The 72,089-nt window shown below is 44.6% G+C and overlaps 1 long non-coding RNA gene and 1 pseudogene across 1 annotated transcript; both read right to left on the bottom strand.

Moving 5' to 3' along the window:
• Positions 1-37,379: 37,379 nt before the first annotated feature.
• On the bottom strand, positions 37,380-38,032 carry LOC140626319 (CCAAT/enhancer-binding protein gamma-like; annotated as a pseudogene).
• Positions 38,033-46,487: 8,455 nt separating this feature from the next.
• LOC140626042 (uncharacterized) lies at positions 46,488-64,737 on the bottom strand. The gene is made up of 3 exons (XR_012025288.1): positions 64,310-64,737; positions 49,930-50,027; positions 46,488-48,046 (listed from the first exon to the last, which is right to left on the bottom strand). It is a non-coding gene; the product is annotated as an uncharacterized lncRNA (long non-coding RNA).
• Positions 64,738-72,089: the final 7,352 nt, after the last annotated feature.

Genomic DNA, 72,089 nt, shown 5'->3' with positions numbered 1-72,089 from the left:
CAGGGACTAACTGGGTCCCCAAGGCATGGGCTGGCATCAGGGACAGGCAGTAGCCGAGGAAACGGTGTCACGGAGGTGACAGCAAGCTCCACAGTCTGCTTCTTAGGAAGCCACACCTGTCTCACACATGTTCTGCACCACTGCTTTGCTGACCCCTGGGGACAAAGGTTATCTGGGGCACAGAGAGCGGAGTGTGAGAGTGAGGCTGACAGGCTGCAGGAACCAGCCTGCTGGGGTTCCTGTTTTGCAGGAAACCACAAAGGCAGACTCTACTTTTTCAGCAGAGTTGGTTGCTCTACAGAATGTGACAGGGCTTCGTTGGCATCGCTGCGGGGCCTCGTGGATGGCCATGGTCACTAGTAGGTGGCAACCCAGGGGTTGTTCTCTCTTTATCACATGGAGAAATGGGCAGAGGAAGCCCAGACCATCCCCACAGGTGTATCTCAGGCAGCCCTCTGCTCTGCAGCAGGGGGTGCTAGGAGGGCATTCACTGTGTGCTCCTTCTGTCCGTGGGTCGACAGAGGGGTGCCAGGGCAGCCACAGACAGTACAAAGGGCACCCTCTTGAGTGTCCTTTGAAAACACCAAGTATATCGCAGGAGCAAATAAGGATCGTTAGATCAAACACCTATGCCTCAATGACAAATCATGGATACCAAATTTTTATTAAAAATATATCGTTTAAACATATTTTTCCTATTCGGGAAGCTTTATTTTTCCCCTCCAGTGCAACTCTCTGCTCTATAATACCCTGACAGTGTATTTTCACTCGCAGTAAATATTTTGAATAAGGCAGTCATCAAATTTCCACTTTGGAGGTTATTTCTAGACTCTGTCTCATGCTTCCATGAAGATGGCTCATTTCTTCCTGAAGTCGCTCTTGCTCTTTTTTCATTCTTCTCTTTTTTCTTTTCTTTTCTTTTCTTTTCTTTTCTTTTCTTTTCTTTTCTTTTCTTTTCCTTTTCTTTTCCTTTTCTTTTCTTTTCTTTCTTTTCTCTTCTCTTCTCTTCTCTTCTCTTCTCTTCTCTTCTTTTCTTTTCTTTTCTTTTCTTTTCTTTTCAGAGGGAGAATGAGTAGCTAGCTCATTATACCTATTTCTGCACAGTTAGGAAGAGTCGGCTGCATTTCCACTTTGGAATGATGCATTTCATGACAATGGCCGAAGCTGCTTGGAGGGAGGTGGGGACCGGTAAGGAACCTCAGCAGGAGCGTGTAATGATCTAGAAGAGAAACCGGAATTGACAGAACATGACTTCCAAACTCTGGGATCCACCTCGGGGCAGCGCTGTGCCGGGGCAAAACCTTAGAGCCGCAGTCTTTGTCTTCGGAATCTTGCCGCCTCCCCTCTCCAATTTTGGCATCGCTCACTTTATTTGTTCCCGAAGGGATATTGAATATCTATTGTTTACATGTTTCTAGGGCTTTTTAAAATAAAATCTGAAACTGGCCTTTATGTTGTATTGAGGGATAAAGTCTTTGCTATAGCACAGCCATTCCACGTGTGCATCAGAACCACAGGGCAGAGGGAGAGCGAGAGGAATGCACGGCTCTCCTCACTGCTGGGTGGCAGGGACGTGTGAGACGGGTGTGTCCTTGGACGGAGGAGATCCATGCATCAGTCCAGTCTCTGGCATTGAACTTGATGGGCCTGTCTAATGGGCCCATTGATGAGAAAGTTAATTTAATTTGACTAGACTCTACACCGATGCCACCGAGGTGGCAACAGAATACGTCATTGTGAAATAGCCCTGCAGGTGAATGAGACATCCCACCAGTCAGGAGCTGTCTAGCAGAGGTGAAGCTCATACATGTTGAAGGTACAAGGCACAATATAGATGGTGCCATAAGAAAAGCTCAGAAGCTGTGGGAGTTCAATGAAAGGTGACAGAAACAAAGTTTTAAGGAAGAGATGACTTTTGCCTTGAGGGCTACATAGCATTTCAGTGGGCCCAGGAACCAGGTTATGGACCATCTGGATTGGCAGACTAAGGAATACGGCTCTACTACTAGGTCAAGAGAAGGGATGCCAAATACACCGCTCACCTGCCACCGCTTCTCTCGCTCCCATACCTGCCCCTGCCATACAAAGTACCAGTAATTGACTGTGGAACTTCTTGGCCTGAGAATGGCCTCAGAATCCATGTGCTTCTCAGCGCACCAGTGTCTAGTGGCAGCCACCGAGGTCCCTTTCAGATCTGCCTTCAAGGGAAACTTTTGCAAGGAGCACAGCTGATTGACACCCACCAGCCGCTACACCTTTGGATCCTTCATAGTGTCCACATCTGGTCACACTTCTAGCTGCTCCTGGCCAATGACTAGGCAAGGCTGCTGGAACCGGGCCACTCTTGCCCCCAGGGATACCTCTTATGGGCAGCTTTGGCTCAGGGACTCCGCATCAGTCTGGCTGGGACTCCCTGAGCACAACTCTTAGGTTGGAGGCTCTTCCCCCTCAACCTTCTCTCTTACCCTGCACAGGTGTCAAACCTGCATTGTGTGAAGGCCTCCCCCTTGTCCCATTCCCATACCCTTCTTAGATAGTTCTCCCAAAAATCTCTTTCACCTTTTTTTTTTTAAAAAAAAAAAAAGGTTTTATTTATTTATTTGACAGAGAGAGAGAGAGTGAGAGAGCACAAGCAGAGGAAATGGAGGCAGAGGGAGAGAGAGAGAGAGAGGCAGACTCCCCCGCTGAGCAGGGAGCCCAACATGGGGCTTGATCTCAGGACCCTGGCATCATGACCTGAGCTAGAGGCACACACTTAGCTGACTGAGCCACCCAGGCACCCTAGATCTCTTACACATTTAACCCCAACATGGTGTTTGCTTCTGGGAGGACCCAAACTGACACATGACCATGCCCAATTGATTGGGTTGCATTTAAGTCAAAACCCTTTTTGTCATTTATGCTCTTGAAAATGGGAATCCATTGACAATTTGGAGACACGGGAATGACCTGGTTAGAGCTCTCTAGCAGCAGCACGTGCGGAATGTATTCCACTAGAGCCAGGGAGACCAGTTAGAGGGCTGTGGCAGTAGCTCAGGTGGTGGAAGCCTGGACTAGGGCAGTGTAGTGGGAATTGGGAGTGGGGTACAAGTGACGCTGCCACATTCACCTGAGCCAATTCCTCTTGTCCTGTCTCTCCTAGCAGAGTGTAGAAAAAATGATACATAGATGCATACTGGCATTTAGAGGAAAGAGCACTGATGTAGAATTCAGGAAGCCTGGGCTCAGCTCCAGCACTAACTAACCAGGCATCCAGGAAATGACTGCCACTCTGACCTCAGCTTCTGTCACCTGTGAATGGATACTGTGGGTGGGACGACCTGATCTTGAAATTCCACTCCTGTCTCCCATGCTCCTCTACCTCTTTAACTTTGTGGTAAAAAATACATAGAGCATGACCTTTACCATCTTACCCATTTCTAAATGTACAGGTTGGTGGTGGTAAGTGCATTCGTGTTGTGTGCAACCACCTGTCTCCAGAATGATTTTCTTCTTGGAAACTGAAGCTCTATACCCATAAAACAGTAACCCCATCGTCTCCCCACCCCCTGCCCGCCAGGCCCCTAGAAACCACCCCTCCACTTTCCATTTCTATGAATTTCACTACTCTAGATACTTCATATGAGTAGAATCAGACAATATTTGTCCTTTCTCGACTGGCTTATTTCTTGTAGAATGGTGTCTTCAAGATGCATCCATTTTGTAGCGTGTGTCAGACTTTCCTTTTTTATTTTTTTAAAGCTGGCTAAATGTTCCATGGTAAGTCTATACCACATTTTGTTTATCTGTTCATCCATTAATGGACACTGGATTGTTTCCATCTTTTGGTCATTGTGAGTAATGCTGCTATGAACATGGGTGTGCAAATATCTGAGTCCCTGCCTTCGATTCTTTTCAGGGTATACTGTGATATTGTGATGTATAATAAGTAATATATATTTGGTCTTCATCCTAGTTCTTGGCACAGAGCTCCTAAAGACATTGGAGTTTCCTAAGTGACAGGAGGGGGGGGAGAAACAGGTGTCTTTTGTTATGTTAACGAGATGACTTTTGGAATGCCTGTAGGTAAAGGAAAGAGGAGAGCTGGTTGCCAGGGTAACCAACTGACTTAGAGGGTTGGTTCTTCAGCCCCCCATTCTCTGGAGCAGGGAGAGAGGCTGGAGGTTGAGTTCAATCACCAATGGCCAACAATTTAATCAATAATTTCCGTGTGATGAAGCCTGCATAAAATCCCAGAAGGATAGGGTTCGGAGAGCTTCCAGAATAGTGATCATTTGGAGATTCAGCGAGAATGGCACACTTAGAAGAGCATGGAAGCTCTGACCCTTTATCCATACCCTGCCCTGTGCATCTCTTCCATCTGGCCATTCCTGAGTTAAATCCTATTGTAATAAACCAGTAATTAAGTAAGTAGCCTGCTCCTTTGAGTTCTGTGACCCACTCTAGCAGATTAATTGAACCCAAAGAAGGGGATCATGGGGACCTCCAATCTGTAGCCTGTAGGTCAGAAGCACCTGTGACAACCTGGATTTGTGATTGGGACGAAGGGCAATCTTGTAGGACTGAGACCTTAACCTGTGGAATCTGCTACTCTCTCCAGGTAGACAGTGTTACAAGTGAGTTAATTGCTTGGTGATGGAGAAAAAAAAAAAAAAAGACAAATCATAATTGGAGTCAAAATTCTAATATCCAGAAGTGGAATTGCTGTAGCACATTTTAAAGCCATATCTTCCCCAAACTTTCCAGCAACAGCCATTATGAGTAAATTCATACATTAGTAGTCGAAAATCGGCCAACAGATCACAATCTTCTAAAAATTCACATAAATGTTGGCATTCTGCACCACATTGTATCCTAGTTTGCTTTAATATAAAAATGATGTTTTAAGGTACACCCCAGTTTAAGGCAAATGTTGCTGCGCAGAGCACAGGGGGTCCCCGTCCCAAGGCGTGGCTTCCCGGCTTTGCGCAACGCGCACACAGGACTCGGTTATCTTCAAGAACCCTTCTAGCTCTCACATTCTATGAATGATGTAAAACAGCACCCTCCCAGGGGAGTCTTTATGTTAAACAAAGACGAAGTAAGAGAAGGACTCATGTTTTTAGCCAAGGGAATGAGTCACTGGAGATGGGAATTTCAGGCGTTCACGTGTCTGGGAGGGAGACTGGAAATGGAGAGAACATTTCTAGAGCTGAAATGTCAGAGGCACAGCCCCTGGTGGGTCTGCACAAGAGGAGCATTATATTCGGAGAGGCTGAGTCCTCTCTGGGCTTGTTTCCCAGCTTCTGAAGCTCTGAGGGGTTCTAGAAGATTATCCCAGTTATGACTCATCCATACGTTACCATAACAGAGAAGCGGTTAGCCCCGTTACATGGAGTCTGGGGGGAATTAGTGAAGAATCTCACTGTGGATTCTATGCTGGATTTCACATTTTCTGAATCAATGGATTCTCCTTTGGGGGTGTTTATGGGCAGAGTGGGAGGCATGTGACAAAAGAGCTGTCATAGATCACAGAGCCTCTCTGTGATTCCATAGCAGCCACGCTGGGAGGACACCCTCAGAAGATGCTATAACTATGCGTGCAGGCATCTCTAGGCTTCATCTAAGGAAACCGGAGCAAGGAGCTGTTGGAAACACTTCCAAATCAATTCAGCCAATACTATAGCTGCCACTTTCCATCGATTTTGATCCTATGGCCAGAGCTGAAAATGAACTGGTTTGCATTTCTCCTGTGGTAGAAATGCAAACAGGTAGGGAGGAGGCAGGAAAAAAAGTGAAGGGAGAGCCAGGAAAGGCTTGGGAAATCTCCCAAGTGAGTAAATACTCCTTGAATGGGTGAGTGGTCACTTTGACATGACGTCTGTAGAGGGAGAGGAATGAAACCGAAGAGCAAAATTAACATGAATTATCAATCAATTACTATTATTTCCATATTTCATTGCTTTCACCTCCTCAGGATGTGAGGAAGACCGTAATGGCTTACACTCTCACGATGTTTGCACACAAGTATTACTCATGCTAGGGATATCCCTCCCAGATTCCCTTTCAGGAATGAAGGATCTATTCCCCCAGCTGCTGGAAGTGTCATCAGCAGACAGTCTTCAGCTGCCAGCTCTCTTCTGGAAATAACACAGCTGAAGAGAGCTGCTTTGCCCAAGGTCATGGCCCCTTCCCAAGGCTGGCTGCATACTCAACATGATACGGGACAAAAGTTGCAAGAGGCAGAGAAAGGGAAGACAGATCAGATGTGGCCTTGGCTGCTGACTGGCAACACTAGTAGTGGCTGTGAGGTGGGTGGTATGGGCCGCAGACCTTTCAGGGATGGGATGGGGGGTGAGACATGGGTAACAGCAGGAGAGGCCACCAAGACAAAGGCTGATGATCTGCTGGAGAACATCCCCGGTGAGGCCAGGGCCGGGCGGTGGACCAGGCATGCTATTTTCCCCTACTGCCACAATGACAGCTGAGACCTGGAACATGAGGCCCCGGGGAGGGTCAGGAGCAGGAGTGCCCCAAATTAACTAAGATGACTCCAAATTGGCAGAGAAACCTTGAACTGACGGAGAAACTACTTAAATGCCTAAGAAATCACGGATTTGTTTTCACACACCTGTGGCTACGAACTTTATACCTGCTACATGGTGTTTGCAGTTTGGGTGACACCTTACCCGCTTTCCATTGCTAGAGGGCAAGTGCACTAGGGCATGCGCGCTAAGCTGGGGGCTGGCAGAGGCCTGCTTGCAGGGGGCCTGCTTCCTCCTGGGGCAGAAGCCAAGTCATGTTCGCTGCTGGGAATCCGACATGGCTCAGTAGGCAAACTCCTCCCCCCCCCCCCCAAAAAAAGTTCTATTCGCAAGGATGCAGCCGCCTTAGAGATGCTCTGTTCAAATGTCTGTCCAGGAGAACTTTCTGCAGAGAGCGCAGCTGACTGGCAGCCTCCAGGTGTTGTACCTTCAGGTTCTCCATGGCCCTCATGACATGCCACACTCTTCCCGGCTGCCCAGAGGGGTACTAGAGCCAGGCCATTCTCTCCCTCTAGCGGAGTCCCCATCTGGACAGTCCTGGATCACAACCCCTTCTGGCCCAGCTGGGACTCACAGGACTGCTCTGAGGTCTGAGGCCCCTCCAACCCTCCTTCCCTCACTCCCCTCACAGGTGTCACACCCGCATTGCTACTCCTCCCTACTCCTCCACCCCTGCCTACTCCTGCTCCCTCCCCTCCATCACAAGTGTTTCCTCCAGTAAATCTTTTGCATGTTTTAATCTGATCTTGGCATTTGCTACTCAGAGGACCTGAACTGACAGGAAGGAGAAGGAAGGAATTCTCTGGAAATAGCTATATAAGGAAATAGGAAATGACATGACTATTTTGACCCAGGAACAAGACCTTGCTAGACAAAAATAGGGATTCTGAGCATCGCATGTCATCCTTTATTTGAATTCATCCCTGGCCAAGTTCACTGGATTCCTGTCTGTGTTCTGAAATCAGAGAATATGACACGAAAACTTTCGTTAAACTTGTGACATCTTGGGGGCCCCTCTACCGGAGTATAACCCAATGGGGAAGGACAGCCATTCTCCCCAACATTGAGCATAGATCCCTAAGATCTCTAGATGTTCCCAGGGGAGATGTATCCCCTCCAACTGGCCTGCAGCAGCCATACTGGGGGGACAGTCATGCCACAGGAGGCACACAAATCAATTGAACATTTGTTGGTTTGTTATTTAATTTCTCAATCCATGCCCCTCCAACTTCAAAATTTCATGGTTTTATTCACTATAGGCCTCACCACTCTGACCTGACTGCAAAGTCCTTGATACCAGAAATTACATGTGTGTTTTTTCTAGACCTATATCGCGTTTAACTCATATGGCCCCATAGCCACAGGCATGATAGAAATACAGTTTAGTGATGGTTATATTTCCAATTGCTCGTCTTCCTAACAATGAAGACTATGTTTGTGATGATAATGATCAACACATTCAGAGATTTGGATAGAAACTGTTTCTTCAAAAGACTTATTTATCAAATCATGATTACACATCAGACAGATGATGGTGGTTGGGAGAGCCTGGGTGGGGGAGTAACCACCTGGATGAGTAAGAACTGATCCCTGCCATGAGCTCAGAGTCTGATGGGAAGACAGACACGAATCAATAGGTCTGATACAATCAGATAAGAGCTACAGAAGTGCTGGGGACCTGAGTGCTTTGATGGCACAGGAATGGGGAATGACTAATTTATCTTGAAGTGTTCAGGAAGACTTTGGAGACAAGCAGTAATTGAACTGGATCGTAAAGGCTGAGTAGGTGTTTGCCAGCTGTCATAGTCCATTCGGGCTGCTATAATAAAATGCCACAAACTGGGTGGCTTGAACAGCAGACACTTATTTTGGAAGGCTGGGAAGTCCCAGATCAAGATGCCAGCTGATTCAGTTCTTGATGAGGCCTTCTTCCTGGCTTGCAGACAGCTGCCTTCTTGCCGGATGCTCCTGTAGGCTCTCAGTGAATGCAGGTAGAGGGGAGCAAGGTTTCTGTCTTCCTCTTCTTATAAGCCTGCTAGGCTCTCAAGACCTTACTGAACCTTAATTATCTCCCAAAGGACCCACCTTCAAATACCATCACACTAGTGATTAGAGCTTCAACATATAAATTGGGGTGGTGGTGCGGAGATACAAACATTCAGCTCATAACGCTAGCTGAAAGCTGGGTGTGGAGGGAAAATATCCAAGAAAAGGAGAGAAAGATTCTAGCAAGGCAGTGATTCTTTCTCAGACTGTGTTGAGATCACAGAGGTTTGGGGGAAGGTGGCCAGTCGTGAGTAACAAAGCGGCTTAGTCCTAAATTTTTAAGGCCCTTGAACACTGTCCTGAGGACTCTTGACTCTCTGGAGCTCTCTGGAGCTAACAGGAGAGCCGTCTAGGGCTTTGTCATATTTTGTATTTTAAGTATAAAAGCACCACCACTTTCTTAAATACAGAGATCTCAGTTCTTGGCTTTTTGCGTACCTTACCCATATTCACTCCAAGACTCTAGTTTATAGAGATGGCCAATTACCCTCTGACTTTCAATTTAGAGATGAAATCACCAATTTGTTCCTCTTAAAAAACATATGTGGAATAGGAGATTTTTTTTTTTCTGAGAATAAAGGTCATTTTTTTTTTCAAGTTTACAAAGAGTCTGTCATTTAAATTGTGTGTATTTTCTGAGTTTCCTGGGCCTCCCATCTAGGGAATAAGAACAGTTTCACAAGAATAGAAAGAAAACACTATTTCCTTTGCTCTGCTTCTACTTACCTCTGGTGGGGTGGGAACCCAGGATCCTCAGATTATTCACAAGTAGTTTGCAAGACCACTGGAGGCTCTCAGTTTCCCCATTGAGAATGATATTTGCTGTGGGCATTACAATGCCAGATTTCAGGTTGTACTACAAAGCTGTGATCATCAAGATAGTGTGGTACTCGCCAAAAACAGACACATAGATCAATGGAACAGAATAGAGAATCCAGAAATTGGCCCTAATTGGCCCAACTCTATGGTCAACTAATATTCAACAAAGCAGGAAAGACTATCCACTGGGAAAAGGACAGTCTCTTCAATAAATGGTGCTGGGAGAATTGGACAGTCACATGCAGAAGAATGAAACTAGACCACTCTCTTACACCAGACACCAAGATACACTCAAAATGGATGAAAGATCTAAATGTGAGACAAGAATCTAGGATCAAAATCCTAGAGGAGAACACAGGCAACACCCTTGTTGAACTTGGCCACAGCAATTTCTTGCAAGATACATCCATGAAGGCAAGGGAAACAAAAGCAAAAATGAATTATTGGGACTTCATCAAGATAAAAAGCTTCTGCACAGCAAAAGAAACAGTCAACAAAACTACAAGACAACCTACAGAATGGGAGAAGATATTTGCAAATGACCTATCAGATCAAGGGCTAGTGTCCAAGATCTATAAAGAACTTATTAAACTCAACAGCAAAGAAACAAACAATCCAATCATGAAATGGGCAAAAGACATGAACAGAAATTTCGCCAAAGAAGACATAGACATGGCCACAAGCCCATGAGAAAATGCTCTGCATCACTTGCCATCAGGGAAATACACCTCAAAACCACCATGAGACACCACCTTACACCAGTGAGAATGGGGAAAATTAACAAGATAGGAAACAACAAATGTTGGAGAGGATGTGGAGAAAGGGGAACCCTCCTGCACTGTTGGTGGGAATGTGAACTGGGGCAGCCACTCTGGAAAACTGTGTGGAGGTTCCTCAAAGAGTTAAAACTAGATCTGCCCTAGACCCAGCAATTGCACTGCTGGGGATTTACCCCAAAGATACAGATGCAGTGAAATGGCAGGGCATCTGCATCCCAATGTTCACAGCAGCAATGTCCACAACAGCCAAACTGTGGAAGGAGCCTCGGTGTCCATCGAAAGATGATGGATAAAGAAGCTGTGGTCTATGTATACAATGGGATATTCCTCAGCCATCAGAAAGGACGGATACCCACCATCTGCTTCGACGTGGATGGAACTGGAGGGGATTATGCTGAGTGAAGTAAGTCAATTGGAGAAGGACAATTATCACATGGTCTCACTCATATGAGGAATATAAGAAATAGAGAAAGGGGTTAAAGGGGAAAGGAGGGGAACTGAGTGGGGGAAATCAGAGAGGGTGACAGACCATGAGACACACCTAACTGTGGAAAACGAACAAGGGCTAATGGAAGAGGAGGTGGGCAGGGGGAAGGGGTGACTTGGTAACGGGCACTGAGGGGGGCACTTGACGGGATGAGCACTGCGTGTTATACTATATGTCAGCAAATCGAACTCCAGTAAAAAAAATATCAAAAAAAAAAAAAAAAAGCAAGTCCCTGGAGGGGACCTGCCTGTGCTCGGAGCCCCGCTGTCCTCTGCCCTCCCACCCCCGTGCTTGGTCCTAAGTGGTGATTTGTAGTCGGTGTCACCAGTCCTAGAAAGGGATCTGGCCATGGACAGGGAAAGGTTGCCAGCAGTGAGGCCTGTGTGACCACCAGGGTTTTGCTCCTCGCATGAGCCATTGCAGGGAAAAGCAGACAGATTGATGGGGATTGAGGCGAGGGGGGGTGATCCCTCTGGATGGAGAGGGGGGCTCCACAGGGCAGTGTTCGCAGGTCTCATCCAATGCCCCAAGTGTGACAGAACAAGAGGGAAGCCTGAGGGCTGTGTGAGGATGACAGCCTGGGAGGGTGTGAGCCTGGAGTTGAGTGATCCTGGAGTGGAGTAACTGGTTGGGCGAGAAGAGGGCGTGGGGCCATGGGGGAAGGGCTCAGGGTCAGAGGTCCTGGGTGTCAGCGTTTAGATGCTCCAGATCAGAGAGGAGGATTCCAGAGATGAAGTAATGAGGTTTTCAGATGAAAAGTCAGCAGGTCAATACACAACTTTTTATCCCCTGAGACATGTTTGCCCTTTGAGGTGTGCTCTTGCAAATGACAGCCAGCCTCGTAGGGGCTGAGGCTGAGCTCTGGCTCATCTGAGACCACCTAGAAGTCTGTTTGGAATCCATAGGGCCCAACCAACATCTTATGTGCAAGGCTGTTGTTGAAAAGCAAGGCCTCATGCCGATGTCCAAACTGGGGCTTCCTCTGGATGTGCTCCCAGCATCGCAGGGCCACAGGGCAGCGCAAGGCAGGCTGACCTCCCCGGCCTCTGGGGGGAGGCAGGGTCCCAGGGAAGACCAGCCCCTGGGACTGGCCCTGGGTATCCCGGGCAGCGCCCAAAGCCCGGGACAGGCCGCAGGGAGGGGAAGTCAGCGGCTGTATGAATGCTGAGTCACCCTGGATGCCGGTGAGAGGCCGCCCCGAAAGCGTGCTGCTGCCTGGAGAGAGTGAGCCAGGAGCGTCTCCACTGGCAGGAGCCATGGGCTGTGGCTGTGGGCTCCACGGTCCTGTGCCTTAGCGACCAGGGCCACTGACTCACGCCCCGACAGGGTGCAATGGGCCAGCCAGCTGGCTGCTTCTCCTGGCTCAGGATGGGCTGCGGGTTGGGCTTGGGAAGGAACACGCTCTGGTTTCAATCTCACTCTCAGTGCCCTCTCTATTTATTCTGTGATATCCCTGTCTCCCCTTAACACGGTTTTGCAGCTCATCAGGCTTGAATCTTAATGGGCTCTTGTAGCTGGAATGTAAAGGTTCTGCCCTTGACCTGGAGTTTAGGGGCCTACACTCTCGGACCCAACCACAAAAGCATCAGGTACTGGGACAACCCTGGTCTAAAGATTTGACCATTCTCTGGGTGATTGATTCTCCACTGCTCTGGCGAGCCATCTCCTCCAACTGCCTCACACTGTGTCTCCGGTCCTTCCTTCCACTTCCTAAGTCCCTAAGCCTTCCCAGGTGCCAGCCCCACCGCTGTCTCTCTTCAGTCTGCAAAAGTAGAGGGCAAAGAATAGAAACTCTGAGACTCACAAATCTGAACTTAAATTCCAGAGCCATCTTCCTATAACCAGCCATGGTTCTTACTTAGCCATCCTTCTATGAGTCTAGCTGTAGGATCTTGTATAAGATGTGCACCTCTTGACCTTGTTTGTTCTTCTGGGACATTGGCCTCAGGCTCACTGGAGAAAAAGGATAATGTCTTGAGTGCTGGGAACCCTTTTTATTCTATCACTCCTTTGGCACCCACTATATCTATATAAGCATTAATATATTGATATAATTCTAATATTTATCATTATTTTATCATGCTTGCATCCTGACTCCACCTGAACTGATTATATATTTTTCTTTCATTCTTTGTAAGGATTTTTGATGGAAGGTCTATTATGGGCCACACGTTGTGCTCGGCACTAGAGATTCAAAGAGAAAAAGCACTGTTCCTAACGGGAAACCTTGTATTCGACTTCTATTTGTTTGTAAAGTTACTGTAAATAGTTTTTAGGGATAGGCAGAGTAAAAATAAAATATTTCTCCACTTAGTGATATGCTAATAGGTGCCAAATAAATATTTGTTGAGTTCTTTACTTTGGAGTTTTAGATGAAAAGTGTGAAATGCCTTCATGATTTCCTTATTATTTCATTTCTGAGCTTAATATATACCAGGTGTGACCAAATAGGAAAATCTGGACCTTCAAAACAGAAATGCTAGGAAATGATTGCTCATGGCCTGGAAGGATTTGCCCCAGGCTTCCTGTAAAAGCCGTCAGCCTCGAGATTGTGTGTGTATGTGTGTCTGTGTCTGTGTCCGTGTGTGTGTGTGTCCATGAGTGTGTGTGTCTGTGTCCGTGTGCGTGTCCCCTGTATGCTACGAGAGAAGCGTGGGACATAGAGAATGCTCCGGCCCCTTCAAAGTGAAAAATCCATCAGAAGCTAACTGACTACAGTCTGGAGATTCTAATGTAAGTCAACGGGGGAAATAAATTCAGTTTACAAAAATTTGAGTTCCAAGCAAAGTGTAAGGCATAAACCCCTCACCCAAAGTCAGGTTGCCTCCTAATTCCCCACCCTTGTCCCAGTGGTGGCTTATACCTCGTGAGAGTAGAGCTGGTTCTGTGACAAGTATAAGAACTCTTTGGCCCACTATTTCTGAATAAATGCTGGACAATAATACATTGCTAGTACTTTAAAACATCCAGCTTCTCTTCTGAAAGAGCCCCAGTAGCCCCAACAATGTCCTTCTTCCCTTTTTCTCAGGCCCTACACTTGCTTAGCTCCCCGGACAGAGCCCTAGAGCCCCATTTAGCTTTTCTGTATAGATTCTTACGGATCCTCATGGAAGCACAATGGCCCTATTAATAAGCCACATCGTGTCACCAGCTTTGTTGATCAACCCAATATCCATTGGGTAGACATGCGCCTGGAGTCGTGGCTCTATCCCAGGGGGCACCCAGCAGCTCCCCCCATCACATTTTTGGGTCTGCGTTTACGGCCCGTTGTTGATTCTCTGCACCTGCAGGCTGGGCCAACTGTCCGTGAGAGATGTGAGCTTACTACACTCGGGCCTACCCTCCTCGGCAACCCGGACAGCTCTGTGCGATCCTTCATTCTGTTGTTTCACCGGATGCCGTATGTCACCTACAGCTGTCATTGTGACAACGACAGCAGTAATTAAACATTACATTTCTGCAGGAGCTTTACAACCTACGAAGGGCTTTCACGTGTATCGTCTCATTCAGACACGCATGTGACCATGTTATTTCCCATCTGTAGGCCTTCAGTGGCTCCTTCTGCTGGCAGGATGAAGTCCAGGCTCCTTACCACGGCGTTCAGGGCTTTCATGGCCATGGCCACTAGTGCTCTGGCTACCCTCCTTCACTGCCTTCCCATCTCACTGACCACTTCATGCTCCAGGATATAGAACTGCTGGCAGCTCGCAGCCTCATATCACCCTTTCTTTCCTCTTTCACATCTTGGCTTTTGCTGGCCCCTTGGCCTGAGGATCTTCCCCACTTTGCCTTCCTCTTTCCTTCCCACCCCAGCCTCTGCGAGCCCCCCACCCCGTGCTAGGGCCCCTGTGCATATCTGACGATACGCACCACTGTGTGCGCCTGCTTTCTTCACTGTGATAAGACACATGTAATAAAAAATTTGCCATTTTGGTCACTTTCAGGTGTATAACTCGGGGGTATTAACGAATTACATTGTAGTCATTGCCGTACAGCCAGCACCCATTTCTACAACTTTTTCAACGTCCCAAATTGAAACTATACCCATCTGTATTAGTCTTCTAGGGCAGCCATAACAAAACACCCCAGGCTGGGAGCTTAAAGGACAGATATTTATTTTCTCACAGTTCTGGGTGGGGGGCTGAGTATAAGATCAAAGTGTTGCCGGGGTTGGTATCTGGTGAGGACTCTCTCCTGGTTTGTAGATGGCTACCTTCTCACTGAGTCCTCACGTGGCCTCTTCTGTGTTCATGTGTATGGGGGAGAGGGGGCAGGGAAGAGGGAATGAGAGATTAAGCAGGGGTGGGAGGGGAAAGCAAGCTCTGGGGTCTCTTCCTCTTTTTCTTTTTTTTTTTTTTTTGGCCTCTTCCTCTTCTTAAAAGGACACCAGTCTTGTCAGATTAGGGCCCATCCTTATGACCTCATTTGACCTTAATTATTCCCCCCCCCCAAAGGCCTCCCTAAAAGAGTCTCATTGGGGCAAGGGTTTCAACATAAGAATTTGGGGAGGGGGGGGGACAATTAAGACCATGACATCATTCAAAAATAACTCCCCATTCCCCTCTCTCCCAGCCCCTGACACATCATTCTGCTTTCAGTACCATCAACTCGACTACTTCCATAGGAGAGGAATCATACAGTAACTGTCCTTTTGTGACTGGCTTATTCAAAGAATACAATGCCCTCAAGGTTCATCCATGTTATAGCATATGTCAGAATTTCCTTCCTTTTTCAGGTCAAATAATATTCTTTTGCATGTATATAACCATATTTTGTTTACCCATTCATCCACCAATGAAGCTACTGTGTTTTACAGGGTCTGTGTTCCTCTCTGCCCTGAGGTTAGAAAGCTTGCCTGATACTTCTCTGCATCCATGTGTATTGAGACACAGTTGCTGTCTCAATAAATGTTGAATGAATTAATGAATGAGTCAATCTATGAACATATTGATCATCACAACACCCTCAAAGTTAGGCAGGGTCTTCTGTTACAACTTCCATTTTACAGTTGAATAATCCAGACTTGGAAGGGTAAAAGAACTTTCCATTATACTTGATTGCCTTTCTTATCTTACTGGTAATTATACTGAGTAGAAATCATCCTGCTTTGTCCAGACCTCATGCCCTATTTTAGACATCAATCATAGAGTTTCATTTCCATGATGGTGACTAAATCACAAGGGAGAGAGATCATGTAGCTTTTAGATGATGTGGAGGCAAAGCCAGTGATATTCTGGGCTTGCAGATGAGCAAGCAGTCAAAGCTCAGAATCCATTATGGTGCAAGATCCTAAACCAGTGGTTCTCAACCAACGGTACTTTTGCTCCATGAAGAACATTTGGCAATGTCTAGAGACATTATAGATTGTCATAACTGTGGGGCAGATACCACTGGCATTTAGTAGGTAGAGGCTAGGGATGCTGCTAACATCCTACAATGCACAGGCCACCCCCCACCACACACACACACACACACACACACACACATACACACAAACCAAAGAATTATCTAGCCCAAATGTCAATAATACACAGATCAAAAAACCAAATCTGAAAAGAAGTCATCAGGAACTAAGTAGTCTCAGAATCGGGGAAACAAACACAGAGGAGACCAGGACCCTCTTGAAGACAACTGGATGACAGATTTCTGAGGGGCCAAATCGGGCTGATTGATGACTGAAGGCTCCTAGCAGGTCCCGAATGACTTACTAACTGGGTGGACCTAATGGTTTGCTGAGTCCTGGAGCCCTGGGGCTCTTGGGAGGTAAACAGTGGCAAAGTGGGTAATTACCTCCTCCAACTTCTTGTGACATTCTGCATGTGTTGCCCTCAGGAGTGAAATATAAAAACGACATACATAGACTATGGCAAAACATAGACATGAGTATGTAAAATAATGCTGAAAAGGAAAAAAAGTAGGGTGTAAAATGCCATGTGTATACTTGTACACCTATGCTCAAATATATATTAACGTACATAGACAAAGATCAGGAAAGTTTGTAGTAATACAGAGTCCATATTCAGTTGTGATCTTTGTGAAATGTCTACTTTAAAAAATTTATTATATAAATATACACTTAGAGTTTCAAAAATCTGGAGTGTAGCCTTTCTCTCAGGTAAAAGAATGACATTCATTGGGCTCTTATACTCTCCCAAGCACGATGCTGGGCACTTTGTAGACATTATCGTATTAAATCCTAACTAACACAATAAGGCAGGCAGTACTGTGCCTATTTTTCAAATAAGAAATCTGAAATTTGGTGATTATGTAATGACTAAGGTCACAAAACAGCAAACGTTGAGCTTGGATGTTCACCAACTTCACTATGCCTGTTTAGGGTTTGTGGAATATGCTATGCTATCTGTGGGATTTGGTGGTCTAAATGTCTGGCCAGTTAATCAACAGGTAATATAGAGTTCCCAATATGCCTAACTCTCCATTTGCAATTTGGCAGCCTTGCAAACAGTTGGTATTATCTCTTGCCTTATTCCGTGGTTGTGAACCTTAAGATTTCAACTTTCATGTAATACAACGGTTTATTTTTAATGCATTTATATCATGACCTGTATTCGGTATCAATCATTTCACAAAACCAAAAGGAATTGTAAATCCTTGTAAATCTCCACAGAACAGAAATAGCTGAAGATACCCCCCCCACCGAAACATGATCTAGTCTTAACTATAAATCAAATTGTCTATTGCCATACCATGTAAAAATAGTTTAAAATTTATCAGAGAATGATAAGATTGTATTCTTTTTCTCATTTTTTTCTTTAAAGATTTTATTTATTTATTCAAAAGATAGTGAGCAAGAGAGAGAGAGAGTACAAATAGGGGGAGGGGCAGAGAAAGAGGGAGAAGTAGACTCCTTGCTGAGCAGGGAGCCTCACACAAGGTCTAATCCCAGGACCCCGGGATCATGACCTGAGCTAAAGGCAGATCTTAACTGACTGAACCACCCAGGTGCATCCTTTCCTCATTTTTCATTGATGACCCAATATTTCAAGTTTTTGAAATGTAAACACAGTGCTCTTATTTTATGGAACTCTGATCATAAAGTTAGGGCTCAAAGGTTATGTGTTTGCTGTGACAGGGTATGGGACAGGCAATGTGCTTTCCTGTGAGCCTAGTGAACACACAGAGATTCCATTTGCTCTGTGGTTATTGCCTTGGGTCAGGGTGCCCTGGAGCAGAGCCTGAGGCAGGGATTTGGTGCACTGTATTTATCATGGACATGTTCTCCAGGAAGAACTAAGGAAGCATGGGGGAGGAGGGATGTGACTCCCATCCGCTCTAGATGAGAGCTCTGGAGCATAAACTTCACCCCAGCCTTGTCTTCCACTTAGGCAAGGGAGCCAACCTTTTCTAATTCTCTGACAGCCAGTCATTAGTATAGGCTGACCATCCCCTGCAGATGGAGGTGCAACCTCCCAAGCAGGGAGCCACTTATGAACTAAGAGCAATTAGTAGTCAAAGTCTCAAAACCTGAGGGAGCAGTAGGAAGATGAAGTCAGGGGCAGTGAGTGCACTGAACCAAGAAGAAGATCATTGTGGGAGTACCAAGAACATCTACCAAAATTCTTTTCTCTCTCTAAGATCAAGTTTTTCTACAGAACACTGTATTATAAAACATTAATGTAGAAAGCAAGAATTCAATAAAACACACAGACAAGTACACTTAGGTACACTTCTCACTAAACTTTCACTGTTATAATTTTTGTTTATATCTTATTCCTGCTCATAACCCTTTTTTAAAAAGATTGTATTTGGACAGCCCTGGTGACTCAGTGGTTTAGCGCTGCCTTCAGCCCAGGGTGTGATCCTGGAGACCTGGGATCGAGTCCCACATCGGGCTACCTGCATGGAGCCTGTGTCTCTGCCTCTCTCTCTCTCTCTCTCTCTCTGTCTCTCATGAATAAATACATAATTTTTTTAAAAAATAAAAGATTGTATTTGTTTATTTGACAGAGAGAGAGCACAAGCAGGGGGAGAGGCAGGCAGAGGGAGAGGGAGAAGAGGTTCCCCTCTGAGCAGAGAACTTGATGCAGGACTTGATCCCAGGACCCTGGGATCATGACCTGAGAGCCAACAACAGACGCTGAACCAACTGAGCCACCCAGGTGCCCCTCCTGCTCATAAATCTTAATGAGAATATACTTTTGTAGCTTATCTCAATGTGAAACCCAAATTCATGTATAAGACCCAGGGTTTTAAGTATCTGGAGACCTCCATTTTAGTAACTTCTGCTTTGAATTTCCTTAGCCAGAGGAGCTAGACTGGGCTGGTCTGGCTTCTTCCACCCAGTGGTGTTCAGGACCCTTGCCACTCAGCCCAGACTCTCATTTTCTTCACACAGAGAACACACTGCAAGGATGGGGGACAGCATCTCCTCCTTAAACCATGCTCCAGTTTTTCTGACAAATACAGTAAAAGAGAGAGCTTGGTCCCATCAGGCTTCCCTAGCCATCAGTGAGAGTCCCTTTCCTGTCTTCATTAATCAGAGGAAGGTTTCCTCACACCCAACCATTTCTTCATCTTTACTTTCTGTATTCTATTTAGTGGAGAAAAGCCATCCTTTTTGGCCTCTTGCCTCTGACCAAACTAGTTAGGCTCTAGTAAGAGCCAAAATTTACCTATGATGGTCCCCATAGCAACAGTTTCTTTCCTGACACTAGTGCTTTCAGTTAACTACTGTTACAAAAATCTCAGTTTGTACCAGAACATTACTTTTTAAAACACATTTAAATAGAATTTGACAAGGGTTTTATATAGAGCGATAAAGTAGTTTCACCTCAGTGATTCATAAATATCTAGATGTGGTTTATGATTATGGTCCTTAATTTACCCCATAATCATCATCATCATCCTAATGATATGATGAATGACACAGAGGTCGGTGTGAAGATTTATATATTTAAGATGTAAAAACATTTAGAGAAAATGATACCATGTGAAGAATCTTCACGGATAAAGATTTGAAGAGTGAATTGGCGTATCAAGACCTGAATGATAAGTTTGTAATGGGCTTCTCTATTTCCCATTTGTGCTACGGTGTGAAAATGCTGCTGCCATATTTTTATCTACCGATAAAAGTGACAGAGCACTTTTCATCAAGTAGTGAGTCTCCGTCATCTGTTCTGCTGTAGGGCCATCTGCAAATTCCATTTGGACACCATCACCATCTATCACATCATAGCTTAAAATGTACCAATCAGAGAGAGCTTGTGGCTGAACTACTGGCAACAACAGAGATCAACCAGGCTGCCCAGCAGAGGGAAACTTCTATGCTCTCAGACACTCATTCTGTGGAGCACTTCACTCATTTGCACCACCTGTAGTTACTGCTTCCAAGTCTGCCCCTGGAAGATGCCATGAAATAAAGAGTGGCCAAGGGATTGATTTCATGGTTAGTAACTAAGCAAGGGTATGAGCTAATGTGCATCCACTACATAAAAGATGGTCCTCTAAATCCTGGAATCCTTTTCATATGCATGTGGGGATCATCAATAAAATTCATGCAGATGGACAGTGAATGTAGTTTAGGGAAAAGCAAGAGGCATTTTATAAGGTCAAGAGCTTGCCAGCCAAGGACACTGGATTCCTATTAGAACTCTAATCAGTTTCTTTCCAAAGCCAATAGTCACACTTGCCTGATACTTACATCTAACCAAACAGGAGGGTAATTCTCCTGTTGGGGTCCTAAAAGCTCAACAACATGCTCTGTCTGTCAGCCAGGGAAAGGAGAGCTTCCCTCTGGTTTGGGATCTTCTTTGGGGGCACTGCATAATGGCAAGGAGAGGCTCTTTCCTCTGATGCTTGAGAAATGAGCACTTGGATGAAATCCAGGATCTTGGGCTGGGAAATCTCCATAGCAACACATTCCTGCTCTAACCCTTCTTGGTCCAAAACTTCCAAACCAGACCTTTCCACAGAACTGTGAGGTGGGAGGATACGCTTATTACAAAGAGATAGTCTTGCCTCTTCTCTATCTTCAAATCCCATCATCTATCCCACCAACCCCAGATGTACAAGCATGTACCCAGGTGTCTACATGCACACATATACTCAAGGATCTTAAAGGAGAAATTCTTTCCATGCTTCTAACTCTCAGGTCATATACCTTTATCCCAAAAGATCTCATGTAATGAGGAAAGAGAATTAATAGTCATTATTCCTAATTTCAAAAGCAAAATAGCTATTTTGAAAGCAAAACAGGAAAGTAAGTTCTTCCCAAAATGATGGCTCTGGATTTTCTAGAGGAGGAGAATCCATCTCTGTGTTTGTCCTATCCCTGGTTACATGGAAACCAACCAAGACAAGCCAAACAACCCTTGCTAAGCTGATGGAAGGTGCTGGGAGCAGGGTGGTCTTGAACCACATTGTGAAAATATAAAACCTGGGGTGTCCATGGAGTGGAAGAGTCCAGTCAACTGAAAGGACAAACCTGGGCAAAAATGGGAAGAAGAGTGCAGCTAACAATTCCACAAGTCACCAGCAGATAAAGGAATGTCTAGATTGCTCAGTTTCAGATTTAGCATGATCAGAATCATCTGGAAGATTTGCTAAAACATCAACTGCTGGACCATCCCCAGAATTTCTGAATCAGTGGATCTGGAAAGAGGCTGGAAGATCTGAGTTTCTAGCAAGTCCCCAAGTGATGCTAGGATTCAGGGACCACTCCTGAGGAGCCTAATGGTCTAGACCTCCCACTAACCTACTTTGTACTTTGTGTCCTAGGACAGCACTGGGATGTGGGACAATGCGGGGTTAGGATGGCGATGCCAAGAACTATTTACTCTTCATATAACCCTCCTAGAAATCCTGTAAAATAGGTATGCTTTCTGATGAGAAAAGTTGCTTAGAGAGATTATTTCTCAAGTTCACATAGCTAGTGTCTATCAGAATCTGATTTAATTGACCTGGACGAGAGAGAGCCAAGTATTAGATTGTTTATAGCTCCCAGGTGTTTGTAATGTGTAGCTATGGCTGGGAACCAGTGGTTTGGGACTTCCGCTCTGAACCAGCTGCCAAAACAAGACCACTGACCCCACGTTGTGGGATTCTTCCGCAGGGTCTGCAGTGGAGTGTGAGGGCTTCCAAAGTCATCTTTTTGAAAAGGATTTTTTGTCCACGTTCTGGAATTAGAGAGGTTTCTGGGGAAAGGAGATATTACGGGCAAAGATACTGAGGGAAAGTTGTTTTCTCAGAACTTGTAGCCTCAAGTTCTAGATCTGTCACACTGGAGGGTATGACAAGTCATCACACCTCACACCCAGGTATGACTTGGCCAGTAAAGTTATGACTCATCTATTCACTCACTATATCGACCATGATCATTGCAGGAAACAAATGGCCTACTCAACTTAAGATAATCAGAAGATTGTTCAGTAGGGGGCTATTTACAAAGCTGGGGGCATGTTGGGAAACCACAAGACACAGTGCAGTCCCAGAAGGAGAGGAGTGCATAGAGAGGACGACTTTGGCAAAGATAATGGCCTTTGGTCAAGGTCAGCCTGCAGCTGCTCCATAAGAGGGGAGCCAGTAGAATAAATACTCCAGCCCAATGGCATACTGGTCAATGTTCACTAGCTGGCTCTCCAGGACATATATATTTTTTAATTGGTAATATTTACCCATTTTCTGGTACAAATACTTTCCCTATCACCTTTTTCAAACTATTAAAATGGGGTCACTGGCTGCAGAATTGGCAAGAGATATGCACAGTCCACTCTAGTGAGTTGGTGTGAGCAGGCTGGAGCCCACCACTGCCCCCAACTCATTGTTCTTCCTTCACTTCAATCTCCTGCCAGATCTCCCCCATTGACCACACCCAGCTGGAAGTCAGAGGAGAAGGGAATTCATGCCGGTCATCCATATGGACCGTCTCTCACTGCCAGGATAGGGTAGCATCAAGGAGAGAGGAAGAAGAGCTTCACAAAGTGCCCAGAAGAAGTGGCTTGGTCTTTTCCCAGGCTTCTCAGTCTTTGATGATGTCACCTCTCCCCTGTGAACCTTTCCCTCATTGCACCCTGAAATGCCTGTGTGCTGCCCCTTAGAACAAAATAAATCTGGCATGGACAGAAATTTGAAAAGTAAGAGTATGTTGCACCTGAGGACTTGAAACTCCTGATATTTTTTTTATTCCATCATGTGAAGAAGAGAATAACAAAAAATAGTCAGCTGTGGAGAGCCCAGAACCTGGAATTTATTGCACCTCTTGAGAGACAGAAACTTAAAATAGGCCATTTGATCCTGATTCATTTCATGAACACTTGTTGGGTTCCTACCATGTGTAGGACATGTGTGAGAGCTGAAAGGAGTTATTTCCCATAGTGGTAATGAATTTGTACAGACTCATCAGCCACACTCATTTTACCATCTGTCCTTTACTCAGATCTTCCAGGAAATAGGAACTGCTATAGGTCTTTCAAACAGAGGGGATTTAACTTAGGGAATTGTTTACACAGGGATGGAAGAGCTGGGAACCACACTTGGGATGGGCTAACCAGAGGAACCTTCTCCCACCCTTAGAGCTGGGATGGGATGGAGCCAGAATGGAATGGAAGAGGCCAGTTCTCAGATTTTGAAAGATCAGTGGGGCCTGGAGACTGGAAGGGATGCAGCCACTGACCAAGGTACCACAGGAAGCAGAGAGAGAGGGAGAATGGGTCTGGCTCCTCCCCTCTCACCTTCTAATTTCTTGCTTGTTCTCATTGATACACCTACCTGGGTGCTGGGGGTTGCAGTTCTCTCTGCACACAGCTGAGAAGGGGAAGGTGGGAATGGATATGGGCACAAATAGGCTCATCGAGGCTTATTGTAATCCTTGGGTACATCTGTGCATTAGCTGTCTGGAGCAAGAAGGTCACTTTCTCTGGTCAGGGAGTCCAGGGAAACTAATTCATCATAATGCAATTGAGGAGTCAGAATGACCTCTATCAGTCCATATTCTAGGCATCTGTGCTATCAGTCCCTTAAAGCATCCTCTTCCTTATGGATCCTTCCTTGTTCCTATCCCTTCCTGTTTGTCTCACCCCCACTTCTCCCCTTTCAAGACATAGACCAACAAGTGACCTCCAGACCCTATCTGCTGGAGCCTCGTCACTGGGCTCAGTTGGATTTTACAGTAAAATAACCCTTCAAATATTTTACACAAGTAGACTGCTCTATGGGGCACATTTTATTCTCTATGCATTCTGGAATAGTGAGTGTTGATGCTTCTACTCTGCTAAGGAGGAAACTGACCCACAGTGGGTCTTTAGCTCACCTAAGGTCACTCAACACATTAGCAGGAGTTCCAGAATTGAACCCAAAGCTCCTGAGTCACAGCTCAACAACAAACCCCATTTCACCACATCGCTCTTTGTGGCTATAAAAAGATCCATCTCTAGAGAGAGCCTCCTCCAAGGTTTGCTGAGATAAGCTGGGTGCAGGGCACTGTGCATGTGCCTTAACTGGGCAGTGAGCCACCAGCCGCCTGACAAGAGGAGTGACTGTCCAGAGGATAGGAAAAGGGGGAATGCCTCAAGGAGGAGATGTGAAAGGAAGCCTTTTACCTTGGATAGCTGAAGGTCAGATCAATACATGACACAGCTATTCTGCCTATATTTTTAAGAAAAATATCTTTTTCCATTGCACAACTATTTATAGCATTTGCCAATTTTCTTGGTGTAAATATTCTCTCCATGAAGTCACTGGACACAGAATTGAGAAGACGTGTGCACAATCAGCTCCAGCCCACCACAGCCCCAGCCTCACCTCCCACTCCTCAACTTTAGGCAAGGACCATCAATTTGTACTAATGGTGAATTATTAATCATGTGTGATGCCCATCCTGAAGACGTAAGGATTCTAATACTGTCGTGGATGAAGTGGGTCTGAGTATTATCTTTGTTAAGTTATGCCTGGAAATAACACAGCCTTACCATTACAGCATCTGCTCCACCGCTTAAAGGTCAAGGGCATGACACTGCCCAAGTTTTAATATTTACTTTGTTACTTACTAGTTCTGTAGCCTTAGGTACTTACTTAACTTCTCGTGCCTTAGTCTCCCCATTTAATGAGAACAATAGTAATACAAATCGCATAGGTGGTTATGAATGTTGAAGTATTTAGAAGATACAAAGCACTTAAAATAGTGCCTGATAAGGGTAAATCAATAAATATCATGTCACTGTATGTTGATGGATGAAAGGTGCTTCTGTGAAGACATGGGGAGGGTAAGGGAAGTTGTACTTAGATCATTCTCAGGTATAGTGAGGATTGAGAAAACACATAGAGAATTATAGACCCTCATTTCTAAAAAAGAGTGTTGAGGTCTTTTAGTCCAAACTCCCACCCAAGGGGGAATTCCCTTCTGCTACACCAATTTCTGGTAGAACTTCTCCAGTGACAGGATTTCCGTCTCAAGGCTACTTTTTCCATTGTTAGCCTTGCCCCCCAATTCTGAATCAAAAGCAACCTTCAGCAATGCATAGCTCATTGCTTCTAGTTGGTCCTGCTGGAACCGTATGGAAAAGTTTGACACCTCCTCTTCCCAAGGAGAAATAAGTTTGCATTCCTGGATTACCTCCAGCAGTAACCAACTCAGTTAACCAGCTCTAAATGCAAGCTGCATTAGCTCATAGAGTTGAGTGACTAAAAGTCAGCTCTCTGAGGATCTCAATACTCAAAACCACTGGACAGCTCCTCAGGCCCCATGGGTCAGATATAACCATGTTCCCTCTCCGGGTGACTCATTCTGTTCACCTATGGGAGTTGCCCAGAGAGGGCCAAGGTAGCCAGTTCAGCTTGAATGTCACCCTTTGGTTTGGGGAACAGAGGGCCTTTTGATTAACAGTACCACCAGGATTGCACATAATAAGAATGAAGTAGATCTCAAAAAACAAAAACTTTAACCATAAAAGTAAAATGGTGGGAAGATGATGTCTTTTAAAATGACCCTTCAAATGTTGGAAGATACAACCCTGACCCATGCAAGGCATTTCTTCCACAAGGTAAATACTTTTAAAATACTTTAAATATCTTCAGTAGAGAACAGTAGAGAGCAGTCATGATGAGTTTGGCTCAGGCACTAAACTGGGCTTGATTTCTTGGATCCCCCCACTTATGATCAGTGTGACTTGTTGCAATAGTGGGGATCATAATAGCGCAGATCTCAAAGAGTTGTTGAGAAAATGAAATGAGTGTGCCACAGTAGAGTTTGGTGCCCAGTAAGTACTCACAAATCATTCGTATTGTAATGACAATTCTACTTTGGCACAATTGTGCTCTTGCTAACATAGGAGACGGCATTTCTTTTTAAAAAGCAACATCATAAATTAGTACTAAATATTGTTTAATTATATTATGTAGATATAGCTACACAATGGAGTGATTTGAAAATAATACAAATTATATATTCTTATGCAATTCATTATGTTTTAATTGCTACTGAATTTTTTTTTTAATATAATCCTCCTTCTCCTTTCCAGGTCTAAGTGGTAAATAGTCTCTATTCATGCTGAAACTTTCAGAATTATTATAGCAATACTCTTCCTCACCGATCTGCCTCATCCCCTCTCCCCCAGCCATGAAAATCCCCAAAGTTATTTCATCTGGATTATTGCATCAATATATATTTAAATCATTACAAAATGCTAAAAGCTTAAAATCAAATATGTGAATATCTTAGCAACAGAAGGATTCAATAGCAGGATCCTGTGGCAAAACACACCAAGTACCGGTCTGCTGTAGTCTTTAGTGGACGAGACAGACATTGAGATCCCGTCTTCGTGGAGCTTACATTCTACTGATACTTACACAGTACCCAGGCCCTATTCTTAACTACATTGTACTACAAATACGTGTACATATTTTACCCTGCGGCTCCCCAGTTCTTTCAGATGCTTTACCTCCTTCATTTCTATTTCTGATGACTGTGGTATACCAGCTGTTCACTAGCATTTTGGATTACTGAATGAGCAAACGAATGGTGGAAGGAATGGATGAACCCATGGATTTACTATATTCCTTGCCTCCAACATGCAATTGCAGATTTTTTTTATAAATTTATTTTTTATTGGTGTTCAATTTGCCAACATATAGAATAACCCCCAGTGCTCAACCCGTCAAGTGCCCCCCTCAGTGCCCATCATCCAATCACCCCCACCCTCCGCCCACCTCCCCTTCCACCATCCCTAGTTCATTTCCCAGAGTTAGGAGTCTCTCATGTTCTGTCTCCCTTTCTGATATTTCCCACTCATTTTCTCTCCTTTCCCCTTTATTCCCTTTCACTATTTTTTATATTCCCCAAATGAATGAGACCATATGATGATTGTCCTTCTCCGATTGACTTATTTCACTCAGCATCATACCCTCCAGGTCCATCCACGTCGAAGCAAATGGTGGGTATCCGTCGTTTCTGATGGCTGAGGAATATTCCATTGTATACATAGACCACAGCTTCTTTATCCATCATCTGTCGATGGACACCGAGGCTCCTTCCACAGTTTGGCTATTGTGGCCATTGCTGCTAGAAACATCGGGGTGCAGGTGTCCCGGCGTTTCACTGCATCTGCATCTTTGGGGTAAATCCCCAGCAGTGCAATTGCTGAGTCATAGGGCAGCTCTATTTTTAACTCTTAATTGCAGATTTTCTACAACAAAATTTTCCTGTATGGATTAACCATTAATGGTGGTGCTGAAGTATTGAGAAATCCACTCCTGATTGTCTTTCCTTCTGAAAGCAGGCAGAAAATGGAGGAACACTGGGCTTCAGGATGATAGGCCATGTGAATAGTCAACTATGGGCTGTTTTTCCATTGAGAATATGGTGCCAAGGGACACCATTGATAGCAACATGGCCTGTGAATACAATTGAGCCCAATGTCTGCTTCCAGGAACCCAGGAACCAATAACTCTTCCCCCAAACACTTGAGCTTGAGAAATGTAACATTTATCTGGCCTTTCTTCCTCATCTCTCCAGGGAAATGGATCTTGACAATGGCTCTGATGAGCCCCATTGCTGCATTTTCAGAGATTTTCCTCCAACGAACTCTTCTCTAGGCTAAAAAGCAAATCCAAAGTATGGCACTAGCTAGGAGAATAATGCAGAGAATTGAGGCACCGTTCACTCACATACCTCAGGCAAAAAAAAAAAAAAAAGTCCTTCCACATGACAGGTCTAGGGGAAGTGAAGCAAGAGGAATTTGAATGTTGCCTGCAGTGTCTATTCAGTCCAGTTCTGTGAACATTTGCTATACGCCCACTGCATCCCCAGCACCAGATTTGGGGCCATGGGCTCCCAGAAATGGGAGTTTACAGCCGCAGGGCTGATCTGGGTATGTTCCTGTTCACTTGGATGTAGAAACTCAGCCCCCACCCTGAGTTCTCCCACAGCCACCTGCTCATCCCACCTCTACTGCATACTAAGCTGTCACTTAGATGGAGCGTCATCAAATAGTGTCTGCCACCTACTTAATTTAACATCCTCCCAACTTCCCTGCAGATTTTATTTTGGCTGTGTTCGGGGAATACACTGCAGATGGCTCGTGGCGAGTGATTCTATTTCACACCAGCTGCTGTGGAGGCTGAACACAGACCCCATTTCCATGCACTCTGACCAGGCTCCTGTCCTCTTTAGACCACCTGAGGGGATGCCCTAGTGAGAGCCTGTCAGGGTCACCTGTGTGTTTGTCCCCAGGCCTGCCTGGCTCAAGGGGGCACCAGCCCTGACAGCAGCTGCAGGTGTCCAACCAATTATGGGGACCAGATGAGGGCTCCGTAGGTACTGACCTGCCTCTGACTCACCGGCAGCTCTTCTCAATGTCCTGCTGGATTCAGTCCTTGGCAATCCCTACTCATCCTCCATCTTCTCCCCCCGCCCCCTTGCTGACCTCCTGCACGCTCACAACCTCAATTACTTCAACCTGATAATCCCTACTGCTCTCTGTGCAACCCCAGTCTTGCTCCAGATCCTGGGATTCACCAGCCCAGATGGCCACCTGCACCAGCAATTGCAGCATCTCATGGCCACAATGGTCCCATAAAGTCCTCCTCTCTTCCTAAACATCCAGAGCTTGAGTACCTGAGGTAGAATGGGTGTCCCCCCAACTCCTTCTCCCCTGAGGCTCCCCAACAGCCAATGAGTCGTCTGATCCTGCCAGGGCTCCTTAACATTCTCAGCCCTCCTTCATTTCAGTAGCTACTGCCTCAAGCCCCTTTCCATGGAGAAGACTGCGATCACTTTGCAACATACTGTCAGAGAAAGATTTTTAAACACAGATTTAATCTTAAGATTGCCCCCCTTGAAGCCCCACGGTGGCTCGTCATCTGGAGTAATGGTGACAGTGACAATTGGCCCTCAGTCAGAGCTTGCTGGGTGCTTTCAGAGCAGTGTGTGTGCAGTAACTCATCAAACCCTCACAACAACCTGTGAGAGAGGGACTGATAACATCCCCATTTTATAGACAAATAAACTGAGGCACAGAGCAGCCACTCAGCTAATAGGTAGGAGAGCCAGAATTCAAGCTGCTATCCATGTTCTTAATCCCTGGGTCTCTCAAGCTTTTGTCATTTCCTTTAGCAAAGGGGCCCCTTTTTACTCTCGAACAAAACCTCACGTGGAATCCTGCAGCCACAGCTGTGGAGACAACCCACATCAGGGGAGCTCTGGTGATTCAGTGCAGAGGGGATGCTGGATCCGAAGCCCAGTCAGTCTCTCGCTTCCCTTTCTGGGCCTTGAGGCTCCTCCTGGGCACCCCAGAGCTCTATGGGGGCGTATTTGAAAACACTAGGCCTTGGGCTGAAGTCTGGCTTGGCTGGTCCTATGGCCTAGAGGTAGATCCCAGGCCTGAGTTCCCAGGGCTGTGGTCTGCAAGGGGTCAAGGAGCTGTACAGGAGAGCAAATGTCCTCAAAGCCAGGATGCAAGAATAAAAGCTCTTTCTGGGTGAATAACAATCATTCCCATCAGCCAAGAGCTCCATGTGCATCAGCAAAGGGTCATGTGAGCTGGGTGTGGGGCATCGCTCCCCTTTCACCCAATCGCAGCGTCCACACTGCCTGCTATCCCCAGATTTAAGCCACAGACCCCCCTGCCAGGTGCTAGGAGGGCCTCTGGTGAGGGCAGGGGGACCTGCCCACTGAGTATCCAATGAGGGGATATCTCTAGGTGCCTGGCACCAAGCTTGTCCAACTTCCCAGGAATCCCACAAGCCCAAGAGTAGCAGGAGTGGGTGGGTGGGGACTAAAGATCCTCGTACCAGCTGCCAGAATGAGAGAGACACTGAATCAACCCCGGGAAGAGCTCCTTTGAAGCAGGACCCCTCCTGAAGCACAAACCTATAACTCTACCAAACTGGCTTCCCCCTTTGGAGATTCTTTATCCCAAGTGGGCTTCATTGTGAATGACAACCCACTGGCCACCATTTACTTAGAGGAACTCCAAGCAGGGCCTCTGTTTCTGGGCGACTGCTGGGTGACCCAACACTTCTTTCCTTTGAGGGGACCGCCCCAGTCCCCACCACTGAGGCAGGTTCCAGACTGTCTGCTCTCGTCTGGCCCCACCCCCAATCCATGCTCCAGTTTGTAGAATGGCTCTTAAACTGAAGTGCCCAGACTGGCCCAGGAGCAGGGGCCTCCTGTGGCATCACTCTCTATAGGGGAAATGCCTTTAGCTTTTTAAGAGGAGCCGTTGCTGAGGCAGCCCTTTGCCCTTACCCACCACCACCCCCGAACTGAAACTCCCAGGGAGAGGGTGTCCCATGTCGCCATGTCCCCTGTACATCAGCCATTCTCTTTGCTTGCCAGTAAAACTAAAATAAAAAGGTACATTGGCGAGTGTGAGCCATTCTTTAGTGGAGACAAGAAACCATTTCTGTGAAGACTGGATGGAATAATTCATACAGACTTTCATAAATATCCAGGGAACATTGTCATTTTGTAGATTTTTTTTTTTTTTGGCCTCTAAGAAAATTCATAGCACACTTTCACCAGGGGCTGTTACAACTGTAAAATGTTATTGCTTCAATATAAACACCCAATATTCCATCTAGATCCCAGCAGGGAAAAACCATTTTCAAAGTCTACTCAATCTGATTAAATGCCTTCCTGGTCATCTGTCTGCTGTGTCTATTATCCTGAAATTAGGCATTTATAAGAATGTGTACCCAGGTACCCAGAGTGCTGGGTGTCAAGCTCCTGGCTGCCGAGCCATAGGTCTGAAAGGGATATTGGCTGTCATGGGAGAGGCTTGAGGAAAATCCACGGGATTTCCATGGCAGGGAGGGGGAGACAGGGGCGGAGAGAAGTGAGGGTGAATGCAAGGTGTGTGGCTTTCATCCTGGAGCACGTGTGGTCAGGAGTAATGAGGCTCTAAGAGGCCTGGGAGGGAAATCTGGGAAATGAAAGATGCCCTCCTTCCCTCCCCCCCTTCCCCGAAAGTCAGTGAGCAGATTGTGCTGTTTTTATACCAAGTTCTTCATTACGCAGAAGCCTGAGTACCCAACCGGCTGGAATTCCGACAGGAGGATCATCTGTTTATGTTGGAGCCACGCTGGCTGCCACCCTCATCACCGCGGCGCCCGAGGTAAGGGAAAAACCCTAGAAGCTTATTCACCTGACAACGGGGAGTCTCCTAGGATGGGTGGTGATTGGCCTAGTGTTTCTAGAACGCCTCGCTGAGAAGGCAGGCTGAGAAGTGACAACGTACGAGAGAACAGTGTGAGAAGGCATATCCCACCCGGATCTGCTGCTTGGGGAGGGGGGGGCAGCAAAAGGGGTGTGGGGGCAAAGGACGATTGCAGCCAGGTGCACCCTGGAGAAGGTACCCCCTACTCTGACGTGCACAACTTTAATGTTTTCAAGACGTTCCACGTGCACTGTTCCATCTGATGCTACTGGTGATGATACCATTACACAGATATGGAAACTGAGGCTCAGAGACTTGCACACACGGAAACCAATGAGACTTAAATCCAGGTTGGTTGGTTTGTTTGACTCCAAATCCAGATTTTAGCAAAGCTGGACACAGTCTTCAGACAGCGAGGAGAGAGCTGGCACAGCCTGAGCACCCAGCTGAGTCTGGCCCATCACTTGCCCCGGGAAATCCTCTCCCAGTCGGGGGTGTGAGCCTCCCTGCTCCGCTGGAGAGAAGCCAGCTCAGCACCCAACAATCTGACTGGCAGGCGAGTGATGGGAGTTGGGGTGAAACCCCAGCCTGCCGGCCTCCCAAAGCCAGTTTTCTCTCCTCTGCTAATCCAGTCCTTTCATGTTAGATGTGAGCAAACAGAGACCTGACGGGTTAAGTGACTCGTGGGATCCCACAGCCCAGAGAGGAAGAGCCGAGCCTGGAACGTGCCCCCCTGCGCCTTAGGGACCTGGGGCCGGGTTATCATCTAATTGTTGCTGCCCCGAAATCAGACAAGATCGCAGTGAGGTACCCGGCTGGTGCTTTTAAAGCGGCTCGAACATTTTAGCTGCACTAAGTGATGAAAGCAGCCTGGCACTTCAAAATGCCCCAAAGGACGGTATCAAAGCCTGCGGCCAGGGGTGGGCCCGGGTCACTTCTATATATAGATGTAATTGTTCTCCAGCATTTTCAGCCAGTGTGTCTGAGCAGCCTCGTAAATTCTTTCAAGTCCCTTCTCCACGGGCGCCACGCACTGTGCTGGGAATAGCTGCGGTTGCTGAGTCCTTAACCCTTTGGAGTCTCCCATTTCTGAAGGCGGCCCAGCCACGACTCTGGTCAAACAAAGGTGCGGTAGCCTAACGGAAGCCACCTGCCTTGTGGGCATACAGTCCAAGGTGGCCAGAGATGGCCTGGGCCACTGAGGCACAAAGCCCGGGTAGAGCCGCAGGGAAGGAAAGAGGCCCCGGCTATTCTCAGATTCTCACTCGCAGTCCTTAGAGCAGTGACAAAAGGAGACACAGCCGGGGGAGGGAGTTGCGACAGATGGTCTCTATCCAGGGAGTAGCAGAAGAGAATGCTGACGTCAAGAGAAAACGGGGGCTGTGACCCTAGTGATGACTCTATTTCCTGTTCCAGGCTACTTGGCAGGGATTCTGGTAGGAGGAACACTTACTCATTGTCAAGATTTACTGGACTCCTCTCTTCACAATTAACTGAGCATCTGAAGAGCTAGGAGGCTCTTAGGAGTGGAAGAGGTTACTTTGCAAGGACACTGGTTGGGGTTCAGATGCTTTGTGAGTGGGGTTCTGGCAGCGTCTCTTTGCTGTTGCATGTTTTTATAAAAGCTAATTAGTACCCTGGAAATGGAGGAGGGGTGGGAAGAAAGTGGATCTCTGACCCTCTTGAGGATCAAGGATTGAAAAGTAGGTCTGAGCACTGGGCCATATGGTAGTGAGGACAGCAGAGCCCGGGGGAGCTCAGTTTGTCATTAGGAAGGCATTAAGACCACTGTGAACAGTTGTATAGGTTGTGCACTGAACATCTCTCAGGGGCACCGTTTACTTTTTAATCTCTTTTTGGATTTGTGCAACGCATAACATACAAATTGCATAGGATGACCCTGGGAGTCTAGAACCTTATACAGCTCCAAAGCATGAAGATCAGGGAAGAGGGTTGGTTTTAGTCATGGTACATCCCGTATGCTGGAATCCGACCTCACCCGGCCACCCTGATGCCCTGATGTATCCGGAGGGAGATGGCTTCAGGTTTATCTGAGCCTACAGAGTTGTAGCAGCATGCACTTACAGTCTGGGACACAGAGAATTTTTGTATGGTACACGTCGGTGTCTCCCTTGGCCATCCAGAACCAGGGTACGTTAATAAAGATGCGCCGTAAGGCCAGTAGGGACAGAGAGCTAAACGGAAGCCACTGCTCTATGGGACAGTGGGAGCTCGGCCACCCAGCCCTGGTACAGCTGACAGCAGCACCAGCGTGGTCAGCAGGTTTCACGGGTGGTCATGGTGGCATCGGCCACAGCCCCCAGTCGGCTCCAACAGCTGCAAGGTGGGGGCAGAACCGGGTCCCTGGCTCCACCCTGGCAGTGGACCTGAATTCCAGTTCAGTGGGAGCAACATCTCCAAGGACTGTCAGGGAGCCAGTGGCTGTGATCGTTGGCATTACAGGGGCCCGACGGAGTTCCCTACTGGGCCGGCCGTGAGTGCCCATCAGAGCTACTTCAAGCATCCGTGGAAGCCGTTCTGGGAGCCTTGCACACATGTGGGGTGGGGAGGATTGTGGAAGACAGGCCGGAGCTGTGCAGAGCCGAGTGTTGGGGGCTGTGCAGCAGGATCTCATCGACATCCAAGGATTGCCAAAGCCTAAGGCACGCCGATTGCACAGAGACAGGCATTTCCCTGCAGAAACTGGGCGATTGCCCTAGGATGCTTCTTCCTGTGTTCCTAGGACTCCGGAGGGTGAGCGCAGAGGGAAGGTGCTAGACCAAGGCACAAGGAATAAGGCAGCATGTGCTTCCCAGGGGTCAGAGTAACGCCAATGAGAGGGCGATCCGGTGGGGGCAGGAGCCAGCAGGATGAAGCAACCAGGCATCAGGTGAAGCTGGTCTTATTACTCCAGGTCTTATTGCCCATGTCTTGACGCAAGATTGGGTTTCCTGCTAAGAAGAGGACCTTGGGGTCCTGCGGAGCCTTTCCTGAAGCGACTTCCTCAATGACTATGACCAAAATCAGGAAAAGAGTAACCCCTACCCGGCTTAGCTGACATGATAGTGGTTGCATTAAGTGCGTTGACGGTTTCCATGGTGCTCCAGAAGGTCCAGGTAGAGGTAGCTCAGTCAATCGAAATGATGGACAGCCCTCTGTGAAAGGAAACAAAAGCGTGGCCTCTTCTGGTCAGCATGATAAGGTCGAGAGGGAAAATAATAAAATTTTATCAGATTCATCTGGAGAAAAGAGAGGGGAGTAACGTTTTGGCGCAGCAAGAAGAAAACTTCTGGAATAATCTCAGAGGTGGTACCTGAAAGTTAGGAGGGGCTGGGGTCCCACTTCCACAGCTGAGTGTCCCTATCACCAAGGACAGTCCTGCTTTCTCAGGTGCTTCCGAGGTGGCACTGGTGTCAACACACTCTCTTTGAACGGAGCGTTGAAAGGGACGTGCATCTCACACACGACGGTGTTTGGTTTTCCTTTCATGTGATTTGGGGAGTAAAGGGCATTTGCAAGAATACTGGGGACAAAATAAGGTGGGATATTTGCTGTGGACTCTGTAGTGATCAAACTCTCAAAGTCCCATGTGAGATTAAAAAAATAATAATAAACAGCACCCAGAGAGCATGGACCTTCGAGGTCTGTGCTTCCTAGGAGCCCCTGAGGACGGCGGGTCTGAACCGAGGAAGGACAAAAGGAAGACCAAAGTGTGGCTTGTCATATTTCGGGGGGTCATAAAGATTTCTGGTGCCATTTGCAATGGAGGGAAAAATCTTAGGGAGTCTAAAAAATATTAGACTACCAGCGTTATCCGTTTGCCGCCTGGACGTTTTAATTGGCAATTGACCAGGCTCTGCTTTGTTGCATCTTTTCTTTTGTTGTCTCAAATAATTGGCTTCCAACCTGCAAGACAAAAATCATTGGCAGGGCTTCAAATCCCTTTGCACAGCACACCTCATCTGTGGATTTGGTAAATATTTCTCACATGTTATATGTACTGCGATTTTTCATGTTGGTATTAATGGGAATAAAAAAATACAAATGTACCAGGAAACGTTTCTAAAAGTTACTGACCCCCTTTGCCATGTATTTCCTCAATCAGTGCACTAAGGAAATGCAAACGCTATTATAAATTTGTGTCTTTCAAGCTATAGTTTAAAACCAATATTTATTATTACTCTTCTTTAATTATAAAAACAATGAATTGCTTATCTGCCATTTCTTGGGGAGCTATTATGTGTCTGGCCATGTGTGAAGCCCCATGTATGAAATATCTCATTTAATTGTCATGACAACTTTGCAAGGTGGGCATTATGGTAGCCCCCGTTTCATAGATAAAAGAACCTGAAGAGTGTCAGTAACTTATTGATGGTCCTACAGGTAATAAGAGGCAGAGCTGCGCCCTGAGACAGATCAACCTATCCTTTAATTACCACACTCTACTACTTCATGTGCTCTATTAGAAAATCTAGAAAACTGGAAAGGATAAGGAAACATATCTCCATATCCCTTCTATTCAGACATGGGGTGACAATACTTAAAATTTTGTCCCTCCAGTCATTTTTTCAATGCTTTTTTTTTTTCATTGAAGTGGTTTTATGCAGCATATTTTGTTTTGTGCTTTCATAAGGGATCTTTCCATATCAAAATTTTTCCTATAATACCACACATTATGGGGCACCTGGGTGGTTTCTTGGGGTAAGCCTCCAACTCTGGATTTTGGCTCAGTTCGTGATCTCAGGGTTGTGAGATGGGGCTGGGCTGGGACAGAGCCTGCTTAAGATTCTCTTCCCACCTCTGCCCCTCTCCCCTTCAAAAAAAAAAAAAAATACCACACATTGCCCATTGCATGGTTGGATTATATTTTATTTGACCATGTCCCTATTGTTGAACATTTACATGGTTTCTGAGGTTTATTATTAAATAATATGTGGCAGAGAGCAAAACCTGCCCACATAGTATTTTTCTCTTGTCAAGATGTGGAGTCTGTTTCTCCCATCCTCAAGTCTGTTTTGTCTATGGGACTTGATTTGGCCGATGGAAGATTAGGAGGTGTAGACGGACTGACTGGAGGTGTGCTTGCCCACTGGGGACAGCTCTTGTTCTCAGGAACCTGATAATTGTCACCTTTCCAGACAGTCCCCACCTCCACGCCAGGCCCCAGGCAACCACTGATCTACTCTTTCTATCATGATAGGTTAAAATTGCCTAGGCTTTTTGCTATATAAAATGCATTTAAGATTTTTATTAGCCAAATCTAATAATCTTTAAATGTGCTGTTTTAAAAGACCTTTCCTACACCAAAGATGACATAAATATTCATCTACATTTTTTTCTATTCATTTTTATATTTAACGTCTGGTGTGTCTGGGATTTATTTTAATATATACGATGAAGCATCTGTCCTTATTATTTCCAAAGAATTTATCAATATTCAATATTATCTTCTTCCAGCAATTTAAAATGCCAATTTTATCATATATTGAATACTTACATATACACACACACACATATTCTTGGATCTGTTTCTATTATCTTTTTTCAATCCTAAATTATTGCAGATTTTTTATAATGGCAATGTTTTTATAGTTCTTCTGGGTAACATAGTATAAGCACTCCCTCCTCTCAATCACTATTTGTTATGCTTTTTTCTTTTTTCTTTTTCTTTATTTTTCTTTCTTATCCATTTTTCTTCCTAATGAACTTGATTATTTTACTTCATTTTATTTTATTTTTTATTTTATTTTGTTTTGTTTTATTTTATTTTATTTTATTTATATTTTATTTTATTTTCCTTGGGAAGTGAGGATTCATGAAGAACATCAAGGTCCAAGACTTTTTTTTTCCATGTATCTTAGAAATTTGTTTTATCCCCACAAAAAAAAAAAAAAAAAAAAAAAAAAAAATCCCTGTCATTTAAAACTGGATCTTAAATCACATGGCTAACATTTTTAGCTAATCAACTCTTCAGTGCTGATCCTAGAAAAAAACCTTCAATGGACCTTTGAATAATGGAACAGGACGGTATTCAGCTATTGATACGAGGCGTGTAGGTAGGTAGTCACACATTTAATATTCATACCAAAGTTGTGAGGTTTGAAAGGAGTGAGGTCTACTGTCTTGCATTATCAGAGGTTGTTGTGTTTTCAGTGCTAGTGGATTGTACCTTATCTGCAAGGTTGTGTGCATGCTCAAGAAACAAATCTTTCAGGGGCACCTGGGTGGCTCAGTGGTTGAGCATCTGCCTTTGGCTCAGGGCGTAATCCCAAGGTCCTGAGATCGAGTCCCACATCGGGCTCCTTGCATGAAGCCTGCTTCTCCCTCTGCCTGTGTCTCTGTCTCTCTCTGTGTCTCTCATGAATAAATAAATAAAATCATTTTTAAAAAGGAAAAAAATCTTTCAGTACACTTAATTCCTTAGTCAGCAGTTTAATTTTTGCTTCCAACCATTCATTCTCTTCTTTGAGCTGATTCACTTTTTGCAATGCCCCCTGTGCCTTCTGCTTGCTTTTCAACTGGCTCTTTTTTCACAACCATATCGTTCCTCTCCCTACCTTGACGATACTCATCACTGTTGTGATCCATGGACAATCCAGAGTTTGCAATCCAAACTCTTTTTGCTTTGCTTGCTTGGAAGCGTGGATGTGCCTCCACCCCCAAGGCCAGCAGCACCCAGTTGGCAACCTGCTGTAAGCCGCTGGCAGGAGCCTGAGTATGAATAATACATATTCCCGTGGTACCGTCTCGCTGTGCTCTCTTGCTCATTGGGGCACTCTCTCTTGCTGACCCAGGACAGGTAGAAATGAAGGCAAGGTGAGCAAATGGTTTCCATGTTAAGTTGCTAAGAAATTTTATCCTGTACCTGCACCTCCAGCCTACCTGCCTGTAGGCAGCCTCCACTAGGAGTTGCCCCATGAGTCAGCGAAGAGGAGCTTCAGTTCCCCAATGGACTTCAGAATTAGTTTATCGAGTTCTTAAAAATGCCTGGGAATCATGGGTTTTAATTATTACTTACATTTTTTGTGTGTGATTTACATTCCCATTTCTCTAAGTCTTATTTCTCCAAGGTTGTACACTACCTAAGGACACTAGTCATCTTTTTTCTTTTTTTAAAGATTGTATTTATTTGAGAGAGAGCAAGCAGGGGTGAGGAGTGAGGGAGAAACAGGCTCCCCAATGGGGGGCTTGAACCCTGAGATCATGACCTGAACTGAAGGCAGACACTCAATCCACCAAGCCACTCAGGCGTCCCAATAACCATCTTTTATATTATGTCTTTGACATCTTCACCATACCTGCCTGCTCAATAAGTGTATATGCATATAGTAACCACTCCTTAGAAGTTTACATCACCAGAACTTTTAAAAAATATTTTTAAGCTAACCTATCACAAAGGGAAAGAATAGTGAATACCAGAGCATCTAATTTCAAAACGTATTTTCAACAAACTCAAGTGAAATGATTTTTAAGACTAAAATATTCACCAACAGTCAAATGATTCCATACAAAATAAATTAGTAGATCAAATTTGGAATTAATACCAAAAAACTGTCTAGTCTTTTCTTTTTGTACTCTGCTTTTATTATTATGTTCGATATTACTAAGTCTAAAGAACTCATTATTCAGATTTTTCATTGTTTTGTGTTTTGTGTATGTTTGTGATAAGATTTAGTAATATTGAATTCTGTTGTAAGAATATCTTCATGGGGTGCCTGGGTAGCTCAGTGGTTAGGTGTCTGCCTTTGGTTCAGGTCGTGATTCTGGGGTCCAGGGATCAGGGGTGAGACGCTCAACCAGGTGTCCCCAGGTGGACTAAATCTATGTGGCTGATGCACAGTCCTAACTTTTTAACTGTGACTACATCCATTTGCAGAAAAACTTATGGTATTAGAGTTGAAAGTACCCTCAGAGAGTCAATTCCTTCACTTAACTTACACTTAACTGAGGTCCAGAAAAGTAAAGTCAGATCACATAATTAGCCAAGCTGAGACTAGAATCAACTCTGGTTGCTCCCACCCAAGTGATATTTCTATTGCATTAGGCTGTAATATGGCAAATATCTTGGCCTTTTCTCAAAAGCAAATTAATTAAAAGTTACTTTTTTAGAAGCATGACTTCTTGTTTTGTGGCATGAGGGTAAGGGGAGCATTATGAAATCAAACAAAATAACATCAAAGATCCTAAAACTCTGAAAAGATTAGTTTTTGCTAAAAGATTAATTTGCTCTTTAAAAAGAGCAAGATCACTTTCAAAACAAAATGGCAGCCCTATAAAGTTATTGAAGATGATATATAATGGGCATAAAAAGTGAAAAGAGAGAGAAAGAGAGAAAACTTGGCACCGCACTCCAAAGGAGATGTGACTTTCAACGAACAATATAATGGCAAAATCCACAGGTAACAAAGAAGGTGGACACAATGAAAGGGAAGCAGCCAAGGCACATCGGGCAGGATTACAGGACAGAATGAAACATGTTTAGGATGATTCTGCATCTCACAGGATTTCACAATTTCAACTACTGAGATATATGGTGGGTTGAAGCATCATATGGCGAGGAGTTCCCTATCTTATGCAGAAGACAGCTTTACAACCTAGTGAGCAAATCATCCAACATGAGGAGAAATAACCCCAATCAAAGGCAATGCAGCCACATGGTCATTTAACCAGAGACCATGCATGCATCATCTTGAGTCAGCTAATAATATCTTACAAAAGATGAATGTTGGGTAGTTGTCTAAATTTAGTTGAGCAAGACAGAGGCATATAAGCCAGGCATTGCACCTCAAGTGATAGGAAAATGCTTGTGTTTGTTTTAAAAAGAAATACCGAGAAGAGCACAAAGTAGAGAAGTGCATCCTGCATGTAAGGATAAAGTTCTAGGACGTTCCAGAAACAATGGATACACTGACCATTTCCTAACACTTGTATAGTTGTCGATACTTGCCATCAGGGAAATACACATCAAAACCACAATGAGATACCACCTTACACCAGTGAAAATGGTGAAAATTAACAAGACAGAAAATGACAAATGTTGGAGAGGACGTGGAGAAAGGGGAATCGAACCCTCTTGCACTGTTGGTGGGAATGTGAACTGGTGCAGCCACTCTGGAAAACCGTGTGGAGGTTCCTCAAAGAGTTAAAAATAGACCTGCCCTACGACCCAGCAATTGCACTGCTGGGGATTTACCCCAAAGATACAGATGCAGTGAAAAGCCGAGACACCTGCACCCAAATGTTTATAGCAGCAACGTCCACAAACTGTGGAAGGAGCCTCGGTGTCCATCAACAGATGATGGATAAAGAAGCTGTGGTCTATGTATACAATGAGATATTCCTCAGCCATCAGAAAGGACGGATACCCACCATCTGCTTCGGTGGATGGACCTGGAGGGGATTATGATGAATGAAGTAAGTCAATTGGAGAAGGACAATCATCATATGGTTTCACTCATACGGGGACTATAAGAAAGAGTGAAAGGGATTATAGGGGAAAGGAGGGGAACTAAGTGGGAAAAATCAGAAAGGGAGACAGACCATGAGAGACTCCTAGCTCTGGGAAACTAACAAGCGGTAGTGGAAGGGGAGGTGGGCAGGGGGATGGGGTGACTGGGTGATGGGCACTGAGGGGGGCACTTGACGGGATGAGCACTGGGTGTTATACTATCTGTTGGCAAATCAAATGCCAATAAAAATATATATTAAAAAATAGTTATCGATAAAATGAAGCTTAGAATATCTTGATTCCTTCTTTTTCAAGTTGAGGTAAAAAAAAAAAAGTCTTTTCTCAAACTAGGGACAAAATAACAAATATAGAGGTTGTTCCCTGGATACCAGGCTTCTCTGGCATGTCTGAACCATTTAACTTGATACATTATAATGAATAGATTTTGAAAGAAACAAGGCTAAGTTAAAAAAAAAAAGGAATAATTCTACCTCATGCCATATGCAAAATCAATTCCAGGGTGGATTGTAGATTTAAATGTGAAAGGTAAAAGAATAAAGCTCTAGAACATAATGTAGGAAACTGTCTTCACGATTCATGTGACAGACAAATATTTCTCAAACAGGACACACAGAAAGCACTGATCTTGAAGAAGAGACTGATAATCTGGGCTGCATCACCATTCAGAACTTCTGATCCAAGGGAGAGATTAAAGAGGCAAGCCACAGAGGGAGAGAAGATATTTATGATACATGTATTCAACAAAAGACTTGTGTCCAGAATATATAAAGAATTCCTACAAATCAATAAGAAGACAGACAAGCCTACTTTTAAAAAAAGAAGTAAAAGTCCCGAACAGGTGCCTTATCAAAAAAGAACACACAAATGGCTAATAAGCACATGAAAAGGCACTCAACTTTAGTGTTCATCAGAAAAATGCAAATTGGGATCCCTGGGTGGCGCAGCGGTTTGGCGCCTGCCTTTGGCCCAGGGCGCGATCCTGGAGACCCAGGATCGAATCCCACATCGGGCTCCCGGTGCATGGAGCCTGCTTCTCCCTCTGCCTGTGTCTCTGCCTCTCTCTCTCTCTCTGTGACTATCATAAATAAATAAAAATTAAAAAAAAATAAATTCCAAGATCTTTAAAAAAAAAAAAAGAAAAGAAAAATGCAAATTAAAACTTCAGTGAGATTCTGTTACACACTCGGCAATATAGGTGACATCAAGAAGACAAAGTATGTCAACAGTTGGTACAAATGTAAAGTGATTTGAACACTGCTACACTGCTGGTGAGAATGTAAGCTGGTACAACCACTTTGGAAACTTCTCTGGCCTCATCTACTGAAGTTGAAAACATGCAAACTCTACGATTCAGCCGTTGTATCAGGGCACACATTACAAATGTGCACCGAAAGGCATGCACAAAAATGCTCATAGAAGCATTCATTGAGCTAATAATAATAAGTATTATTCATTGTAGCTCCAAACTGAAAACAAATCAAGTATCTACCAGCAACAGGATGGATAAATTGTGCTATATTCATACAACAGAATACTACCCAGTGATGAGGAGAAGCAGGCTCTTGTTACCACAACATGGAGGAGTCTCTTAAACATGACTTGGGACAAAAGAAACCAAACGCAGAAGAGTACATACTAGATAATTCTACTCACATAAAGTTCAAAAATAGGCAAATTTAGTTCTATGGCGGTAGAAAGAAGATCATTTTGAAGGTGAGTAGTGACTGGGAGGGGCATGTGGAGGGCTTCTTTGGGTATTGATAATATTCTGTTTTCGGATCCTAATTTGGATTACATAGGAATGTTCTTTTTTGTGAAAATTCATTGAGCAGTGAGTTTAGGACTTGTGTACTTTTTTCTAGTAGTTAAACCTCAGTCAAAAACCTACCTAAAATTGGCTGCACAGCAATATATATATATATATATATAAATTCCTTTTGTTTTAATCTAAATAAATATATAGGTAGATAGATAAAAAAATAAATAAATCAAATGTAGCCAAACACCATTCCTCCACACAATGCCATGATGAGAATCCCACCAGTATAACAATGTTTCATAGTTTCATTCAGTTCCCCTATCAGTATTTTTTTAAAGTTCAACTTAGTTTCTTATATGTATAAATCTGTCACCAAAAATAAATATTTTCTAATAAAAATTGATCTAAATTGAAATAAGAAAGTCTTACTCCATATACTAGAGCTAACAAAATAAGATGACACTCCGAGCTCTGTGATTGGGCCACGCGAACAGACCTACACCCTGGCAGCAAGCTCCTTACATCGGTGCCTGGAGGCCCCTGGGGGCCCGCAAAGGGACAGGTTTGCCTTCACAAAAGGCACAGAGACCACGCAGAGATGGTGCCCGTTGAAGCAGAGACCTTACCGGTCATTGTTTTCCTCCTACCCATGGTGAAGGGTTGACCTGATGCCAGGGGCTGACCTCAACTCTGGTCCCCAAGGACTATGTCCAGAATGTACTGAAGATCTGTGCGCTGATCTCACCAGCAGGATTGTTTAGAGCACTCATGGTTTGCAAGGAGCTTAAAGGGAAAGCATGCGTAGCTGTGCTAGTCAAACATCTCATGTGCTCATTCATCCACTCATTTATTTTTTTATTTATTTTTATTTTTATTTTTATTTTTTCATCCACTCATTTATTCATTCAACAAATATTTGTTGAGTGCCTGTATGTCCAAGGCACTCGGCTTGGCTTTCTACAATAGAAAGAAGCTCTAGACTCCATGGAGATCATCTTATTTTTTAGAGATTTGAAAGGTTTACCTTGTAGGGAGAACATATGATGGATATCCCCTGAGAGGACCTGGTGAGACATGGACAAAATGTAGATTTCTGTGTTTCCCACTGATGTTCTATTTCCCTTTCTAACCACCGCCTTGCGTCTGCATCCAAAAGGTTCATTCCCAGATGGGAAGTAAGCAAGAGGAGCAGAGAGCAGAGGAGGCTTAATTTCAGCCTTCATTTGGATTAGTGGGTCATCCTGTTACGTAGGGTAATGGACAACCTTGAGATTAGCTACATTTAAGTCACTTCTCCAACCAAGTTCTCTTCTGAGAGAAGAGCTGTGACTGTCACAATTAGGTGTTTGTTCAACATCTGTTCCCTTCACTCACCTGTCTTCCTTCCCAGCAGAATCCTGATTTTGTGTGAGATTTCTATCCTCACGTATGCATGTTTCAGGGGTGGCCCCAGGTATAACTTGGATGCTAGTTCAGAAGGGAGATCCTGAGAGGTCTAAGCCAATGGCGGCTTTCCCCAACCCCCTTTTCCCCAGGACAGTCAGTGGAGGGACCACTGGTTGGGCTGAGTTTGGGCTGGGCTTGTTAGGCTGGTTGGTCTGAGACCCCAGGGGATCTGTGATGGCTTGGCTGCTACAGCCCGTCTTGCACCAGCCTGGGGATGAAGCCAGCATTGGAGATGGCCGGGCAGAGAGAACCTGGTCGAAGGAGCCACTGAATTAACCAGTTCTGAGGACCTACTCTGAGCCCTTGTGATGGGAGAGACTATATTTCCATATTATTTAAGCCTACATGAGATGAGGTTTTAACACTAGTTATATAGAGTAAGGAATCCTGACTGACACAGAAACTCTATGATCAAGATTAGAAATCCCCTTGTAATTGTTGAATGAAATGGAATCGGGACAGAAATGAAACTGAGGTCACACGAAGTCTGCTTTGGGTCATTGGCCCATGAATTTATCTGTTGCGTTTAGGGTCAATGGAGGCACGGCAGGCACATGGGAACATAACACATCTGTGTAGAAAGGGGCCGTGCAACATATATGCTAAAGGACCTGGATTTGACGGGTCATTGTTTGAATTATTTCCAGCTCATGAATCTTTTTCTGCTCAAGGAGCAACTTTCTCAACTTGCTCTCCCTTCTTTAAAGCCTCTTTGAGAGGAAATTGCAATGAATCTCAACAGCCGTTAGAGCTTGGACACGGGCCACAGGGCATCTTGGGGAAACATTTAGCAATTTCCCCATCTGCAGCAAGAGGGATGGCTGCTAGGGATTCATCCTCAGCCTCATCCTGAACAAGCCGGGGGCGGGGGGTGGGCTGCAACTACTTCTAACAACCTCCTCAGGGGATCCTGACATGGGCGATCCAGGGACTCCCTTTGGGAAGTGCCCATCTAACTCACCCCAGACAGAGTCGGCTGTTTCTGCAGACGTACGTAGCTCAGGGTAAAGGAAAAGTGAAGCACTGAAATCAGGGCTCTGTGATTCTCAGCTGCCTGCCCCTGCCTAACTGAACCTAGTTCTTCAGATATAAAAGAGGACTAACGGTGGGTCCCTCCACTGACTGTCCTGAGGAAGAAATACTGCATCTCCACATTCACACCTGGCCTCACCGGTCTGTGTACTGTTGCATTGGTTCTGCAGGCTCCTCAAGACCAGGGCTCCAATCCCTCACCCACAGGCCACAGGCTGTGCCAGCATCTGATCTCTCAGGTGGGTCCAGGCCTTCTGTAATAAATCCATCCCGCTGAGCTTTCCCTTCCTGCACACCTTCTGTTTGGTGCACACCTGGTCCTCCTGGGCCAGCCTCTAATTAAAGCAGCCCTAGGTTTCTGAGCATGCTTCACAGGAGTGGTTCATAACAATTAAAATGAGGAAAAGAGACTCTTCTATTTAGGGACCAGGGCCCCAGCCTCCTCCCTCCTTCATAGGAAAGACGAAGAGAAGAAAGAAGGAGGAGAGGAAGGGAATTGGCAAAAATCAACCTCTAGCTGAGTCCCACGCGATTCTTCCTCCAACACACCTTTATTGAGCACGAACTATGCACCAGACCCTGGCAATGGCTCCAAGTTGGCCTCTGGTCCCGGCCACCCTCCTCCATTCGTCAGATTGTAGGAATGTACTGACAGCCAGAGTCTGGAGAAGAATGTTGGAATTTTCACTTGGCCTGGATTTCCCTCTTTCACCTCCTATCCTGAGCTCCTCTCTCCCCTAGCCTCCAGGGGCAAGGCCTTATGCTGACTCCTGGTTCGGGGCCTGGCCCTGTCCGGTTCTCCCCCAAGGGACCCGGTCGTCTGGGAATACTCAGAGTTAGTGGGACAAAACACACTTCTCAGTCGTTGCACACTGGTGTTTCGTGAGCAGCAGTGTCCTGCTCCGAGAGATGTGCTGCTAGAGTAGCTGAAGATAGAACTCACTCGAAGCTTGCACATGCCTGAGCCTTTAACGTATTCATTGGAGTGGATTCAGGGTTATTTCTACCTTCACATCCCTGTCAATCATTTGTGTCTCATCCTGGTCCCACAAGTGGACTTAGGGATGGTGCCATGGGTTGCACAAACTCTCACCTACTCATCTGCCATAGGAGACCCTGGTGGGCAGCCCCATGGATGTTGTCTTAGGCTCTCTTTCTTGCAGTCCTCAAGAAAGGGAGGAAACTTCTTTCTATCTTGATGATAACACAGATAAGAATGATGATGTTGGCCTTCAGCCCTCCCCCAGGTCACCTCCATTCTCAGCCTGTCCCGAGCAGGGTGACCCCTGTCCTTAAATCTCACGTCTCCTTCATGAAGCAGGCCTTGGCATACCCATTGTACACAGAGGATTTGCCAAATAAAGGCAGATTAGGTTTTAAGCTCAAATCGGACTCTTGCAATAAGCGTGTTAGTCACTGTCTGTCAATCTTTGTTTGGCCTTATCACTTGGCTCAGGGCCTTGCACAGACACCATTCCCAATAAATGTGGATGATCAAGTGGAATGGGTGATCTTGGAATGATCTGGAATCATTTAGACTTTGGTGTAACTTTCTGAAGAGCGTATTTACACTTTATTTTTTTTAAGGTTTTATTTATTTATTCATGAGAGACACAGAGAGAGGCAGAGACACAGGCAGAGGGAGAAGCAGGCTCCCTGCAAGGAGCCCGATGCAGAACTCGATCTCAGCACCCCGGGATCAGGATCTGAGCCGAAAGCAGACGTTCAACTGCTGAGCCACCTGGGTGTCCCTGTGTTTACACTTTAAAGGAGGGAAGAGAGATGAGAAGAAATAACTGGAGGGATCTCTGCTTGGCAGAAAGTGGAGATGTTGCCGGGTGCCCCTCCCTGCCCCCTTCCCTATCCCAGTGGGCACCAAGGGACAGAGCAACACACCTCCTTAGCCCTCAGGGGAGCCAGGTGTCCTAGCTTACTCTCGTGGGGCCCCCGGGAGAGGTCATCTAGGCTGCCTCGCATCCCCAGGGTTCTCAGCAGTGTGGGGCCTGTGCCCTCACTTGGGGGGGGATGTGAGACAAGGGTCTCGAATGCACACGTGTCCCTTGGGCCCTGAGGACCTGCGGGCACAGGGGAGTGAGCAGACTCCCTCCCCGCCACCCTCAGCACGGCCGCACCCACAGCCTGTCCCTGGAGTGCGGCTCCTTCCGCCAACGAGGTGGGTACCAAAGGTCACCGCCTATCTTCAGCTGCTGTGACCTCAGCAAGGGGACGCCTGCCAACTGTGTCTTCCTGCCCTCTCCACCCCGCTTCTATATGTCATCTGACGGCTGGAAGCCAGGAGCCCTCCCCGGTAGTCTGCTCAGGATTTCCTCCTCTGGCAGAGTCAGGAACCAACGGCGAGCTTTGCCCAAGCCCATGGTGTGCAGGGGGAGTCAGTGCCCCCCCACCCCCGCCGGGTTTCCCTGAAGACTCCAGCACAGACTCTCAAGCATCCTCCAACCCTCAGAGCACTGAGAGCGCTTCCCTCCTATTTCTTCAGCAGGGTGAAGGGCCTGTCCTTCCCTTCATCCACTCATTCATTCATCCACTCATTCATTCATTCATCAGCCAGGCATTGATTCATTCTCTGCTGATTCCAGGAGCATCGATTCCCCTCTTTTCCACAAACATTTGGGTCAGGCTCTGCGTTCCAGAATTTCCGCTGAGTCACAACTGTGAGCTGGCAGTGAGGGTGTCTGTTCAGTTCTCTAAACCTACTTCCCTGTGTTTGGCTTCCCGCGTTGGCCATTTGACCTTGACCTGATTGATTTCACAGAAGCAGCTGGAACTGGGCAGGAAACAGAAGGCTCCAGAGGGGAAAGTGGCTGAGCTTCAGAAGAGCTGCTCGGGGTGTGCAGCAGGAGCAGGTTTGCCTCTGAATGCGAGTCTTTGTCCTCTCCTGGCCTGGCTCAGGACGGGGCTGGGAAGGCAGGCCCGGCCCCGTGGCCCCACCAAGGCAGGAGGCTAACAGGTTACCAGGACTTTTGGCTGGAAGCAGGAGTCGCTGGTGTGTGGCCTTCAGGCTTGGCTCCCACCCCTGCTGCTCACTCACTCGGAATCTTCTTCTGGATCTGAAGATCTGTGAGCAAAATGAGAAAACACATAATTCTGTTCTTCTGTTTCTCTTAGCGTAAACATTCTTTTTCTTGGGTTCTTTTTTTGGGAGCAAAACAAAATGGGAAGGAAAGAAAGCCAAAAGCAGCAACACCCGAGGCTAAATTGTAGGCCTGAAAAAAAACAAACAGAGGAGCCTGTGCAGCCATCTCTGTGATGCCTGTGTGATCTTGAGTGAGTTATTTAACTTCTCTGGGCCTCACGCTGCTCAGAGGATCCAGCTGTGGTGAGGCCTAGCTGGGTGTGTCTGTGTTCCTTGATTTATATATTCCTTATATTTTTGATCCTGATTACACCAACAACATAAAGAGCCATAAAGGTCCTCAGTGATGCTGTTCCACCACGCTGTGGGCAGTTTTGCGGTATTGCATTCAAGGAGCCAAAGTTGCTATTAGTTTCTGTTTTTTCCAGAAAGCTAAAGGGAAACACAGAGTTCTATTGTTAGGAGAAACTTCTCCTTTTCCAGTGGGGCAAATTCTCCAGGCGCACGCCCAGCAGAAGGCATCAACTCCCTGGCTTTGTCCGTTGAGATACGCGCACCCTTTGGGAAAGCTCCCAGAGTTGTTTTTCTCGCTCTGTTCCCCAGCAAGAGGAAAGAGGAGGTAGCTGGGTTTTGTTACTCAGCAATCGACAAAAATGAGGCGAATGAGACAGTCTCCCCCCTCCAGAAAGAAACTACTCCCATTTTCCAGGAAGAAACATTTTTTTGAAACGTGCCATTCGACTATCTACTTTCCATCTGATTTCAGGTACCACGAATGTGAAAGAGCCAAGGCAGGTGTAAGCTGGAGAAGAAAGACAAACAGGGAAGGCTCACATATTGGAAGAGCACTAAGTAAGATTTACTACTGAGCCAGCAAGCGGGACGACAGTGTGGTCGATATGCATCTTGCCAACAAGCACAGCGTGTCTTACAGATAGTATTTGGTTCTTCACAGACTAGCGTATTCTCGGTTGAGGGTGGGGACGAGGAAGAGAGCACTTGACAGTCCCCCGGGAGTTTTTGTAGACCTCACACACCCGTTTCCCCACCCTTTTGCAGAGATTTTGGTGCCCTCCTATTTGAGAAGCGTGGTGCCATTTACGGACATGTTCCCAAAGATAACCCATGGTACTTTCATTCTATGAACAGATCAGAGCATAGAAAAAATGAAATTATGCTACTTCCCACCAATCAAACTCTTCTTCAGGCCAGACCTCAGCCCAGTCTTAGAGCCTTGGCACCAACCCACAGGCTCACCAGTCTTTATGAATTTGATCCTTTGCATTTAATTAAAAGAAATCATTTAAACTTACAGGGAACATTAAGTCATTGGTAGCTATGGGAGACCAGGAGGTCATGGGTAATTGATATCCAGTGATAATCCCCAAGCCTCAATTGGATCAGTGATTTCAACTCCCCCTCCAAATAGACTTTTATTGGAGTGCTAATAATGTCGCTGCTTCGGCTGGTTTGTGCCCCATCTCCTATCCTCGCCTTACTCCATCTCCCAGTGGAAGAGCTAAGTATTGAAAAGACCCATGGGCAGACAGCCAGTGAAGGAAGTAGCTGCAATATCCCACAGCACAGAATAATTGAGCTGCTATATACGTGCGTCCCACTTCAAGTACAGCTAATACCAAAAAATTCAAATCTAAAAACCTACAAATAAGTGCATGGTGAGTACTACAAATACGTGTGTATTACAAACAGATGTTTGCTTCATACACAGACTCACCATGAGGTTCTTGAAACCAGTGGTTATTAATTTCTGTAGGTTCTTGGACTCTTCAGAGAAATTAAAGAAAGCTACGGACTCTTTCCTCAGAAAATTGCGTTCACACATATATGCACAAAATTTCACTTACAGGGTTGGGTGTTTCATAGAACTGCTCAAAGGCTTGTAAATACAATGCAATAGGTTAGGCCTGGTGTGAAGAATAAAACTTTCTTCCAAGCTTGCGACCTATGAGAAAGAAGAGTATATCATATAAGACTGTGTTAAGGGAGGGACACCTGGGTGGCTCAGTGGTTGAGCATCAGGGCGTGATCCTGGGGTCCTGGGATCGAGTCCCACATCGGGCTCCCTGCAGGGAGCCTGCTTCTCCCTCTGCCTATGTCTCTACCTCTCTCTCTGTGTCTCTCATGAATAAATAAATAAAATATATTTTTAAAGACTGTGTTAAGGGTTATAATAAAAGACCTAAAGTGCACCAGTAAAAAAGTATGCATAATCTAATAATGTATATTTTATCAGGTAGGATGGATGGGTATTAACCAAGTCTGTTCATCTTAAAGACAATACTTTAATATCCTTATAAAAATTACTTCAAAAAATATACATCTGGTATAAATCCCTGAAATCTATTGGGAACTTCTGCGTAGTGACATAAGAGGGCAGTGTAAGAATCAATTATTTCTGACAAGAACAGGGTTGTCAAAAATGACATCACAGAGAAGGTGACATTTAAATGGAGCCCTGAGTGTGACTTGAAAAGAATTTTAATAGGTGAGAAGACATAACATTAATGTGTTAGGAATTGTAACCAGTGGAAGGTGAACCAGCAATAAATATCCTGCCTCTCTGGAACTGAAAGTCATTGGCATTTATCAAAATTGAGAAGCACGTCAAATGCATAGGTGATAGGTCTATTCGAAAGCTGTTTTCTCCCACCTTCATTCGTATTCTCTTAATTTTACCTACAGAAATGTGTTCCCTCCTCGAAAGGGGTCTTTGTAAACCCCATCTAAAATGTGTTGTTGGCCTTCCAGGCCTTGGGCAATAATGGTCTCTCCCTATAGCAGGAGATTGAAATAAAAAGCCGGGTCCACACAAGCGCACACAGATGAACTGCCAAAACCCAACGCCAGCACAGGGAAAGGAGGCTCCAAAAGGAGCACCAAAGATGGAGAATTTCACTTTGCAAAAGCAGGTACCTGACAGGCTCAGCTTTGCGCAGAGTAGCCTTGCAAAACTTATTTCTTGAATAGATTATATCTGTAAGGAATTCTCAAATTTAAATTCAAACTCTTTGCCCTTCCCTTAGCAATGGAAACTGGAATTACTTGGTCATCTGTTTTTGTTTTTGTTTTTATCGAAATTCTGTTATGAATATTTAGACCAGGTGTTTTAAAAAATTAGATCTGTTTCAAATTAGAACTATTTCTGTTTCAAACAAAATCTAATATAAGATGTTTATAAAAGGGGAAAGCAGCTCTGGTTATAGCAGGGTAGCTCAGCAGGAGTGAGAAAGGGAAGCAGGCCCACCACCCGGCCTTCCCCCAACACGGGAGCCATGGGCCAGCAGCGGCAGCATCACCTGGGGGCTGGTGAGACATGTAGCATCTCAGGCCTCACCCCAGACCTGCTGAATCAGAATCTGCATTTTTATAAGATCCCATGTGATTCGAATGCACATGAAAGTTTGTAAAGCTCTGCTCTAAGGAAACTTCAGCCTTGTTTTAGACAATGTTTATTAGTGGTAAAGATGGGTTGAGATTATTTTCATTTTAAGATGGAAATAGGTTACAGGTGGCATTACTGTCTCTGGAAACTTATGAAGCACAGAGGGACCCCATAATAGATTATCCTCTGCCAAAGGTGGAAGTAGGTAAGTCCCTCTGAATACCCTCAGGCCCAGCTGACTTTGCAGGAGTCACCAGAAGTCACAGTACTTTGCCTCTGGTGCTAAACTCTGCTGCTGGGCTTCTTCCTGGTGGTCCCATCCTCCTCACTGAAATCACTGAGCCCACTTTATAAGCAGCAATTTACCACTTCCCCACCCACAGTGGTCAACCAGGATGGCACCTTTAAAGATGCTGGCATCCCTATTACCAGTGTATTTCTCTGGGCCATCCTGGGGACATCGTTAGAAGGCAGGTGAGCAGGTTATAAATCCACTCCAACAGTCCTATCTCCTTGTGTTTTTATGCTTCTTTTAAACATGTCTAAGAATTTTTGGCATCTTCACTTAATTTCTACCTACATTTCTGTCAATTAAACAAGCAAACAGAATCATCCCCAGCTACTCAAGAATCTAAAATCTTAAACAGGTGTACTCATATTGGTAAATTTTACCCCAGAATCATCGCAGAGGAGCTGTGATCCTGAGGTCCCTAAAGCTAAAATAGTTCTAGGCAACCCACCAAGGCCCTACTTGATTCATATTACCAAACAAACAAACAAACAAACAAACAAAATGTGCCAACTAACCAACCCAACAAAGAAACAAGCTAACAAAACTTTTTGGTGAGAGGCCATTGGACTGATACCAAGGACTTGAATCATTAGGGAGTCATGGCCTCCTACTCAGTCCCAGGGGCAGTTCAGAGATGCAAAACAAGGGATGTGTTACCTTTGAAGAAAGATTACCACTTGAAAGATGCAGGAGTGAGGATTCCTATCACACTACCCTACAAATCACTTTTGGCCTATGTAGAAGACAGGTATGTGCCTTGAAGAACAACAGTGGGCCATTGTGAAATCAATCAAATGGGGACTCTAATTGTAGATGCTGTTCCAGATATAGACTATTTATTGGAGAAAATCAATATAGCTGCTAGAACCAGGTATATACCTGTTATTGATCCGGAAAACACTTCTTCCTTTTACCATAAGCAGAGAATACCAAAACCATTTTTATTTCACCTAGCAGAGACAACAATATACTTTCACCGCCATACTCAAGACTACATCCCTTTTATGCCTCTGTGTCATGTTTAATCTGCAGAACATTTGACCACTGATCCACTACGTTGATTATATAATGCTGATAGGACAGCAGGAAATAGCAAGTATCCAGATACCTTGATATGACTTATGTGTATTGGAAAGTGGGAGATAAACTCCATAAAAACGTTAGAGTACGGTGGTTTAATCAAGTTTCTGACGTATGGTATGGCATTCTTAGGCACGCTAGGATATCTCTTCTGAAATGAAATACAAATTCTATACTTTGCTTCCCTCCATTAATAAAGAGATACAAAGTTTGGTGAGTATCCTTCTATTATGAAGATGACTAATTCCAAATATAATCCAACGCAGGTACTGGGGAACCTCAAGGTTGCCAGTTTCAAGTGGGGAAGAGAAGTTTATTCTAGCAGAATAATGCTCCAGTACAAACAGCTTTGTAACTTGGAACTTAATAAAAATTACCTCAGAATGTCTTCAATAGACCACTGCTGCATGGAAGCTGTAGCAAGACATGGTGGAGGAAATTATCACAGGTCCCCCGAGTTTAGAATAAATCCACATCTGTCCCTTTGAGAAGCAGTTTTTATCTTGCTGCTAGTACCATTTAGAGTCTGAATGCGCATGAAACTTCAGTTGCACATCATGAACTTGCTTTGACCTATGAATCCACCAGTCAGTTATGTCCAAAAGTATTGAGTCATCCGTAGCAGTGAAATGTCCAAATTGGACCTGAGCTAGTCCTGAAAGTATAAGTAATTTCCATTCACAAAGGCATCTTGTTCCATGTCATCTGAACCTGCAGTATCATCACCCCTCTTTCAACCTACACCTATGGCCTCATGTGGTATAACATAGGACCAGATGACTAAAGAGGAAAACTCAACCTTAGTCCGTAACTAGTTCTGCATGATGTACAAGATTCTGGTTAGAGGAGCACCACTATAGTATTATATCCCCAGTTAGAGTTGGCCCCAAAGCACAGTGGGGAAGAGAAGTTGTCTCAAGGACAGAATTTTTAGTGGCATATCTGATTTCTGCTTTACCTGAAATATACGGATCTACGCTAGTTTGTATATATTACCTGGATATACAGATCTACACTAGTTTGTAAGCAGTGCCTGAATGCTTAGCTAGATGGTCAAGGACATGGAAAGCTCAAAATAAGAGAATTACTGATAAAGGAAGTTTGGGACAAGTACTTGTGGATGGAATTCTCAAAAGGATCCCAGAGCTTGGAGACTATTGTCTCATGTGATATTCACCAAAAGACCCTTCAGCGGAGGTAGGTAGCATGGCTGAGTCTGTGGATGCCACTCAACCTTTCCTCAGTCACCCATTCCTGGGAGGAACAGCCAGTCACCTGGCAACAGGTTGATGATATTAGACCCCATTTTCTTCCTCATGAAAATAGGTACTTTCAAAATAGGAACTTGCTTTTCCAATCCTTCTTTACTTCTTCCAAAGACATCATCAATGGGTTTTATTGAATGATGTTTCATCTGGTATTCCACTCAATTTTGCTTCTGACCAAGAAATTTCAGTTCATACCAAAAGAAGAGTCTGTGGCTTTGCCCAAGGAGTTCACTGGTCTTACTCTGTTGCTCAGCACTCAGAATCAGTCTTAGAGAATGTAGAACAGTCTATGGAAGACTTACAGCATCAAGTAAGAGACAACACTGTGAGCTGCATTGCTGCCCCAAGGGAGGTAGGATGTGTCTTGAACCATTGATCAATAGAGCCAGAATACAGTTGATAGGACAGCAAACCTCACTATTACTCTTAAGGACCATTTGCAAGAAAGTCATATAAATCCACCAGATCTCAGCCCCCCTCACACATAAAGGTTTCCATCAATCTGCAGGTAAAGAATCTCAATAAGCAGGCTCTAACTGAAGGCAAACAAAGTAGAATGGGCAGTAGAGGAATTTATACACACCAACTATGGCCTTCTGGCCCATTATAAAGATGAATATTGTAGTAACTACTCATGTAGGGTTTGTCTCTCTGTTAGGTATGAACTAACCGAATGTATGCATACTAACCAACTTTCCTTTTCCCTTCACACCTTCCTCTGCTGCTTGAGTATATTGTCAGTTGTTAATTGTGTATTTTGATGTTTGGGTTTTGGAACATTAAAATAGGATTGGAACTGAACCAGAGAAGAGGTTACATCATCAGATGCCAAAGGCTGTCAGGAGAGGAGTTGGGATCTCTTCTTTTGAGGAAAAGATGAGCACTTTGTGCATGAATAGTTACATTATGTGAGGGAAATGTGTTACTACTCTGGTTGGTAGGAAGTTCACCCCAGATGGTGTATGTGGATGTTGAGTTGCTAGAGAGAAGGACTGCAATGGATACCACAGACCAGCCCTCTCAGCTTCCTGGAGGTGTGCCAACCCATGCTGCAAAGGCCAGAGAGATAAAAGTTGCATTTCCCATATTGCATTGCCACTAGGATTTGTCAATTTGATGCATTCAGGTCAGACTTGAATCGGAACTGAGAAGAGTAGAAAGAGAGGCAGGTGTGAAGCATCCATTTGGGATATGGATCTTGGCAGATCTACCAGAAACCTGTTTAGGCAGCTCCCTTTGGTTTTCCTGGTTGCTGCAGGGGCCAGCTTTCTGATCCTTTGCCTTCTGCTCCCCCAGTGCCAAAGCTCCCACTCACAGCAGAAGCTACAAATATGAGTTCAGGGGCCGAGAGTTGTTGGGACTTCCACAGAGAAACCTAGCAGCCCTGTAAACATCTAAGTCCTATTACCAAATCCATTTCTGCTTAAGTTAGCTAGAGAGGTTTCCTTTCTCTACCAGGAACCCTGGCTGATGCTCTGGGAGGAGGTCAATGTTGGCAATAGAAGCTCCAGAAACATAAAAACGGATTTCTATTCATTTAGGCACCATGGGCTATTTATGGACACTCATGAGAAATAAAGAGAATATACCAATTGTATAAACCTATAATGTAAAGGGCATTTTTCAAAAGGCTTGGGAAAATACACTGGTCTAGTGAGTCATTATGACCCTTCACCTCTGAAAACAATGGTGCGTTAGGGCTCAAAACACACACTGTATTTGCATTTAACAACATGAAATCACTACAAATATAAATGTGCCCTCACGGCTAAGTGGCAGCCTGCCCACTGGCTTGTGTGCTACAGCAGGTGGCCTGGGTTCAAATAGTGTGTCTACTGCTTGCCAACTATGGGATGTTAAGCAAGTCGCTTACCCTACCTGAGCTTTATTTTCTCCTTCTGTAAATTGGGGATAATTATAGTACTGGCATCACAGGGCTGCTCTGAAGGCAAACTGAATTAATGTATGTGAAATGCTTGGAGCAGTGTCTGGGGACTAGTAAATACTCCACATATGTTTGCTGCTGCTGTTATTATTATTATTATTATTATTATTATTATTATATATTAACATGTAGGGTTCTGAACTTAATGGTAAAAGAAAAATGCAGAAAATATGAAGACAGTAAAAGACATACTACACTTTGTTGGAGACAATATAATACCTTTAAGTGCCACATGCCCCCTGGACATGATTCCTTATAGGAGTACCTGAAATTGTGTTGTCAGCCCTCAAGGCTGGTGTGCCTAAGGGAATCCCACTTCATGGAGAATTTATTTCCATGACATGCTACTGCAGCCAGGAAGTTCTCTACCCATGAGTCAGCATACCTGTGGGTGAGGCCTGCCTCTACCACTGCCACCTACTCACTGTGAGTGTAACACCCTGGACTTCGATTCTATTCTCTACTGAGTGAATCTATTAGCTGGAAATAGTAAGCCCTTTCAAACCACCCCCAGGGACGTCATCAGGCTGGATGTAATTATGGGTGTGAACCTTGTCTGTGAGACTTCAAAGGACATGTGGGAAAAAGGGGCATCCCTGATGTTTATGGCCATCCTTCAGTGCTGGTCTATGTCTGCACTATCTAATATAGTTGCCACCAGGTTTATGTGACATTGAGTACTTGCAGTGTGGCTGGTATGATTGAGGCACTGATTTTCACATTTTATCTTTTTTTTTTTTTTTTTTAGATTTTATTTATTTTTATTTAGAGAAAAAGAGAGAGAGAATATACAAGCAGGGAGAGTGGCAGAGAGAGAGAGAAGCAGACTCACCACTAAGCAGGGAGCCTGATGTGGGGCTCAATCCCAGGACCCTGAGGTCATGACCTAAGAAGGCAGATGCTTAACTGACTGAGCCACCCAGGTGCCCCTCATTTTATCTATTTTTAATTGGTTTAGATATTTAAGTAGCTACACATGGCTAGTGACAGAGCACTGGACCACAGAGCTCTAGACTGTTAGCTCCAAAAAGTCAGGAACTGTGTCTGTCTTCTTCCTCACTGGAGCCAAGGACTCAGGTACCTGGTTGTTGCCCCCAAAAATAACGTGTCAAGTAAATTACTGTTCAAATGACAAAAAGTCTGCCTGCCATCATTTCCATATATGTGAAAAGTTGATGATTCTGTTTATGTCAGTATTGCCCAGAATGAAGATAACATCTCAGGACAATGTGGCAAGGATGGGAAAGGAGAGAAGGCCAGATGTCAGGTCTATTCCAACAGATCCTATCTCCTGGGGTCTACAGGTGAAAACTCACAGGGGTCATTGCAAGGTCACATGTAGAACCTGGCAAGTCAACTCTGGAGAATGACTTTGTAGAGCATAATATCAATGCTCTGTCCAATCTGACTGGATCCACTTTAGTGAGCTTTTGCTTCAACAGCCAGCACCTATAGCTCTCCTTGGCAGGAATGACCTCAGATTCCTTTGTTCCACCCCACGGCACACAGAGAGCTAGAAGTACTTAAGAGTGCCCCAGGTACTCCTCACCTTTGAATGATGGCTACACAAGCATGAGTTGGGAGTTGGGAGACCGTGAGTTGGGAGACCATGAACTGTAACCTACATCCCGGGGCTCCCTGCAGAAGTGGGCTGAAGCTGCAGTAGGTAGACTTTGCCTGGAAGTGTATTCTTTCTGGCTTCCTCCCCTTTCTGGTTTTGCTGCCCCTACTCCCTTACCATTCTCCCTGGGAACCCTCCCTTGAAAATGAGTTGCACCCAAATCCTCCTCCAAAGATCTTCTCTGGGGAACCTGACATAAGAAGACACTTTGCTAAACAAACTTTAAAAAGGTTATGTAAGAGGCACCAGGGTGGCTCAGTGGTTGAGCATCTGCCTTTAGCTCAGGTCATGATCCCAGGGTCCTGGAGTCAACTACTGCATCAGGTTCCCCGCAGGGAGCCTGCTTCTCCCTCTGTGTATGTCTCTGCCTCTCTTTCTGTGTCTCTCATGAATAAATAAATAAAATCTTTAAAAAAAAACAGTTAAGTAACTAATAAGATTATTAATTTGCTGAGTCTACAAGTAATATCTCAAGGCATAGCACTTAACCACTGGCAAGTTGAAGTTTAAATGTCACTGGATGAGGTGACTTGGTGGCTTGGTCGGTTAAGTGTCTGCTTCGGTTCAAGTCATGATCTTGGAGTCACAGGATCAAGCCCCTCACTGGGCTCCCTGCTCAGCAGGGAATCTACTTTTCCCTCTGCCCCTCACCCTGGTCATGCTCTCTCTCTGTCTCAAATAAATAAATAAAAACCTTTAAATAAATAAAAAATGAATAAATGTCACTGGTTGAACTAAGAATTAGAGCAAAATGTGGGAGGATTTCCAGTGATGTTTCCATTAACACCAGGTAACCTGGTAGCTTACCAGGCATCATGAAAGAAATATTATCCTGGAGAGATGGTACTAAAACCAGCCTTCCTCCCCCTAGGCAGAGACACATAGACACATTCTTTAGCTCCCTTCAGGGTATGTGCCCAGAGGACCCCACCCTTTGCTTTGGATGACACACAGGATGTTAGGCTGTGACCACACACTTGAACTACAACAGTCAGTTCTCTTCCAGTCTTTGCATTCCACGCATGTTTTCTTAAGGCTACACCCTCATCTCTGTGTTAGTCAGGATTCTCTAGAGAAACAGAACCCATAGGATAGATAGATAGATAGATGATAGATAGATAAACAGGTTGATTGATTTTAAGGAACTGACTCATGTAATTGTGGAGGCTGACAAGTCTGAATTTGCATGGTAGGCAGCAAGCAGTAGGCCTAAGGAAGAGTTGACATGTAGCTAGAGTCTGAAGGCATCTGAAAGCAGAATTCCCTCTTCCTCAAAGGATCTGTCTTTTTCTCTTTAGGCCTTTGACTGATTGGACAGGCCTACCTGCATTTTAGACGATAATATGCTTTACTCAAACTCTACTGATTTAAATATTAATCTCATCTAAAATATAATGTCTTCATGGCAATATTTAGACTGATGGTTGACCAAAACTTAGGTGTGATGGTGAACCAAATTGACACATAAAATTACTTATCACAGCCACCTTGATTGAATTGTGTTTTACACTTCAATTTAGGATGCACTCTGTCCTCCCTTATGGACAGGTCACTAGCTTTCCCAGGAAAAAGCTGTCACTCCATGTGGTTGATCTCATTCATCGTATGTTGGGTATTGTTGACTTAATCTTTCTGACCTGAATCCCAAATTTGCAAATCAATATATTAACATACTATCTTATTGATTTGAAATGTTGCCTACCAAAGAAGTTCATTAAACATTCAGCACCCCAGAATTTTATTGGAGAGTGGTCATACAGGCATCCCCAGATGCCCATTTGAGTTTTTTAAAAGATGCAAAAGCAATTCAGTGGAAAGAGGATAGTGTTTCAATACATGGTACTTGAAAATTGGACATCCATAAGCAAAAAAAATGAACACTCACCTAATCTCATGTCTTCTGTAAAAGTTATCTAGACTTCTGGTTTCTGCTCTAAATTGCAAAGAGCTTGGAAGTCATCACTCCCACCTCACAACAAGAAAAAATTTGAACAAACCAAAAATCCACAACTCTTCTGAGATCCATCAGAAAATTGGGATCACAGAGCAAAATATTGCCCCAAAACTAGAGAGACAAGTACATACAGATCATAGCTTGAATATTGAGAATTATAGTTTACTGGAAGCAGAAGCCACTGAAGCAAGTAACTGATAGACAAGAACATTTTAATGGTAATTAACTAATTGCTTGAGGCTGAGTGTGGACTAACTTGAGATCCAAAAACTCCTGGGGGCCTTTGGTGGCTGGAGGGAAGGTGGTGGTACCCACACTTTCATCAATTTTACTTCTAAAAGCCTCACCAGGTTCTTAGAGAAGAGGAAAACTAACCATTTCTAAATATGCTTGGAAAAATCTCCTCTTAACAAAGGCCTTCCCTCAAAGGAAACTACTTTACAGAGACTTAACAAATGTAGGGGAAAGAAAATATCGACTCTAGCCCCCTCTAGCCTTACTGTCTCACCTCAGGCAGAATAAAAACCTGAAAAGCACGGTGAAAGCCACAGCCCAGAGGCACAGGCTCACTGAAGGACTGAGTCCTAATCATCGGACTCATCATACCTTACCTCCAAACCGACAGGCTCCTGTATATCAACAGGGAACTATAGCTGGAAGAAATGTAAGGCTAACACTCTATTTAAGAAGGAGTCTCAAGGAAAACTCCAAGATTACAGAACGAAAAGCAAAACAAGAACATTAGAGGAAATTGAAGACTTGGGCAGTTATAGGCAACCCTACGTTAAACACAAAATAACTCGTAGCCAGACAAACAGAAAATTCTACATTAAAGACCTTTTTGCCTCAGCTTCTATTGCCAATACATCGTGTCTGTTTTTCAAAATAAGATTACAAGCATTCTAAAAGATTTTTTAGAAGTCTGAGACACAAAGCAAGCATCAGAACCAGATTCAGATATGACACTAATCTTGAAATTATCAAACCAGAAATTTAAAGTGATTTTGAATACTATGCTGCAGATCCCAATGGGAAAAAGTGGGCAACATGCAAGAACTGATGGGTAATGTAAAAAAAGAGAAATAAACCCCAAAGTACATGCTAGAAATAAAAAACATAGTCACAGAAATGAAGAATGCTTTTGATGGGCTTATTTGTACACTGGACACAGCCAAGAAAAGAATTGGTGAGCTTTAAGCTATGTCAATAAAAATTTATGAAATTGAAATACAGAGAGAAAAAAATAATTAAACCAAAAAAAAACATAATATGCAATAACTGTGGGACAATTACAAATTATAGTTATGTGTTAACATAAACATAATGAGAATACCGGAAGGAGAAGGAAAAGAGGAATGAGCAGAAGAAATATTTGATGTAATAAAGGTGGAGAATTTCCAAATATTAATTACAAAAGCCAAACTATGGATGCAAAGGGCAGAGAATACCCATCAAGATAAATACCAAAAGATCTATTCCTAGGCATACCATAGCCAGATTGTAGAGAAACAAAGACAAAGAGAAAATCTTGAAAGAAGCCAGGGTTGGGGTGAGGAGAGGACATCTTATGTATAGAGGAACAAAGATAAGAATTACATAAGACTTCCCTTCAGACTTTTTACACAGTTGACATGACTGTCTAAATAGAATTCTGAAAGAATTGACAAAAAGAAAACCTCTGGAACTAATAAAAGATTGTAGCAAGCCTGTAGGATACAAGGTTAATATACAAAAGTCAGTTGCTGTGTACCAGCAATGAGCAAGTAGAATGTGAAATTTAAAACATAACACCATTTACATTAGCACTCTCCAAAATAAAATACTTCTGTATAAATCTAATAAAACATGTATGAGATCTATATAAAGGAAACAGCAAAACTCTGATGAACAATTTCAAAGTAGAAATAAATGGAGAGATATCCCATATTCATGGATAGGAAGATTCAGTACTGTCAAGATATCAGTTCTTCCCAACTTAATCATTCAATGCAATCCCAATCAAAATCCCTAGCAAATTGTTTTGTCGATATTGACAAACTAACTCTAAAGCTTATGTGGAGAAGGAACATACCCAGAATAGTCAACACAACATTGAAGGAGAAGAACAAAGTTGGAGGAGTAATATTACCTGACTTCAAGACTTATTATAAAGCTACAGTAATCAAGAAAATGTGGAATTGGTGAAAGAATAGAAAAGTAGATCAATGGAACAGAATAGAGAGCCCAGAAATAAACCTGCATAAATGGTCGACTGACCTTTGACAAAGGCGCAAAGGCAATACAACAGAGAAAAGATAGTCTTTTCCACAAATGGTGCTGGAACAATGGAATATTCACAGGCAAAAACAAAAACAAACAAACAAAAAACCCAAACCAAACCTGGACACAGACCTTTACACCCCTTTACAAAATACTAACTCAAAATTCCATTCCTAAATATAAAATTCAAAACCATAAAACTCCTAGAACATAAAATAGGTGAAAACCTAGATGACCTTGGGTATAGCAATTACTTTTTAGATATTATACTGAAGGTATGATTCATGAAAGGAAGAAGTGATAAGCTAGATTTTGTTAAAATTAAAGAGAAAGTGTCAAGAGAACAAGAAGGCAAGCCACAGGCTGACAGAAAATGTTTACAAAACACACATTTGATAAAGTATTGCTTTCCAAATATACAAAGAACTCTTAAAATTCAACAATAAGTAAACAAACAAAAATTGGGCAGGAAACCTTAGCAGATGTCTCACCAAAGAATATATACAGATGGCAAATAAACATATGCAAACATCATATGTCATCAGGGAAATAAACATTGAAACAGCAATAAGCAATAGTAACACACACTTATTAGCATGGTCAAAATCTGGAACATTGACAACACCAAATTCTGGTGAGGATGTGGAGTAACAAATTCTGATTCATTGCTAGTGAGAATGCAATATGGTGCAGTCATTTTGGAAAACGGTTTGGCAGTTTCTTACAAAATTAACAAAATGTTACCATATGACCAGCAATAGCACTCCTTGGTATTTACCAAAAACCCCTGAAAACTTATGTCCACATAAAAACCATCAGGATGTTTAAAACAGCTTTATTCATAATTGCCAAAATCAGGGAGCAACCAAGATGTTCTTTAGCAGATGAATGGATAAAATAGACTGTGGTACATCTAGACAATGAAATACTACTCAGTACTATGAGCTGGGAAACCATGAAATGTGTATGTTAGTGAAAGAAACCAATCTAAAAGGGCTACATACTGCGTGATTCTAACTCTATGACATTCTGGAAAAAGCAAAACTATGGAGACAGTGAAAAGAACAGTGGTTGCCAGGGGTTGGTGAGGGGTAGTAGGAAAGAGGAGTGAATAGGTGGAACATTGAAGATTTTTAAAGCAGTAGTAGAAATACTCTGTATGGTATCATAATGATGGTTATATATCATTATACATTTGTGCAAATCCATAGCATGTACAACACCAAGAGTGAATTATAATGTAAACTGTGGACACTGGATAATCATGGTGTGCCAGTGTGGATTCATCAACTGTAACAAATATAGCACTCTGGGAAGGAATATTGATAATGGAGGAGGTGATGTATCTGTATGGGCCAGAGGTATATGGGAAATCTCTACCTTCCTCTCAATTTTACTGTGAATGGAAAACTATTCTAAAAAAAAATACCAGTCTTATAAAAAGAACACATTGCCATTTATCTTAGCATCATCTAAAAATGAAATAGGCCTAAATCTAATAAAATATTCATAGGATCTATATGAGGAAAACTACAAATCTCTGGTGAATGAAATTTTGATAAGATCAAAATGAATGGAAAGATACCCATGTTCATGGATAGGAAGACTCAATATGGCTAAGATATCAGATCTTCCTAACTTGACCTATAAATTTAATACAGTCACCATCAGGATTCTAGCCTGTTATTTTGTGGATGTTGAGAACATGATTCCAAAGTTAATATGGAGAGGTAAAAGGCCCAGAATAGCCAACACAATATTGAAGAAAAAAAAAAAAGAAAGAAAAGAAAGAAAGAAAGGTCAGAGGACTAACACTGCTTGACTTAAAACTTATTATAAAGCTACAGTAATCAAGACAGCATGAGATTGGTGGAAGCATGGACAGATTGAGCAGTGGAATAGAACTGAGGACCACAAAATAGACCCTCGCACATATAGCCATCTAATCTTTGACAAAGGAGGAAAGGCAAGTCGATGGAGAAAGGATAGTCCTTTTAACAATAATGCAGGAAAACCTGGACATCCGTATGTAAACAGGGGGAATGTAATATCTAACTTTAAATCTTCCCAAAGTTTGAATTACTGGTACTAGAGGCTTTCCTGAGAGCAAATTTAGAAGGAAGGAGTGTGGCAGGGCATTGGTCACCAAAGTTGTTTTGTTATGTTTTTGTTTTGTTTGGTTTGGTTTTGTTTGGGGTATTTTTGTTTTTTGTTTTGTTATGTTTGAATGGAGGTGGGGGGTACGACCTCTGGGAAGACAGTGTCATTGGAATGAGAACGAAATGCAAAGACTGGAGACTGAGGTCCCTGAAGAAAAGCATTCACCCCATCCTACCAAGGTGTACCTCTCCCTGACATCTTTCAGGAATCCATTAATTCCAGAATGCCTCACCCTAGAAAGGCCTCCCCAGTACCCTGTTCACCTGGGTGAGCAGGCGAGGCCCAGCACAGTACCACAGGCTGGGAATCCTGGTGTTGCCTCCCCGGCTGGGATGTGCTGGGAATTCCACAGGCTCCTTCCCTTCCTGGTCGAATGTAAACCGAGAGTGCCTGGCTCATGCTGAGGAGCCTGGATGACCTTCCTGGGTCCTCTTCCCCTTCCTAGAACTTTGCTCCTCCTTGAGCAGGGTCTGCCCACCAACTCCACATCTGGGTGCCACAAACAGATCTTTGGTATTCAGGTTAATTAATCTCATCAAAGTGTTCCCTTTGAGTGGGAGAATTTCTCAGAGAAGTAGATCTCACATTTGGGTCTGATAGAACATTGGGTCCAGGAGAAAAAGGCAGCACAAAAAAAAAACGTCTATTTATCCACCCACCAACTGCCTTTCCCTCCAGAAACAGCAGGCTGACAGAGATATCGCCTGCTGTCATTCTGATTCCTTTAGTCCTGAGGTCATGAATAGTAATATATGCAAATAGGCCCCCCTTCCCCTGCCATTGGTCAATAATCTATTTCCAAATAGAATCTTACCTGGAGGCTTCCTCTCAGCCCCCAGTGAACAAATCAGGGTTCTAAACCTTAATTAAACCCTCATTGTTCTGGGTGGTATCTCTGCGGGCAAGGCTGTCCTTTGAAATTCAGATTCCTTGCACAAACAACATTCTAGCATGACACCCCCCACCGTGAGCTTGCTAGTCCAGCTATCTGAGACTAAATTATGCATTTGTCCAGGCTACAGAAAGCTCGGAGAGAGTCGGTTTTCCATTTAGTGCCTGTGTCATTCAACTCTTGCTGCACCAGAGCTCAACTCCAATTCGTTATTTGCATTTATAGATCACAGGGCCAAAACAAAGTTGTTAGTTTCCCTCCATCCCCTTCTCTTAAAAAAATTTGCCTGGAAGCCTTTAGCTGATGTGACAAATGTGAAAAAGCTGGGGGCATGCTGAAGTTTAAAGTTGGTGCTGGCTTTCATCATTGCCTGAATTTTTCCAAGCAACTTTTGAAGCATGAGGAACTAAGTTTTCTTGAAAGAGTACATTTCCCACAGAGAGGTCACCCTCATACCTTGGATGTTGAAACTTTGTAGTCCTGGCTCTACATGCATGTTTCCACAACACTGGAGCCTGGGGCGAGGCCTACTCTGGGGTATTTCAACAGCAGAAAGGGCTCAAAGTTTGGGGACATTCTTTATACCCCTGGTAATATTTTTTTCAAGCCAGATGATCTGGTAAGTTTTGTTTCTAACACTGTGACAAGTCCCAAAAGATATTAGAATGAAATGACATATTGTTAAGGTACTATTTTTAGACTGGGTGACTGGCACCCCTGGGCTAGGCGCCACATGCTGGGGGACCCACTCTTGCCTTCCCCCATGCGTGTCCTTCCTCGCAGGGTCAGGCATCTCAAGAGCTGAGAGGGAAGTTCCATCTGAGGCCAAGTTTCCCTTTAATAAAGACGGTACCCAAGGAACGGCCAAGGGGTGGTTGTTTGCAGGACAGTAGGGATGGGAAAAGCAATACATATCCTGGTGAAGCTAGAGGTGCAGAGAGGGGAAGGGGTATGAGCTGCACATCAGGGTGGGATGTCCCTTTGCTGGGGGCAGGCCTCTCGAGTTACGCCTCTCGTGAAATGCCTCTTTTGAAAATAATAAGATCACATGAAATAAGAACTATATCAGAAAATGCAGGATAAAGGGTGCCCTTTAACAGCATGAGGCATTTGTATGGATGGCACTGCCAGATGGATTTGGAGGGACAAGTCCAGACCGATCCTACACAAAACTACAAATCCCCAGTAAGGCCAAGCTGGGCATTGCTATCCTCCCATCTCCTCCCTCACCCCTCCTCTCCCTGGGCTCCTTGGCTGCCAGCAGATTCTCTTGTCTGCTTCGACATCCCTCATCTGACACCCAAAGTCCCCGCTGAAGTGTAAACGGACCGTTGAGATATTGATTGAATAATGCCTTATGATGTGATGTCCTGGCAATCTTTACATTGAGGAAGGAATTCTTATTCCAACCCAGAGTCTAATCAAACGTGTAAAATATTACAAATATTAAAGTGGAGTGGAGAGCCACCCAGGGGTCTGAGAAGATGCCTCAGCAGGCTAAAGGTCAGATTGGTAGGGAAACACACGCAGACAAACGTGCACGTGGAAGGCAATTGTTGGACTCAGCAGAGTCCTGCTGGAGGGCTGGTGACTCAGAGGGGAGGGTCCACCAGCACTCAACGTGGATGAGGGAGAGAAGGAGCTGGGAAAGCCATATGAGTATCTTCCCTTCTAGAAAACACCATCTTCCTTGATAAAACAACTAAGAGAATCTGTCAGGTGAGCACCAGAGGAGAAATCTCCCGGTGGGCTAGAGGAGGAAGGGCCTTCTGTGAAAGATGCTTTCCCATTCCTCTAACGTGTCTTGATGCTGTGGCCCCCACCTCCACCTCGCAAGCAGGGTCAATGACTTTCTCTCAACCCTCCATAGCACGGTGGCTGCACTCGTGGAATGCTCACATCAAAAGTCACCAAACCCCAGGGCTGTGTTTCTCAACGTGTGGCCTTCAGAAAAGCTGTGTCAAAACCACCTGGGGCCCATCCCAGACTCCCTGAAATCAGAAATTCTGGGTGTAGAACCCAGAAATCAGTGTTAACAAGCCATCCAGGGGATTCTGATGTGGAGCAGTGGTTTGCTCTCGGGGCAAGACGTTGGAATTTTAGGGAGCTCCCCAGGTACATTTTGACACATAGGTCAATGGAGAAAGCATGAAAATTAGGGAAACAAACAAAGTCCCATGACTATATAATCTGACTCCTGGATATAGATAGATCACTCTCTGTGCTTTACAGCCTTGCAAGCCTGATTTCTTCTCACCCTGCCCTGCCTTCACTTGTGAGATGCCATCTTGAATACAGTCACTAAAAGAGAGTTCCTTTAAAGCTTAGACCTTTTGGAGCTACACCAGGAATGATGAATCCCATGCTTATTCCTAACTGTGGCCTGCCCTCCTTGTTCTGTTATCTTTTGATTAGAAGTCTCTTCCAAATAAATGACCCTGGAGATAAAATAGCATGGGGATTTGTAGCTCCTCATGCAGTCTTTGCATGGAGTCTCTGTAATAACTGTTTTCTGGTTTCTGAATTTGATGCTTAGACACCTGGGGGCCCTGGTGACCCTGGAGGGACTGCCCTTCCCAGGACTAGCCAATTAGAGATACTAAGACTTACCTGTGAGTGTGCCTTTCGTATACAAACCAACTAGTTGAAGCAACTACCTCCTTTATCAGGTTTTCACACTTTAGGCCAATCACCCCAGGGCCAGGTACCAGACCACTAGGGACAGACCCTAGGCCCCAGGGCCCCTGAAATTATTCAATTTAGCCAACCCTAAGCCTGTTCACCTTGCCTCATTCATTCCTTCCCACAGAAACCACAATAAAGGCTCTCACCATAGTTCCTCCCACTAGCTCTGCCTCGAGACTGACCCCAATGCTTCCCCACGTGGCCCCATGTCATGGTCTTCTCTGCACCCTGGGATCAGTGACTATGACCAGCTCTCTCTTCAATGGTTGCCATCTGCTGATCTGTTGACCTCTCCATACTGACTGATGATAGAACCTACATTTTAAAGCATTTCCTACTTTCCATTAGGAAGGAAGTACACAGTCCTGGAGACTCTAAGCTTGGGGCTGACTCCTTAGTTGTCTGCCTGCCACGGGGTGTGGGGAAGGCATGTGCCCTCCACCACACTGAGAGTGGGATTGCATTGCCTGCCTCTATCAGGATCACAGCTTCATCTCCCCCCAGCGACTTCCCTGGAAGATTATTCCTCTGTCTCCACAGAACGGAAAGTAGTGCAGGGGCAGTGGGTGCATGAACACTGTTGGGGGGAGGGGGGTTGTTTAAGAGGGCTGATGCCCAGGGCCAATCTGCCCAGTCCTCCACTAACTGCTGTGAGATCTCAGACAATTTTCTTAAATCTGCAGTTTTCTCATCTATAAAATGAAGATAAAAGCCCATCCACTTCATGTTAAGGAATAAAAGAAATAATATACATATGGCTCCCAGAACTATGCCCAGCCGAAAGGGATAGTCAGTGAATGTTAGCTGGAGGCAAGGCACATCCTAGCCATGTCCCATTGGTCTCCTGCTCCCAGTAATGTTACCTTCAGCAAGCCCTTTCCTACCCTCGAAGGGTAAGAAACTTCAGTATTAAATATGGGCATGTAAAAATGTGCTGTCAAATGATGATGGTCATGGACCCATTTGGGGATGCAGAGGGCCACCTGAGATGGTCCCTTGGATGAAAGACACTCCACTCCCTGCCTGTCCCATCTTCCAACTGTCATTTCTTTTCCAACAGCAGTGATTCTCAAAGTATGGTCAGCATCAGTATCACCTTAGAACTTGTTAGAAATGCAATTCTTGGGGCCCTACGACTGAACCAGCCACTCTGGGTTTGAGGTCCAGCAATCCATAATGTTAACAATTTCTGCAGGTGATTCCACGCACACTCAAGCTTGAGAACCACTACCCTATAGAAGTCCAATCATCCATGGACTGCTGGATCTGGAGCTAGCTTAGGGAATAGGACAACTTCCCCAAAGGGTTTGGAATCGCGTTCCTAAAGCTTAGAACAAATAAAGACCATATGGCCACATCTGAAACCTGCTGTCTGCAGGCCCATCCAATGTACATCAGCCCTGCAAATGGTGAACATTCCACCTAACACTTCTTTAGCTTGCCACATCTGCTTCAGCTACCCACTTGCTTCTCGATTCTCAGCCCTCCCTGTAGGCAGTCTCCCCCAGCAGCACTCCAACATGCAGAAGCTTCTATTTATTTGTATTTAATTAATTAATTAATCTGACAGAAAGAGAGACAGCGAGAGAGAGGGCACACAAGCAGGTGGAGCAGCAGGCAGAGGAAGAGGGAGAAGCAGTCTCCCGGCTGAGCAAGAACCCGATACAGGCCTCAATCTAGGACCCCGGGATCATGACTTGAGCTGAAGGTAGACACTTAACTGACTGAACCATCCAGATGCCCCCAGACTTACCAATCGTAAATGTGCATCTCATCCTGTCTTTCCCTGATCAAACTCTCCAGTAGCACCTTATTGCATGTAAAATAGAATGCTTTGACTGTAAAAACAGACTCTTTGGCCTGGGTTTGATGGTTAATGGGGTGCCCAGGCATTTGGTTAAGTGTTATTTTGGGGAATAGTGTTTCTGGAAGAGATCAGCACTTGAAATCAGTGGACTGAGTAGAGCAGATGGCCCTTCCCAATGTGGGTGGGCCTCATTCAATCTGTTGAAGGCCTGAACAACAACAACCAAAAAGGCAATGTAGGGAGGATCCTCTCTCTGCTTGGCTACTCAATCTGCGACGTCATCAGTCATCTCCTGCCTTCAGACTGGGACTTACAGTCCACATCCCGCTCTCCTGTGTCTCAGGCCCATGGACTTGGACTGCAACTACACCATAGGCTTCCCTGGATCTCCAGTTTACAGATGGCAGATTATGAAACCTCTTAGCCTCCATAATCAGGTGAGCCAATTCCTTCTAATAGATCTCATATTGGTTCTGTTTCCCTGGAGAACCCTGAAAATACGCTGCACACACAATGTAGACTCTTCTTTATCCCAGACACCTTACGTGACAATCATTTCTTAGGCTTCCTGAGCTCTTCCCTGGGAGTTGGAGACACAAATGTTTATGCCTCTGGATCCTAAATTTGTCTAGTGATTCTATCCCACTCATCACCCAACACCCTTGGCCTCTTCTCACAGACTCATACCAGCATCTAACCCTCCTGCTTCACCTCTGCTCTTTATCCTCCCTCAGTCCAGGAAAATGTACGCATGCTTAGAATGGGAGGAACCACTGGGGAGATGCTAGCTCTGGCTGATGATGTAGTCTTCCAAATCTATCAGCAGTCCTAGGCTTTTGAAGTTCAGAAGGCCAAAATTTTATTCTTGACATTATCATTCTATTCTTTTATCCCTTCTCTGAAAAATGAGCAGTTAGCTGATCTGGTAGGAGGATATATAGGGAGAAAAGGACGTGTCAATGAACATTTCAAAATATCTCTCTCACCTCACAGGTTTAATAATGCAGCTACGATTAGATCTTAGTAGATCTAAATCAGAGCTGACTAATGGAAACCGTGGTCAGAAGCACAATGTGACAAAATGTTTGAGAGTGGTAGTGATTACCTGGCCAGCACAGAAGTAGGTCTTTCCTATGGCAACCCGAATGAAGCAGATGCAGTAGACACAGCTAAATTCATCACAACGTACGAGACTTGATATCTCCAGTGCCTGGGTTTCCTTTCTTCCATAGAAATAGCTTTTTTTTTTTTTTTTTTTAGTTTCATTTATTTATTCATGGGAGATACAGAGAGAGGCAGAGACACAGGCAGAGGGAAAAGCAGGCTCCTTGCAGGGAGCCCGATGTGAGACTCGATTCCAGGACTCTAGGATCACACTTGAGCAAAAGGCAGACGCTCAACCACTGAGCCACGCAGGCGTCCCCATAGTAATAGCATTTTTATCTGACACATGGTAACCTGGAACAGATACCATGCTTTTTAGCCTCCCTTGTAGCTGGAGGTAGCCTTGCTGGTTCTGGCCAGTGTATATGAGCATCTGTGGCATGTGGTAGTTTAAAGAAACATTCCTTAGAAATACTGTGAGCCTGCATTTGCCTTCTTCCTACTTTCTGCCTTGTTAGCTGGAATGTGGATGTGATGGCTAGAGCTAGAGCACCTTTTTAGAACCATGATGTGGAAGCCACATATTGATGAGAATGGAGAATTAGGAAAGAATTTGGGTCCTTGGTGATAATGTAACTAAGCACAGTGACCTTGGCCTGCCTACATTTACCGGACAGGGAAATAAACTTTTGGTTTGTTTAAGGTCCTGCTACTTTGGATTTTGTCTTTTTGCCAAACCTAATCTTAAGATACAATTTGGTATCAGAAGTGGGATTCTAGAGGTGATTTTTTTTTTTTATTGGTGTTCAATTTACTAACATACAGAATAACCCCCAGTGCCCGTCACCCATTCACTCCCATCCCCCGCCCTCCTCCCCTTCTACCACCCCTAGTTCGTTTCCCAGAGTTAGCAGTCTTTACGTTCTGTCTCCCTTTCTGATATTTCCCACACATTTCTTCCCCCTTCCCTTATATTCCCTTTCACTATTATTTATATTCCCCAAATGAATGAGAACATATAATGTTTGTCCTTCTCCGACTGGCTTACTTCACTCAGCATAATACCCTCCAGTTCCATCCACAAGTTGAAGCAAATGGTGGGTATTTGTCATTTCTAATAGCTGAGTAATATTCCATTGTATACATAAACCACATCTTCTTTATCCACTCATCTTTCGTTGGACACCGAGGCTCCTTCCACAGTTTGGCTATCGTGGCCATTGCTGCTATAAACATCGGGGTGCAGGTGTCCCGGCGTTTCATTGCATTTGTATCTTTGGGGTAAATCCCCAACAGTGCAATTGCTGGGTCATAGGGCAGGTATATTTTTAACTGTTTGAGGAGGTGATTTTTTTTTATTTAAATTCAATTAGCCAACATATAGTACATGGTTAATTTCGGATCTAGTTTTCAATAATTCATCAGAGGCGTATAGCACTCAGTGCTCATCACATCATGTGCTCTCCTTAATGCTCATCACCTGCTTACCCCATCCCCCCACCCATCTCCTCTCCAGCAACCTGCAATTTGTTTCCCAGAGTTCAGAGTTAGAGGT

Source organism: Canis lupus, chromosome 37 (assembly GCF_048164855.1).
Source record: "Canis lupus baileyi chromosome 37, mCanLup2.hap1, whole genome shotgun sequence".
Classification (NCBI taxonomy): Eukaryota; Metazoa; Chordata; class Mammalia; order Carnivora; family Canidae; genus Canis; species Canis lupus.
This window is presented reverse-complemented; position numbering and strand designations above follow the sequence as displayed.